A 72,089-nucleotide genomic window follows, 5' to 3' on the forward strand; every position below is an offset into this window, starting at 1 on the left:
CTTATTCTAATGCAAAACACGAAAAGAAATGAGGCAGAAGAACAAACAATGAGGCACTACATGAGCTCGGCCAAATTCTCATCAACCCGGGCAAGATGGAGCTCCTTAAGGCTTTCCCTCTCTCCTCATAATTGTAGTTTAACTATGAAGATACTCTCATGGAATGCATGAGGGCTCAATAGCCAAACCAAACAATGATTATTGAAAAATAAAGTCACACAGGAAAATCCGGACATTGTTTTCCTGTAGGAAACCAAATGCTCTAGGCTAAAGCTAGAAGGAATAGGTAGAAGACTGGGAAAGAGAATGGAGCACTTGGACGTAGAGGGTAATGTTCTGGAAGGGGGCTTAGCCATCTTCTGGAACACACACTCCCTACTCCTCCTTAATGTCGAGGCCTCCAGATCGTACATTTCCACTGAAATGCAAATCCTCGGCGAAGCTGGAACTTATTTATTCACAAATGTCTACAGCCCCCAAAGGCTGTAGGATAAACTACAGCTACTGGACAACCTATCCAAGATGCAACAAAGGCAGTCTCATGCTAAGGCCATCTATGGAGGATATTTCAATATGATTACCTCTTTAGGGGAAAAGAAGGGAGGACTTCGAACCTTAGACATTGATGCAAAGGCCCTCATTTCTTTAATAAGAATGGCTAACCTGGTGGAAATCCAACCAAAAAATGGCATTTTCACTTTGAATAATAAGAGAGGAGGAGACATACTTATCGCATCTAGGTTTTATCAGTTTCTAATCTCGAATACCATTCTCCTTGAAGGAATCATAGTGGAATCTGAGATTATTCCATCTGGAGGATCGGATCATTAGCCCATCTCTTTACAGGAAACCATTCTAAGCACCCCAAAAAATAGACCCTTTCTTGAAAATTCTGGCTCAGTCATCCAACCTTCTCAACCAACATCCAACTTTGGTGGAAGGAGCATCTGGACATTAGAGGAACCAAAATGTTTCAACTACAAGCTAGATTGAGGCACATTAGAGCAAAGCTTCAAATTTGGAACCAAGAGGTTTTTGGCAACATCTTTGAGGACAAGCAAGCCCTAGAGGATCAGATGACTCTAATACATAACAACTGGATCAAGGGGGACATATCTCAAAACTCCATTATCACAGAGCGTGAACTCCTTCAAAAATGGAATGATAGATGCAATTAGTAAGAGACTTTATGGAGACAAAAATCCCATATTCAATGGTTCAATGAAAGTGAGAAAAATACCAAAATTTTCCATCGCTCAGCCATGGATTATAGAGGCACTCATAAAATAACCAAGCTTAAGGATGAACATGGAACCTCCTTTCAATCTCATTAGGGGATTGCCTCTATCCTCAGGAGCCACTTCAGTCTTATTGCCACAGAACCAGACATCAATAGACAAGAGGAAATCAATACAATCATTACCTCTCTTCCCAAGCTAATCACAGACAAACAGAATAGATTCTTAGACCACTTGGTCACCCCCCGGACGTTGAAGAGGTAGTCAAATATATGGCTAGTGGCAAAGCACTGGGACCAGATGGATTCACCATTGATTTATTCAAATATTGTTGGGAGATAGAAGCAAGACATTTGGGCGGTGGTCGGGGACTCTAAACGATCCTCCTCCATACTCGAATCCATAAACTCCACCTTTATTTCTCTCATCCCCAAAGAAGAGGTTGCCTACACACCTTCTAAATTTCGACCTATAGCCCTCTGTAATGTGTTGTACAATATCATCTCCAAAGTCATGGCCAACAGGTTAAAGCCTATTCTCCCTTTGATTATCTCAGAAGAGTAATCGGGATATGTGGAAGGGAGGAAAATCATGGACAATGTTTTATTAGCACAGGAAATGATCCACACCCTTCAATCTAAGGAAAAGGTTGGAATGATCATTCAACTGGACCTCTCAAAAGCATATGATAAGGTTAGTTGGACTTATCTTGAAGCAATTTTGAAAGCTTTTAGGTTTGCCTAGCATTGGATCAGATGGATTTTAGCTATGGTAAAATCTCCCAGCTTCTCTATTTTAGTTAATGGAGCCCCTTCTGACTCCTTCTTCCCTTTCAGAGGCATTCGTCAAGGAGATCCCATCTACCCTTTCCTTTTTGTTATCTTAATGGAAGGACTTAGTCTAATCATCAAATCAGCTAAGGATAGGAATATCATCAAATGTCTTTAGCCCCTGATTCATGCTCCTGCAACTACCCATCACCAATTTGTGGATGATACTATGCTACATGGCACTCCTACTGCTAAGGAGGTGCAAGGTTTCAAAGCCATTTTGAACCTATTCAGCCAAGCTTCTAGTATGGATCTTAACTTGGATAAATCTTCTGTTTTATCTTCCATACACACTTGGTGGTCCAAAAGCACCTCACTAATATCCTTGGTTTCAAGAGGCGCAACCTTCCTTCTAAATATCTTGGCATTCCTCTCACTGGCAAGCCTTGGCAAAAAATCCACTAGGAGCATTTGCTTTCCAAGCTAGAGGACAGGGGGAATTACTGGACCAACAGAGTTTTGAATTTCACAGGAAGACTTGTAACGATTAAGGTAGTTCTGCAAGCCATTCCTCTCTACATGCTCTCTATCCTCCCAGCTCCAAAAATGGTTATACATAAAATTAGGAATATTCAAAGAGCCTTTCTTTGGTCAGGCAAAGCAGATAAGCATAAGTGGTCACTTGTAGCGTGGACTAAATTATGCAAGCCAAAAATCTCGGGGGGCTTAGGGCTGCAAGACCTGGATACCATCAACAAAGCTTAGGGAGCCAAGCTTTGGTGGTGATGACTCAAGGAACCCCATACACCTTGGACAAAATTATGGAAGGCCAAGTATGTTGAAACGTAGAGATCAGAGGACATGGTCAGAATGACAGATGCCCCTGAAGGTTCCCCTGTGTGGAATCTGGCTAGAGCTAACAACTACCTCATTCAAAATCACTGCTTTTGGGAAATTTGAAATGGAAACAAGGCTTTATTCTGGGAGGATGCATGGCAACAACTACCTAAACCAGAAAACCCCAACTATCTTTCCCTAGAGAGATGGTTTCAGGCAATGAGCAAGATACAAGTCCATCAATATTGGTATGATATCAACGAGAAACAACACTGGAGGAAATGGAACCTAGTGCCCCTCCCCACTGAGGAAGACATGATAGACCTCCTCAGCAACCTAAAATTTGATTTGAATAAGAGAATGATCCAGTCCACTCAGGAGGAGGACCAACTCAGGTGGGGAAAACTCGACAGAGGAACTTTCAACCTCAAGGAAGCCAAAATTTATCTCGAGCACCAGAGCCTCGAATTCAAAGTAGCTTGGTACCCAAATGTTTGGAACAATGCTCTCTGGCAAAAGATAAAATATTTTCTTTGGCTTCTCATGCATCACAAAATCCTTACCTAGGAGAATTTAGGGAAAAGAGGTTTCATTGGGCCTTCCAAATGCCCCATGTGTGAAAAGGATGAGGAAACGATGAACCATCTCCTTAATGATTGTGACTAGACCAATAATCTGTGGGAATGGATGAAAGGAATTTTCAAACAAGCAGACAGACATAGAGATTCTATTAAAGACTCCATTGCAAATTGGCACACAAAATATTCAAGTTGAAATGTGGTTAACACCCTTTGGAGGCTCTGCCCTGGTTTTATAGTCTGGAACACCTGGAAAGAGAGGAACCGATGAATCTTTCAAAAAGAAGTCAAGCAACTTGAAACCATCAAAACAATCATTATGCAGTTTAAAAGAGACTACCCTTACCACCTGCAAAGTGGAACAGGACAAGATGCTCACTCCCAATGACTCTCGCATCGTGTTGTTGTTTAGCATGGGTGGTCTAGTAAGTCACAAGGCTCAAGATGACCACCTTTGACATGCTCTTGTTCCTTCGGCCTGGCTTCCCCCCACCTCGTTATTCTGCAAATTAAATTTCGACGGGGCCTCCAAGGGCAACCATAGCCCTGCAGGGCTTGGAGGCATCATCCAAAATGACAAAGTTGAAATCCTCCACATTTACTGTAGAGCACTTGGGGAGGCTACCAATAATGAAGTAGAATTCACAGCCCTGGAATAGGGGCTGCAAATCCTCATCTCACTAGGTAAAGGCTCTATTATAGTGGAAGGTGATTCCCTCTTGGCCATCACTACAGTGAAGCGATTGTAGAATGAAACTCGGCTGGAGAAAGTCACAAAGCACTGGATATTAGCCATGGTTACAATGCTCATCACAAAACATCTCTCCTCCCTTAGTAGCATTGTTCCACAGGCAGTTAGGTGGAAAGAAAATGTCTTAGCAAATTGCCTTGCGAACCATGCGGTCCATCGTCCGATGGAGATCACTGACACTTGTTGGCAAGACATCACAGAAAATGAGCTTTAGGATCAGTGCACTCTCATCTCAAGGCAGGATATTACTGGAACATCAAGAGTGGAAGAAGGGTTGTAGGTTATGGCTCATTAGTTACTTATGAGAATTAACAACATACTTAACGCCAAACAAAGGTACAATGGAGGACAGGCCCATGGAGTAGCTAGGGAAGGGTGGGCAATCATCGACAAGGACAAATTTCATTGGACGGGGAGGACAATCAACAAAAAATATGATCAGCGTCGTCAGAAAGATGCAGGGGAGGACACATGGCTTTTAACCAATAGCCTCAAGCGTGACAGAGTCAAGGCTCTAGATCGGCATCATGAGCAGGAGATGGGAAATTGTAATGGTATTTATTATGTCAGAAACAACCTATCTTTGACGGCGAAGTGGGAGATCTTAATCCAGACCTTCCCACCCTCAACTATATTTAAGGCATCCAACCAGGGGATCAGGACACTGCTTTCTCCTGGTTCGTTTCTTAACAATCGTAGTGTTGCTAACATTTTTATTGTATCCTAGACCTGCAATAACATTATGGCACATGAGGGTAGTCGGAATGCTTCCACTAACCGAGACTTGTAGAAAGCCCAGGAGGCTTATGAGACCCGGACGAGTTAGAAAGAAAAATGCAAAATTGAAGAGCTCGAAGCTGCGGTTACAGAGGAGGAAGAACGTTTGGACGCTCAGGCTCTGGAGATGGAAATGGACTCGCTATCTGATCCAGGCACAGCAACTACCAGAGCCACACAATTTATTCAAACCCAAGGAGAAATGTGGCGAATGAAGACCATGTTGGCCAAAGCACTCAGCATGCAGGCTGAAGATATCAAGATAGCTCACGAGGCCATCTCCCTCATTTCTACAGAGAATTCAACTAAGCTAGATGCCATGGAGTTCAATTTTGGTTCCCTAACTCAGGAAGTCAGAATCCTTTCGAAAAAGCTAGGTGTCCTCATCAATCTCCTCAGGCTCTCCATCCGTTAGGGAACCAATGCTACGGTGGAAGTCTCGGCGGAGGTAACTGACACCAGCCAGTTGAAGCGCCCCACTCCTTAAAGGATTCCGTAGCCGAAGTTCTTGACTACAATGGCCGACCCAAGTGCACCTAGTAAAGACTATGTGATTTTGCAGCTATAATGGCTTCTTAGTTTCTTGTTTCTCTCTTGTTTTGTATCTCTCTGTCGTAGTTCTGGAGGTCCTCCAGGCCCTCTTTCTTTTTGGAACTATTGTCAAGCAGCCCAAGGTGGTGGTTTTTTCTGGTTTAGACCCCTCATTAGGCAGCCCTACGTGGTTAGCCTCGTGTTTAGTAGATGCAGGTTCAATTGCTTATAGTCATTTTGAGCATGCGTTGATGATTTTTCTTTGTCTGTGCGTACAGAACTTTTGTATCCTATGTATTTTTATGAATTAATACATAATTGCTGATTTACACAAAAAAAAACAATCCAAACCAATAGATTTAAAAATAAAAATATAAATATTCAAATTTTATCTTTATTATATTTAATATTAATAAAACTATTATTTTAACCAAAATTGTATGGACACCCACTAACAATAACTAGATTTGAAAAAATAAAAATTATAAAATGTTCAAATTTCACCTTGATTATACTAATATATGAATTAAATTAATAGATTCTCATGGTATGAAGAAAGAGAATTTCATGAGTTCATTCCTCATATCTTTAGTTCTCTCTTCAATAGGGGTGAATAGGTTTTTTTCTCTTATGCACTAATGAAGAACATTTGATAGCTTGAGTTCTCTTAGGCAAAGGGTGATGCCCCCATTTTTCTCATATATTTAACTTCACTTTCATCTTTTGAGCATTATCTCTATGTAATAAACTTGAACATGAAATAAGTGTATTTTGTTTAAATTGTTGGGATGGAGGTTATTCTAGATGACCCTTTTAGATGTTTCTTGCTGAGGTGCCTTACTCATCACACCATAAGCTAAAAGCTATGTGTTAAGCTAAGTAATCCTAACTTTTATGCCTACTCATCGCACCATAAGCTAAAAGTTATGTGTTAAGCTAAGTAATCCTAACTTTTATGCCTACAGAAAGATATGTAGGTCCAACAAGCATCTCTTTTACTTCATTCAAATTCATAAGAGGGTCTACATTCTAGTGGGAGTAAACCTGTATCACCCTCAGATTGGCAGCTCATGCTACCTCCCATCCACTATCCATCACCTTTCATACACCATCGTCTATATGCAATTTGTAGTGGGAACCTATAAAAAATTTCATAGTGGTGTTTGTACATTTTCCATATAAGCCTAATGTTGAAATCATGCTTTGACACCACTTATAATATTCCCAATTTATCCTATTGGGGCAATGTCACTCATAGTACTATTAATATTGTCACATCATAATACATAGTTCCATATCCATCGCCTAGAAATCTCTAATAGAAAGAGAAATAGAAAGAGAAATTGAATGTGTTCCATTCCTGTAATTTTACCCTTTATTTATATTTTTGGGTTGTAATATTTCATATAAATAACATTTATTTTAATAATATTATATCACTTTTTCTTGGGAACCATGTCTAGGTACCACCACTACATTTTATTTTTTTGTGGATTCTTAGCACCCCATAGTCTTTTTCATTCCGTAATTTTTGGTCATGATAATCTATTTTACATGTGTGATTTACATGTTACATCTTGGAGACTAGTAGACAAACTCCCTAGATTAACTACACAATCAACCTAGAATTAAAGCGCATTAGTACACTAGCCCCTTGACCTAAAAAATTTATACACATAAAGACACCCAAACCACAATAAAATTGTGCTTATAAATCTAATTAATATATAGATGTTCACTAGCCTAAATATCATATGTATATTTGCTAGACCATTTAGGGGTTGAGCTAGAGGTATTACATCTTTTGATAACAATTCACACCATCTCACCCAATCCTTATCTTCCAAAAATGAATACAAGGTTCAGTATAATTTCTATAGTGTTGGGTAAGATGACTAGTATAAAGTTTCTCACTTATGAAATATCTTTCTTATAGGATATTTGTGGTGTTTTTCCATCACTCTATCCATGATACAATTATGCATTGCATGAATTGTCAAATATTTTCTCTAAAAACCAAAAAGATTCAATGATCCATGCATTTTGTGATCCCATCCATTCCTTTTGTAAATGGGGGGTTGATTGAACATGGGATGCCACATCCCACCAAATAATTATTATAAATATACTTGTGTCAAATTATTTAGTTAATTAGGCATAAGAAATGTCTACATTTAATATACTCCAAAGAAAAACAATTCATTTCACTAATTATTCATATTTAATATAGATAAACAAATTATAAATACATTTTAAAAGTAATTTAAATAATTTATGTAGCATGAAGCCCCAAGGGTTACCTCAACTGGTCAAATTAGTGCTTCCCCATACAGGAGTTCGGAGTTCCCGAAAGCCCTTAGGGTGAGGTTAGTACATAGCCGAGGGGATGTGATCCCCACCTACCCAATGACCAAGGGTACCTGAACCACCTGGATAAAAATAAATAAAATAAAATAAAATGAAATAAAAATTTATGTAGCATGTAGTACAGTGGAGACATGTTATTGTTTGAGATTGTTAAAGTGATTACACATCTTGCATAAAACATTTGTCCACATATTAACTAATATATATATATATATATATATATATATATATATATATTAAGTACTTCTTTACATTTATATAGATTCAAAATCTAACTTTTTACATTTTCATATATAGTTTTTTAATTTTATTTATAAAAATTATTTAAATAACAAAAAAATGATAAGGTTATCCAAAAATGTAATCTTAAAAAAACACCACTCAACAATAAAAAAATAAAAACCACCCTATTCAACTAGATTTGAAAAGATTAAAAATTAAAAATAAATAAATTTCATCTGGATTATATTAATATATGAATGAAATTAATAGATGCTCATGGTATGAATAAATAATATTTGATTACTTTAGTTCTCTTGGGAAAGGCTCGATAACTTCATTTCTCTTGGACTAGCTTAGCTTCATTTCTTTTAGGTAGGAAAGAAGAACATTTTATAGCTTTAGTTCTCTTCAACATGGGTGGTGCTCCCATTTTCTCATATATTTAACTTCAATTTCAAGTTTGGAGCATTATGTGTTTGTAATAAACTTGAACACTAAATAGGTGTCTTTTGTTTGAAGTGTTACCATGGAGGTTGTTCCATATGACCTCCTTGGATATTGCTTGCTAGAGTGCCTTACTCATCACACAATAAGCTAAAAGTTGTGTGCACAAGTTGGAAAGCTACAATAAGTAACACTAACTTTTATATGTGGGGCAAGCTATCATCTCGTTTGCTTCATTCAAATGCATACGAGGGTCGACATTATGGTGGCATTAAAGGTGTACAACCCTAAGAATGGCACCTCTAAGATGCTACCTCCCATCCAAGATCCACCACCTTCCATACACCATCCTCTATATGATATTTGTCATGCTTTGACACCACTTATAATATTCCCAATTTATTCTATTGGGGAAATGCCCCTCATAGTACTATTAGTATCCTAACAACATAATGCATAGTTTCATACCCATCACCTAGAAATCTCTAATAGAAAGAGAAATTGAATGTGTTCCATTCCTCTCATTTTACCCTTTATTTATAGTTTTGGGTTATAATATTTGTTATCCATAAAATTTATTTTAACAATATTATATCATTTTTTAGTAGGAACCAGGTCTAAGTTCCCCCAAAACATTTTATTTTTGTGGATTAGTAGTACTTCATAGTCATTTTCATTCCCTAATTTGTAGTCATGATAATCTATTATTACATGTGTGCCTTACATGTTACATATTGGAGACTAACTCTTGTCTTAAGACATAAACTCCCTACCTTGACTTCACAATCACCCTAGCATTAAAGCACATTAATACACTAGCCCATTGACCTAACAAATTTATACACATAAAGAAACACAAGTGTCATTGAAATTGTGCTTACCAATCTAATTAACATATAGATGTTAAGTAGCCTAAATATCATATATATATTTACTAGACCATTTAGGGTTTAAGCTAGGGGTACTACATATTTTGATAACAATTCACACCATCTCACCCAATGCTTACCTCACAAGGATGAATAGAAGGTTCTCAATAATTTCCATAGTGTTGCCTAAAATAACTAGTCTAAAGTTTCTGGCTTATGAAATGTCTTTCTTATAGGATACTTGTGGTGTTAAAGTGATTACACATGTTACATAAAACATTTGTCCACATAATAGCTAAACATATATATAAAGTATTTCTTTACATTTATATAGATTCCAAAATCTATTTTTGTACATTTTCATATATAGTTTTTTTTATTTTATTTATATAAAAATAATAATTTAAATATAAAAAAAATGATAATGTTATCCAAAAATGTAATCTTAAAACAACACTACTGAGGAATAAAAAAATAAAAAGCACTGAATTTAAAAATAAAATATTTAGATTTAAATTTTATTATATTAATATTAATAATAATAAAACTAACCGACCAACACTAGAAATAAAAATTAAGAAATATATAAATTTCAAAGTTATTATATTAATATATGAATGAAATTAATACATGTTCATAGTATGAATAAAGAACATTTGATCACTTCAGTTCTCTTCTTCAAGAGTGAACAGCTTCAGTCGACACGGGCGGATAACTTGGGTGGATAACTGGCGATGCCCCATTCTGCTCATATATTTAACTTCATTTTCACCTTTTCACCTTCACTTTCGGAGCATTATCAGTCAGTAATAAACTTGATCACCAAATAGGTGTCTGTCTTTTGTTTGAAGTGTTGCGATGGACGTTATTCCAGACGACGTCATTCGATGTTGTTTGTTGAGAGTGCCTTACTCATCACACAATAATCTGAAAGCTGCGTGCACAAGTTGGAAGGTTATGCTGAGTAGCCCTAGTTTCTATGTTGACAGACAGATATGTGGGGCGAGCGAGCATCTCCTTTGCTTCATTCAAATGCATAAGAGGGTCGACATTCTCTGTGCAGTAAAGGTGTACAACCCTGTGACGGGGACTTCTGAGATGCTACCTCCCATCCACGATCCAGACTTTGTTAGAATAACACCACTGTGTCGCTGCGCTGCTGTGAATGGGAAACTGCTTCTCATTGGCGGATTCTACCACTATAGGAAGAGGGTATACGTTTATGACTTTGTATCTACCACATGGACCCGGGGAGCTGACATGCCTACAGGTAGATATTCCTTTGGGTGCTCTGTCTCTTCTGCCAATGGACTTGTCTACGTGGCCGGCGGTATCGATGAACATGGCACTCCCCTCGCGTCTGCAGAAGTTTATAACGTGGCCGAAGACAAGTGGGATATTCTGCCTCCTATGAACCAACAGCATCGCCAGGGATGCCATGGTGTTTTCATGCAAGGTAAATTCATGGTGTTAGGCGGAGGCCAGTTCAACAGAGATGCCGAGGTTTTTGATCCGACTACGCGAAGGTGGAGAAGGTGTGAAGATAGTGAGAGATTGAGTACAGATGTCGCGAGAAGTTGTGGTGTTGTTTCTTTTAGTGGAGAGTTATATAGAGTCACGAAAGAGGAAGTAATAAAGTATGATGCTGCGAAAAGTGTTTGGACACCTGTAGCTTTTCTTCCGCAACATTTTGTCGATTTTCCATGTGCTACACAATGGCGCCACTATATTTTTGTAAGTGGAACCGCCACTCGCACACGGGTCTCGTATTTGTTCGACCCGTCAGTGACGCAGTGGACTGAAGTGAACGGTGTTTATGAGGAAGGTTCTACCTTGATCAAACATGCAACAGTCGTAGAGATTTGAATGGAGTGAGTTATGCCACCTGACTTATATCGGTTGAAGTGTTTGTCTGTTCAATCAAAAGTTATTATAAAAATATTTTAATTTTATATATTTGTGGGAGTTTGACTTCTCTTAAATTATTTAAATTTTATATATTTATGGTATTCTAACTTTTAATGCCGATAATTAGTCAGAAATTTTCATTTTCAGTTGAGTAAAATAGGTAAGGTTTTAAAATTATTTTTTTTATTATTAAAAGATAATATAAAATGATTTAAAAATATTTATTGTTTATTGAATTTTCTATATGGTTTATAATATTTATTGTTTTAATTTCTTTATTTTTTTTCTAAAGATAGCCAAGTTTTATTCAGCATTTTAAGACTTTCTAAAAAGTGTTGTTTTTTTAATGAATTTGTCAAGTCATTCTATTAAAGGTTGATGATTTTCCAAATACTTTCATAGATATTTAGAAAACTAATTGATTGTTTGATATAATTTTTTCAAGTATAGAAAAATTTCTCAAAATTTTGTAATCTCAATGGCTTGTAATTTCTAGTGTGAGCTGTGTTATTGTTACTTCAAGTTCTTGAATAGACGGAGTCATGAATAAGAGTATTGGATTAAGAGCTTTTCAAACTCATATATCTTCTTTTCCACTCTTAAATTTTTATATTCTAGTTCTAATATAAAATTAGCAAGAACATCCCTTATAATATGTAGTTTTTCTTTTCATTTGACACAGTATTTTTTTAAGGAATTTAGACTTCTGTGATCCATAACATTGTTTAGAAAATCTTCGGCAAAATCACATAACCAATCTTGTGTCGACGCGTTTCGAACCAACCAGTGTGGTTCATCGTCAGGGCAAGTTGAAGAACCAATCTGGCTTAGCTCGATTAAATATAGTGTGCAGAGACTCCAACGGCTAAAATTATAATGGCTAATTTGACCTAATGAACCTCGTCAAATCACTAAAAAAAAATTAATTAATATTTTTCTAGAAATAGTTAAAATTGGTAAAAAGGAATTCATTTGTCAATTTAAAATAAATAGATATATTATTAATATTATTTCTATTAATAGAATCTGTAATATAAATGGTTATTATATGTTAAATGATTTATTATTATTTATTATTTAAATAATTAAATAATAATAAATTAATTTAAAATAGATATATTATTAATATTATTCCAAATCTCTAGTATAATATTAATACTTTAATTATAATGGTCATTATATAATGATATATTACTATTCAATTATATTATTAAATAATTAATATTTAATATTAATAATGGATATACTATTAAAATGTTAGTATAAAGATAAATAGATATATTATTAATATTGTTTCACATATTAAGAGAATCTATAGTATGATACTCATATTTTAATTATACTGGTCATTAAATAATATATATTAAATGATTTATTATTATTCTATTATTATTTAAATATACGTGAATGGTAATAAATCACTACTCTTTTTATAATTAAGTTACATTAGGTAATTATGTAATAAATTAATGGTCCAATGGTAAGTTAGATTTCCATTATTTATTTCTTTAAAATATATCATATTCATTATTTAAATATAATGGTCATTAAAATAAGTTATATAAAGTAATATATGTTTATCGAATCTTTTATAACTACTTAATGATTTTTAATCCCAAACAAATTGTTAAACCATTATTATTCCTACAGTCTTGTTATCCTAGGAAATGCCAATGTTAATTCATAATAGTATCAATAATATTGGTAAATCAAATTTTTTTATCCTTTAGACTTAATGGTCAAATAATCAATGTTAGTTCAATAATAGAGGTAACTAAGACCTTAGGTAAATAAATTGTTACCTACAAGGTTGAAACTAACCTTATTGGTCTACAATTTATCCTTTAAACTTAAGGTCAAGTTACCATTAATAATCGATATTTATTCAATATTTATTTATTTATTCAATATTTATTTATTCAAAAATATATTAAAGTCAACTATGTCATAAGGTAAGTATTATATTCATTATAAGGATTAAGAAATGGGGTCTTAATAGACATTGATAAAGGGAAACTCAATGAATAATTAATAAATCTATGAAAAAATAATAATAAATGTCCAATGGTATCATAAACCGATTAAGGATAATACACTAATAAGCCGAGACAGTATTTTTTTATCATTATTACTTTAATATTTAGCAAAACTTGAAATAATCAAAGTAGTTGGCAATTGAATAGAGTAATTGAATTAATATATCAATCTCTAAGTTTATAGAGAGATAAAATTTAATTTTCTTACTTATTTGTAATGAAAATAGATTTAAACCCATAAAAAAATATAAATATAATTTTAAATTATTAATCATATGCTTATCAAACTAATAATATTAAATTTTAATGATAGAATATAAATACATTAAATACTACTAATATTTATCAAACATTTTTACATGTTTATATTTTAAACAATTCTAATCCTATAATATTTATGAAACATTTTTACACGTTTATATTTTAACATTAATGAATCTTTACCTGGAAAGAGCTAAACAGCCATCCCCAGGGTATTTAATGTCCGGGGATATGCATGCAGTTTAACCTTATAACACGCGAAAGTCAAAATTTTAGTTAATGCTGAAGTTTAACCTTATAACACGCGAAAGTCAAAATATTAGTTAATGCTGAAACTTGGCTTTCACGTATTATCGCGTTAACCTTCGTGCGTGCATATCTCCGAGCATTAAATACCCTGAAGATGACTGGTTAGCTCTTTCCTCTTTACCTCACCTAAAAAAATTATTGTACATTGTTATTTCTGAAACATTAAAAAGCCTAACTCCACATGCAAGTACGTTAGAATTAATACCAATAAAACCGAGATCATGAAAACTAGTGCGTCTACAACGTAATATTATTGGTGCGTTACAGCATTAAAAAAATTGAAACTAATAAAACACTAATATCAAACGCAAATGCGATTATAGCCCAAATGACAAATGCAGAGATTAGCTGGTTTCTCAGAAGGGTTGTACTGCAGAGTCAGGTTCAGCTTGGATGGGAATTGATTTCAACATTGATCTGTGTTTCTACAGGTTCTACAAGTGCAGGGATTGGCTGTTCTTTTGGAGAGATATTTTGACCCAGAGTAGAGAAGGAGATTGTTTATTGTGGGAGAGAATCTGGTGCAGGGGGATGGGATTCTCTGGCTGGTGAAAGAAAATCCCATAGCATAGCACACCAGCCAAATGGAGATGGTTTAAGGTGAGTTAGAATTGAGTTTATCGGGTAGAAATTGGATTTTTGGTAATGGTCTTTTAAATAAATTTAATTTGTATTTTACAAATTAATTAATACAATACAGTAAATATCATAAATCAGTATCAAAGTTTTTATTTTTTATAACATTATTCTTATTTTTATTCTATTTTGTAAAAGTGAAAATTTCTAAATACATTGAATTATCATTCCATATATTAAGTTTAATTAAATTTTATTTTTGCAAAATTAAAATGTTTATATTATATTATACTACGTACCACATCTCGACTCTATAGAGTTGGGGAGTCCGACCACAATACACACAATTATAGATATTTAATTCTAAATACAAAGTTATGAAAAAAAAATTATAATATAGGTGTATTTTAGAATAGAATTCAAAATTTTTAATTTTGTTTTAAAAAAATTATTAGGTGGATGTTAGAATACTTTTAGTGATAATTATGTATTAAAAATTGAGTCAAAATTAGTTATCTCATTTTTTGTTTTTTAATTAAATTGATTAATTAAAAAAAAGTATAGCAACAATTGTCATTGAAATGAATTATTATTTTATGTGAAAATGTTTTTCATAACCCATGGTATTGCAACAAAACACTATTGATAGATTAAGAACCTCAACAAAATACAAGTGAACATGAACACAAACTTCACAAGCTTGAGGTAATGAACATGTAATGAAAGTCGTTCTTGGAACACCTTCATGTGCCTCCTTGGCTTTGTAGCATTCTCCATCACGTTTTCCATCACCAATACCAAAATACCTAGACCTTTCTTCAATAAAAATTGGCTCAACTATGCCTTGTTCATGTTTTCCTAACCCTTTACCTTCATAGCCCATATTCATCAATAATTTGGACCCTATTCCTTTATTGTGTCTTTCAAATGCACCAAAACATTCATTTTGAGAGGAAATTAAATATAAACTTGAATTTCATAACTCATTTTCATGGGCATACTTGGCTACGGTTTCCTTGGCATCATGGAGTTGAATCTCCATCTTGTGCATCTTTTCAAGAAGCTCTTGCTTCTCCTCCTTCATGGCCACCAAATTCTTTTGAAGTATAGTGTTCTCCTTCCTATATTCATACATATCTTGAACCATATCTCTCATGATGATAAGCTATTGCAACATCTCTTCTTCAAATAATCTTGTTAAGGAAGATGGATTAGAAGCATCACTTGTTGAGGCTGCCATCACACTTGTAATGCATCAAAAAACTTCACAAATCTACAACCATTAAAACCCTACTTGCACAAAACTAAAGAAATCAAAAAAAGAATCTTCGCTCTGATACCTACCTGATGTGTTGTTGAATGTTATTTTTCATGTGCTAATTTCAACTTCAGATTAAATAAATTCTTGTCAATTGCTTCATGTGCATAGGTTCCCTTTTAGTGTTTGTGATTGAAAACAAGTAAATTGATCAAGTTTTATGTTAAAATTCATGATCAAAATAGCATGAAAGTAAAATGATGAAAAACTACAAGTAAATATATAGAAAATCATCAAATTTAACACTTAACATAGGGTTTTGATGAAGGATTTCATCCCTCCTTGGCTACATCTCCTTGGTCTACTTTCCATGGCTTGGGCACATGTATTAGCTCAATAATAGAAAACGTGTTGTTTACAAAGATATACTACTCCTAAAACCTGCTTCAATGTGCTCAGAATGTCCAAATCAGTTAGGAACACCTTTTTCTGATCTCAATTTGGTCGAATTTTTCTGCAATTATGGTCAAAACTATTTTCCCTAGTAAACCTTTGATAAAGCTAGACGAACTCCAGTTAACTCCACTAAAACTGGAGTTCCCGCCGAAAAAGGAGAGATTGCCAAAATCTCCAATGAATTAAACTGGAGGTTAATTAACATTAATTGTGGATTAATTAACCACTAATCGTGCTTAGTGCTAATTCGTGCAGTTATGTAAAAATTTTAGTGTTACACATCATTTTGTCACTGCCCCTGTACTCCTCATTCCACTATCATGGAGGACCTCTATATTGAACTTGACATGCTTTCCCATCATGACGAAACTCCCAATATGTCCCTCTTCATGAGTAGAATGATTCTCCTTTGCATCATTTCCCAAGAATATTCATTTTATCCCAGTTTACATGACCAGCACTACTGATGAGTTTAATCCTCATGCTAATTTGTACAGATTGAAAGTAGCCCTCGCACCATACAGAGTGACTGATCCCTTTTCTAGTCGCCCTGATACTCTTTTGGAAGGTTTTTTAAATATGGAGCTGAAGCTTCCATGTCTAGAAGCTTCGTAAAAGAATTTTGGTAGATGGTCGGCCGGATGGATCCAAGGAAGTTAGTTTAGGCTCCTTTCCCCTATTAGGATGGAACAAAATCAAGAGATAAGACCTCCTCCCATGATGGGAAGTAGCATCTCCCATCCATCCAAGCTATATAAACCTCTCTTCCTCCCAAGAGAAAACTAGTTGGAGTTTTGGAGGAAGTTTGAATAACCATCAAATCATCTATAACTTGTAGCTTTCTAGTGTATGTTTGAGCGATAATAGTGTGATTTTGGTTTGGTTTGAGACTAGAGGGGAAGAGGCCTTAAAACTTCCATTGTTGGAGATATCCATGCAGTGCTAGCAGAAGTGTGGGAGCTTGGATATGTCGAAGGAGACTAGAAACGTCAAGGCACCAGTTGTAATCTCTTTCTGATTTATATAAATGCAACTATGGATTGATTTCCTACATGAAGTGCCATTTTACATCTTTATGGCTTAATGTTCCTTGACCTATTGAGTAGGCTAAATACAATATTGTATTATATCATGTTTGTTGTTGTTGTTGTTGTTTTCCTGTTTCAGGTATTCGAAGGAAGGAAACATAAGATAGCTGGAGTGAGGAAACAAGATCATCACCAAGTGCAATAACATTCTTAGAGGTAGGCCCTCTTAATTGAGTCTAGCTTAAGGATATTTTCCATAGATTGCTTGTTCGTGGCTAGACCCGCTCTCTCTAGCTAGAGGAATTGCTTGTGTCCACACTGAGAATTTACCTGCACCATAGTTAGCTAGTGGATTAAGTGGAAGAGATCACATGTGGAATTGAACATCATGGTTAGGCGCATTAACGCATGCAGTTTCACTGAAATTTAACATTAATTACAATGGTGATCAAATATGGTGGCAGTAATATGGTTATTGTTACAGTTTAGTTGGCGCAGGTTTTTCTGACTATTAACCATAACCATTATGTTATGTGTCTTCACATGGGAGGGGGCTAGCTCGTGGGTTGGTTCCCTCGTAACCCATAAACTCCAAACCGTTATGAATTCAAATATACGCGGTGACCATAGTTGGTTAAGTCTTATGGTGGTGGTATAGTGGTAAACCTTGGAGTTTGTTGGGGCGAGATCACGGGTTCAACTCCTTTGACCTGCCCAATAATTTTATCACACTATACGCTCATTGACCAACACGGCCTTTGGGGAGGGACACATGGCATCCTCTCAGCTTGCCACTTGTCCCCTCCTCATTGGTCCATCATTAACCAATGAAAGCATGCCAATCCACCAATCTATAAACCAACAACACGATGCCATTTGTCAAAATAATAAATATAATAGGTCATTGGCCTCTCTTGACTCTGCCGAGTCACATGCCACATCAACAGTACAGACTACTCACTGTGCGGTGACAGTACATTGTTTTTTCAAAAAAATATTCTATTTGGTAAAGTGGTCAGCGAGCTCTATCTTCCCCATATGAACTCTATTTTGAACCAAATGCACTGCATTGGGATCATTTTGCTAAGACAGATGTGGTAATTTAGGTTTCGAATGATTCCACACACTTTGATTTTTGAGCAACTAATAGCCCTCAATCTAGATTCTGATCTATTAGCCTGATTTATCCGTCGAGCAGAGGAGTTAAGGGGCCAACCATGGGGGCCAGCCCTAGGACACGTGGCAGTAATGTCAAAATGACTTTTAGAAATAAGGCATTAATGGGCATTTAAACGATGTGACAATTTCGCCCGGAGTTTGGTAGAATGAGCACTTTGTTAGCAAATTTTGTGGCGAAATGTAGGATTAGTGCCAGATTCTCGGGAAATTATAGAGTGACTAGCACAAAGGCTAGGTAAGCTCATAAATTAGGTTTTTACTTTTGAGGAGCAAGAAGAGGCTAGACAATAATTTTTGTGTCTTCTGAAGCAAATGGAATAGGTTTAAGAGCCACTGGAGCACTTCTGAAGATACTTTGTTTTTTCTTTCTGGTTTGAGTCAATGGGTGCCAGGATTAACGAGTAGGTTGAATTATATTTTGAAGGCATTTGAGAATGGAGAGATCCTTGTAGGGGCTTTCTAGCCTTCATATGTTTTCTCCAGGAAATGGGACATCTATGGTGTAGCTCATGTTTCTCTTTTCTCATTATGTCTTTGAGGAAAGTTCTCTTTTGGTACTTAAAGTGAATTGTTGCACTTGTTATGCTCATTGTCACATGGAGTATGGGGTCTTGATTTGAGAACCCTTTTCTTATTGATTGTTTCATGACTTACTATATGTTGTCTTGTTTTTAGAGGGATAGTTCATTGAATAAAAATGTTTCCTTGAAGGGGAATCTAGCCACTCTTTTGGCTAACACACTTTATATACTCTTTATCACTCAAGTATTTTGAGCATAATGAGATTGGGTCAAGACATTGGAAGCTGGAACAAGGAGACGTAGCCGAGGAGGGGTGGAGTACATTGAAAGTGGTCTCCTTTGCACATGACACATGGCAATTTAGGCCTGGTCGGTGCAGTGTGTGGATTTTCGTTAGACGACACTCGTTTTCCCCCATTCGCCTTTGGCTCCTTCTTCTTCTTCTCTTTCTTCTTCTTTTCCTTCTTCTCCTTAGGAACTTGGCTTTTAGATTTACCAGCTCCATCAAGCGAAGAGGAAGGAGGAGAGGAAGAATTAGAGGAAGTAGAAGGCTGGTGGGCAACTCTGGACTCGTCTAATTGCTGATTCGATTGTTCAGGAATAGTGGTGTTCTGAACGACAGAGGTTGAGAAGAGCCATACTGGCAAGCCAATTGTCAGTCCTGGAAGCGACAATGTGGCCATATGGGGCACACCAACATCTCCCCAAGAGGAGAAGGGACTAGGATTTCCACCAAGGGGAATTCCTTGGTTGGTAGGCTCCATTTTCTCAACCCAAGATCAACGTAGGAAAGGGGTATGAATATTCCGTTTAAAATAAATTTTAACACGCTTTGACAGAACTTGTTTTTTCAGTTTTTAAGAGTCGAGAAAAAACAAAAGATGACTCTAGTCTCCTTTGATTTTTAATGAGCCTGAAGTGACAAGTGCTCAGATGGACCTTTTCCGTTAACGAGTCTGAAAAGGAATGAAAGGGACTGCTCTGGAGGTCTAGGTAGAGGGATTACCAAACCAATCGCAAAACTGCAGAATACTTTTTACGGTACGGCAGTCAATCTTCCCAAATGCTGTGTTCGGTGCATTGCGATCAGTAGGGCAGCCGACATGGCTTCCTATGGATAAAGGATTTAAGCCTATAGGGATCTCCCAATATATACTTGACGATACATGGGAGCACAAGTCCGTACTGGCACTTATCGTCTCAAAGTGGAGGAATCACCCAACCATCAATGAGGACAACAGTTATGAGGCTTTACGACGCCGGAATACGTCTCTAGCCTAGACCTCTAAATGTTGTGCGTTAAGTTCCAAAGCATTGTTAGATTCATTGAATTTATTTTAAGTTGATATTTCTTATGAATTTTTCCTTTAGGGTTCACCACGAGATGTAGATGTAATTCCTAAAATGCAATCTAAAGATGATAAACAAACTTTTATCTCTTTTCAGCAATGAAAATCCTAGCTACTAGGGAAAAAGAAAGACACAATCTTTTCTCAAAGAGCAAATAACACACTGTAAATGCACTTTCCTAAATCAAGCCAAACAGACTGTCAATATGCAAATGCACATGCATGTATTTGTTTTTCACTTTCTTAGTATTGATGCTAAAAAGAAAGTTGAGGTACGAATCTGAATTTGCTTTCAAGCGACAAACACAAACAAGCTTATTTTCGAAATCGAAAGGTAGAGATGATTACGACACTTTATGATTTTGAAATAAATACTCGTTTTGACACTAGAAAGTCACAAATTCAAACCAAAGGCAAAAGTAAAAGCATAATCGACCATCAACAGCAAATAAACTTTCTCCTATGATCAAAATCAACACTTGCGACAGATCTAAATCAAAGGACGACAGTACGATTATTATACTTTTGCAATGGAAAACTGTAAACGACTCAACAAACACGTAAAAACATCTACAAGTCTTTTGTACAAATGAGTCGGAATATCAGTAAGGAAAAGGGGTTTGAAACAGTCATATACTGATCACAGGCTGCAAAATACAAAGATAAAACTGGAAGGAATGAAGCAAAGAACCTTAGCTGCACAGGGCTAGGCTGATCAGCGCACCTGTTACACAGAGAAACTACATTGCAGTGTAGGTTGCCCTCTCGGGAAGTGCGTTGAAATGCAGAACCTCTTCACAGTCCCTGCGTTGGGGCAGAAACGAGAATTCTATCCGGGTTCTGGGTCACAGTTTGTAGTTTAATCTTTGGTTTTTGGCCGAGTAAAAGCAATCAGTAATGCACAATCAGGGGTAGATCTAAGGAGGGTCTAAGAGCTATCACAAGGGCAATCATTTAGTCTATGACTCAACTGTTCAATTCATAAACAGATCCAGTGACTGGATTGAAGCAGCAGATGTCTACTTTGGATTTGTTATGGCAAATGCAGTTCGATTACTACTTATAAGTTTATGAAATAAACAACAAGAGATACACAAACAAACTAATTAGACAATCCTCGCCAGCAGAGTCACCATTTTGTTACCGAGAAAAGTGTCTATTTAGAACTGCTCTATCCCACTAAGGTGTGACAGCTACCTTAGAAACAAACAGAGAAAACTACTTTTGTATCTCCTTTATGAACTATAAACAAAGAGGAATAGGAAGAACCAACCTGTGTCTTGCGCTAGTCCTTCGATCCAATCTCTCTCCTCTTTGAAAGCTTCCAGCTACCTGCTCCCTTACTTGCCCAGCTTCACCAAGTACCTGTAAGATCACAGAAGAAGGAAACTATACAAAGACATGGGTTTATATTCATAAATAACTTAGGATCAGATTTAAGTTAACCATACAAATGTAACAAGCATCAATGATACAAAAGCATGGAGAAGAAACTCAAATAGTTTTTATTGATATACAAGAAGATCCAGGAGGAGTTACAACAGATGATTCCTGACCCAACATCAACCTCCCAGCAAAGAAGTCCCTTCTTCACCCCCAACAAAGCATAGATCACCCAATTCTCTGATATGTATCTCAAAACCAACAGCAATTCCTTACAATGTGAAAAATTCCAGCCTCTGGATCTTTGGGATGAGGGATCCATTTATAGATGTATGCAAGGAGGATGAGTCATCTTATGATTTGATTAGTGGCTTCTCTCTGTCAGTTCTTGCTTCCACTTGGAGACTGAAGGCCTCTTACTCATCCTTGGTCAAACTCAGTGAGGCAAGTGTCATGGGAGAAGATTCTGGAAGCTTCCATTGTCTCTCCACCTCGCAGAATGACACTGCCATTTGTCATTTCCCGCTCAACGCACCCTGGTAGTGCATTTAGGTGCGTTGCAGCACACCTAGCTAGTGGATTTAGGTGCTATGCAACGCACTTGGCTAGTGGAGCAGCTGGAATGATCCTGATTTGACTTATTTTGAGCAGTTTCTGGTGGAGAACTTCTAGGAGAAGCTGTAATTTGTTGACCTTGTTCCTTTAGGGGTTGGAACAACACTTTTAGGGACTTAGGAGAACTTGGTTTATGGAAATTTCATGCTTAGAGCTGTGAGGCACAAAAATGTCTATAACAGTTGCCCCCTAAAGTATGAGGCCGTTTATCAGGTGAAATGCTTTATTATGAGGATCCGAAGTTCTTTCAATGCTGGGAGGAGACCTGTAATAAGATACAATACAATACATTATCTTCATACTGTTTTCATGATCTAGTTGAGACGGGCATTCCCATGCTCAGCTTTATAAATTCATTTTCATGTACATAGGACAGACAATCGTCTGATGGTAGACTGATGATTCTAATAGAGCCATCATCCTTTTGGTAGGATGATTATCTGTGCTGTAACGCTGTACATTTGAATGTCTTTATTTCCTTGAATATATATCGCAGCCCGGATGGATGAAACTAGATCTGGGGTCTTCAATCTCGTCCGACCTTCACTCGAAGTTCAAGTCGATCCATGTGAGAAATGTTTTGAAGTCGAACATGGAAAGACATCGCTTGATTACCAGTCAATGATGTAAACTGTTAACAAGCGCGAGAGGAATCACTGATAATGATAATGATCCTCAAGGTACTGCAGTACAATTCACGTGGTGTGAATAAAGGACTTGGCATTGAACACCACGCAAAATCTTTCGGTCGAAGGTCATTGATGTAAACCTGTCGCCGGAAGTGAGAAACTTGCCATTGAGGCATGCAAGCTTCAAAGTACTGAATGGGGTGTTCCTAGATCAACTTCTTGGATAATGAGCTGATGTCGACAAGAAGTGATCCATCACAGGAGGGCCTTAATGAATCCCACATCAATGACACGGAACGGAGCAAATGATTTTGATGGAGGTGAAAACAATCTGATGATATATGGTTCAGGGTGGCGGTCATGAAAGAATGGAGTATAATGTATGGTAGTGGGCGGGACACAGGTGGCCTTTCTGGATGACTTCTCTTGAACATATCGGCGACACTGATGTGATGGATTGGTAACATTAACCCCAAATGTGGATGGTATGGTGTGACCATGGCGATGTGACCGGTGAATGAAATAACCCAACCCGACTCAGGCACGGAGTGGAAGTGTCATGTTCAAGAGCGACTTGCTACCAATAAAGATTCTTTTAGTTTTCTTCCCAATTTTTCCCCAGTCATTACTGACCAATACCTCTTTATTTTTGTCAAGCTTGAGGAGGATAACATATGCTTGTTCTATAATTTTCCCTTCGGGCAAACCCATCGCTATGTTTTAACGAGCCTAGCGATAGTGAAACTCATTCTCGTCTAAAGACAAGTTTGTCGCTATTAATCTTTTTAACGAGTTTAACGACAAAGATAACTCGATCCTTTTCATTTTTAGAGAGTCTGAAAAGGTACGTAAAGGTAACTCCAAAATTCCTTTTTCGTCATCTAATCCCGTAAGTCCGAAAAAGTATAAAACAATACAGAAGGGATGAATTTTTGATCAGCTTTAACGAGCCGAACAAAACAAGCGCTCGATCTTTTTGTGCAATAATCCCTCAGGTCCAAAAAGATTAAAATCTAGAGGAGGGATAGCACTTCCTATCGCTCTAACGATGTTATGAAACCAGCTCACAAAAAGATAGAAAAGAGAGATCCACGCCTTAGAATTCAGCCTCTTCGAGGGGGCAACCTCCTTTACATTACATAAATGAACAATTCTTGGATGATACAAATGACAAAACCTCCTTTCTATATATAGGAGTCTAAGGAGTCACAATATAATCCAGCCGACCTAACAATAATAATATAAAGCCACAAAAATAACAATAGAGGGATTCTATGGGGCACAGAAATAACAATATGGGGGTAATAGGGGCACAACAATATAAATAAGGGGTATAACTACAATAGTAATGGGGTAATCACTAGTATTATAGGGACCCAACATGCCCCTCTCCTTCAAAAAAGTGTTGTCCTCAACGCTTGAGTAGTTCTGGATACTTCTGCATAAAATTCTCATCCTCCCATGTGGAATCTTCAGCGGATAAGTTCTTCCACTTGATAAGATACTCTGAAATTGATCGATTTCGTAGCTGTCGAGTTCTTGTTTCTGTGACTGCTTCCGGTTCCAATATAATTTTTCCTTCCTCGTCAAGTTCTGGCAATATTGTTTGAATTGGGAGCTTGTCACCTATAACCTTCTTTAAACATGAAACATGGAAAACTGGGTGCAATCGAGAAGCTGCAGGAAGCTCCAATTTGTATGCCATAGTACCAATCTTTTGCAACACCTTGTACGGACCATAATACTTTGGTGATAATTTATTATCCTTCTTAGCTTGCTTTAGGGACATTTGCTTATATGGTTGTAGCCGTAGGAATACCCAATCACCTACATCAAAACTTCTTTCACTGCGATGTTGATCTGCCTGTTGTTTCATTCTATTTTGTGCCAACACGAGGTTATCCTTTAAGAGTTGGAGGACTTGTTGTTGATGTTCGATGTGATGTTCCACTGCCTGAACCTTAGAATTTTCTCTTAAATATGATGTGATGGATGGTGGTTGATACCCATAAAGTGCCATAAATGGGGTCATTTTTGTTGCTGTATGGAAGGAAGTGTTATACCACCATTCAGCCAGAGGCAACCATTTGACCCATTGTGTCTGTTTATCAGATACAAAGCAACGAAGATATCCTTCCAAACATTTGTTTACTATCTCAGTTTGCCCATCAGATTGAGGATGATAAGATGAGCTATGAGCTAACTGAGTACCAAGACAAGAAAATAATTCTGTCCAAAAATTTCCAGTGAAAATGGGATCTCTGTCACTTACAATAATCTTTGGGTTTCCATGTAGCTTTTGAACTGTTTCCATAAATGCAGTAGAAACTGTACTGGCTTTAAATGGATGTGATAATGCACAAAAGTGTGCATACTTGGTAAGTCTGTCAACTACCACCATGATGACACTCTTTCCCTCAGACTTGGGTAAACCTGTGATAAAATCCATTGAAACCTCCTCCCAACGTTGGCTTGGAATGGATAAAGGTTGTAATAGACCCGGTGTCTTAATTGTTTCAACTTTATTTTGTTGGCAAACCAAACATTCCGCCACAAACTTTTGAATATCTGATTTAAGGCCATCCCAAAAAAATTCCTTCTTAACCCTGTGGTAAGTTTTTAAAAATCCTGAGTGCCCTCCTAAGGGAGAAGTGTGCAATTCCATAAGAATCTTTTGTTTTAGCTGGGAATTCTTACAGAGGTATAAGCGATCTTTGTACCATAACGAATCATTTTTCCAGCTAAATGTATCAGAAGTACTGGAATCTTGTTGTAGCTTTCGAATAAGTGCCCACACTTCTTCGTCATTCTTCCATTCCTCCCTTGCTTCGTTTATCCAATCTGGTTGGATAATAGAAATGGCACACAACAATGCTTCCACATCCTCATCCTTTCTTGAGAGTGCATCTGCCACCACATTTTGCTTCCCTTTTTTGTAGATGATTTCAAAGTCATAACCCAACATCTTTGTGACCCACTTTTGTTGCTCTTCAGAGGATAATCTTTGTTCTAAAAAGTATTTAAGGCTATCATGATCCGTTTTTACCTTGAAGTGTCTTCCCATTAGGTAGGGTCGCCATTTCTTAAGTGCATGGAGTATTGCCAACATTTCCTTCTCATAAATAGCTTTGCTTAAAAACTTTCCCTTGATTGGACGACTTTCAAAAGCAATGGGTCTTTCATCTTGCATTAGAACAGCACCAATTCCATTTCCTGAAGCATCACATTCCACAATAAAGGTTTTTGTGAAGTCCGGTGTAGCTAAGACCGGTGCTTGGCACATTGCCTCTTTAAGATGTTCAAAGGCCTTTGTTGCTTCCGGAGTCCATGAAAATGAATCTTTCTTCAATAATGTTGTTAGAGGTGCTGCTATTCTCCCATAATTCTTAACAAACTTGCGATAATACCCTGTCAACCCAAGAAATCCTCGCAGATGCTTTATGGATGTGGGGATTTTCCATTCCTTAATGGCTTTAATTTTGCTAGGGTCTACCTTAACTCCTTCATGAGATACAATATGACCCAAATATTCCACCTCCTGGACTCCAAAGAAACATTTGGATCTTTTTGCATATAATTGTTTCTCCTCCAATAGTTGTAGCACCCTGTCAACATGTTCAACATGATCCTTCCAAGACTTGCTGTAGATTAGTATATCATCAAAAAATACTAACACAAATTTTCTAAGGAATGGTTTGAAAATTGAATTCATCAAACCTTGAAATGTTGAAGGTGCATTGGTAAGGCCAAAAGGCATGACCAAAAATTCATAATGACCCTCATGAGTTCTAAATGCCGTTTTCGGAATGTCTTCAATCTTCATTCTGATTTGATGATATCCCGAACGAAGATCCAACTTGGTGAAGTAAATTGATCCATGCAATTCATCCAGTAATTCATCAATAACAGGAATGGGGAACTTATCTTTAATAGTGAGCTTGTTGAGCTCCCTATAATCTGGACACATGCGCCATGATCCATCCTTCTTGTGCACCAATACTACTGGAGCTGAGAAAGAACTTTGACTCGGTTGAATTATACCAGCCTCTAGCATTTCTGCAACCATACGTTCAATTTCACTTTTTTGGACATAGGGATATCTGTACGGCCTGATGTTTGGAGGAACACTTCCTGGAATCAGATGAATAGCATGATCATGATCACGCATAGGTGGGAGACCTTTGGGAGTCTCAAATACCTTGGAATGATTGTCCAAGACTTTTTGGAGATCTGGAGAAATAGATGATTCCAATGTGGAAACATCTAGCGAACATAATTGTGCAATTACACCTCTTTGCTCCTTTTTTAGAAGCTTTGTCATACCATTAGAGCTGATTATCTTTCCTGGTTTCCCTGCAATACCCCTTAATTCAACTTCCTTTCCTTCCAAGAAAATTTGATGAAAAGTTCTTGAAAATTAAAAGCTATTGTACCCAAGGATTGTAGCCATTGGACTCCTAGTACAACATCAGCACCTCCCATTGGAATGGAAAGCATTGGGCTAGTCAATACATATTCTCCCATGGATAGCTTGATATTATGGCACTTTCCAGAGCAATTTATTGTTCCTCCATTTGCAATCATCACTTGACACTCTGGTGCTGGATATAGGAAGCAATTCAATTCTTTTGCTACCCTACAATGAATAAAATTGTGGGTGCTTCCTGAATCAATCAACACTATTACCTTTTTCTTCTTGATTTGTCCTTCTATCTTGATGGTTTGAGGAGTGGTAATTCCCGCCAATGCATTACAAGATATGGTCGGATTTATTTGTTCTTCATCTAGGCTTTGTTCCTGGAATATATCCTCTTCTTTTGACCTTTCTTGCTCCTTTTCTTCTTCCTCTTCACAATCTATGTAGAATAATTTCTTCTCAGCACACTTATGACCTTTTGTGTATTTGCTATCACAATTGTAACAAAGCCCTTTTGCTCTTTTTTCTTCCAATTGTTGTGGTGTCAACCTTGTAGGTTGTGGAAGACTATGGGCAACAACACTTCCGTCTTTATAGTTGTGAATGGTATGCTTCCTAGTTGCCATAATTTTGCTTTCCATTTTTCTTGCTAACCTGAATGCCTTCTCTAATGAATCAGGTTCCCAAAGGCGCACATCATGTTGGATATTATCCTTTAAAGACCCTATGAACACATCAATCCTATGCTCCTCTGGAATATCTTTTACCCTTATGTTCAATTTTTGGAACTCCTCAATGTGCTCCATTATTGAACCCTTTTGTTTGAGACTTATCAATTGGCTAAAAAAAGTGTTGCTTTTTGTATCCTCATAATGTGCTATCAATTCTTCCGTAAAAATTGCCCAAGTGATAAATTGTTTACGAGAACAAAGCCATTGATACCATACAAACTGATTTGGTTCCAAATATAAAGTTGCCATACGTACCTTTTGTGTGTTTTGCACATTATTGAGATCGAAGAATTGCTCCATCTGTAATATCCATGTGGCGGGATCCTTGCCATCAAACTTCCTCATATCGATTTTTGGAACATGGTGAGTCTTCGATCCAACATTAGAGTCTATGGAATCATGATTAACATTTCTTTTGTTCTCATCATGAGTTTCCTTTACTACCTTTTCACCATTAGTGACCCTTTCTTGTAGCAAGTTCTTCAATTCTTCCATGTCTGTCTTCAAATCTATCTTCAAATTTACCATCGAATCCTCAACCTTAGTTTCCATGCCCTTTATCTTAGATTCCACGCCATTTATCTTAGATTCCACGCCACTTATCTTAGCTTCTGTTAGCTTTTGTGAGCGTGACATTTGTTGCACTTGTTCTTGTAATTTTGATATATCATGTAGCATTTCTTCCTCTTCTTCATGAGTCATGCTAGAGCTTTCAGGTTCCTTACTAGGTGTTTGCATTTTCTTTCCTCGGGGCATCAGTTACCGATAATAATGCTTTACTATGCCCTTTGAATTCCGTTAAACCAAGTTTACATAAAAATTTTAAAAAATACTACACACCTTTTTTCACTTTATAGAAGCCTGATATTGAATCTGATGTATCTCTGTAATTTCAGATCATCCAGTTTTGAAATTGCTACCTGTAGTAGCCTTCTGCGTCCTCTTTCCAATGCCACAAGTCTGAGCCAAATTGGATTCTCCAAGGAAGAGTTATGTGAAATCTCCCACAGTGACTTGCATTTAGACTGGTTCAGTAGAGCGAACTTGTACGACGTGCCACGAGTCACTGTTTCAACCTTTGAATCTGAAACACACATACAAGAAACTACAGTCCATCCTCTTTCTGTACCCTTTTACAAAATTGCAATCCGATCCTCAGAGAGAGAGTTATGACGATTTTCCCCAGGTCACCTGTTTTGAATGTAATTCAGGAGTCTGCAAAAAGGCCAACTTCCTCAGATCATATCTCCGACAATATCGCGCGAAAAGCTCTGAAATTTAGACCCAAGGTTCAGCGCCAATTCTTCTCAAATGGGTTTTTTTTGCGACTTCTGAAACGTCACAGAAAAAACGTTATAGAGAAAATACCACGATGACCTGTTTGGAGCAGCGAAACCCTAGAATCCAAAGCTCTGATACCAAATGTTATGAAACCAGCTCACAAAAAGATAGAAAAGAGAGATCCACGCCTTAGAATTCAGCCTCTTCGAGGGGGCAACCTCCTTTACATTACATAAATGAACAATTCTTGGATGATACAAATGACAAAACCTCCTTTCTATATATAGGAGTCTAAGGAGTCACAATATAATCCAGTCGACCTAACAATAATAATATAAAGCCACACAAATAACAATAGGGGGATTCTATGGGGCACATAAATAACAATATGGGGGTAATAGGGGCACAACAATATAAATAAGGGGTATAACTACAATATTAATGGGGTAATCACTAGTATTATAGGGACCCAACAAACGAGCTGGAAGGCCAGAACTCGGCAATCTTTTCATATTTTACGAGTCAGAAAAGAGATTAAAGAAGACTCGTCTTTTAAGGAACGAGTGATAAAATGGGTAGCAGCTGATTCCAGGTAAGGTTTGGAATTTTCCGATCACGGCAGTGTCACAAGGATGGCTACTGAAATCACTCTTTGCAGCTGTTCCTCAAAATGGGTAAACAATCAAATGGAGGTGAATGATCGGCCAATGAAAAAGTGGAGGTGACGATGCAAACACGACCAAGGCTTTAATGGTTGAAGTACTACATTCACGGTTGTTATTTACCAGGGGATAGTTCATTTTTTAACGAGCTTAAACACGGGTGGAAACATTTTCTCGGTGCGGGTTTATTTTTTAACGAGCTTGAACCCTGCGGTAACATTGCTCGATTAATCCAATCATATGATAAGAATGTCTCATATAAAAACGACAACTTTTCGAGTTTTGCCCCACATCCTTTCTTTATGCAAGTTAGGAAACGACCAATCCAAAAAACAGATAAATGATCTCTCTTTTCTTGCACTCCAAAAGGTTAGCATGCCCCCAGGTATAAAACAGAGTTTCAAGGTCACCCTCTATTTGAGCTGACAAAACAATTGTTTTATCAGGAAGGGTATACCTCTTACAGGTTACCCAAAGATTGTTCTTTTCACGGCGCAAACAAAACACTTCTCCGGCGATATCTCTCGAAATAGACAAAGGTGAGCGACAATGCCCGCCAACTCACATAAGTTTGACAAGAGAATATTGTTCTAGAATAACCCCTCTTCCAATCCCGGACGAGGTACAGACTAGTCATATTCTCCCACGGAAACCTACCCTATACCCGAAGTTTTCCTGCCGAAGCAGACCAGGATGCATGCTCCCTGGGTTTCAGTCATATCCATCCAAATTACTCGCGCTCATCGGGAGGACGGACTGGGGATTGAGACATTTCTTGCGTGAAAAGAACATTTAGGGACGGTATATGACTATTTTCTCTGTATGATCCGGGAAATGAAAGCTGGTCCACGAGCTTGACCACTCTTCCTTCGTGCAGCAAGCACATTACTCTAAAGAGTGAGGAGACAATTGCTCCCATGCAATAAATATAGTCTCGTCCAAGGAGTAGGTTATAATCCAAGGGTCCTTGAACTACCATTACGTTCATGCGAACTGTCTTCCCTCTCAATGTTATTGGCACATCGAGAAGGATCCCTAAAGGTCGTCTGGTTCCTTTATCAAAGGCTGTCAGATTTCTCATCTCAGGCAAAAGCGATGGCGAACCAAGCGCTTTCCAAGTAGATGAGGAAAGGATACTCACAGAAGCCCCCTCATCTATGATGGTACCAGCCATAACCATTCTATATATTTGAACGATAATTCGGAATGGTACGCTTGCTGGTAAACGAGGTTTGCCTAGTTGATTCGAGTCGAAGGAGACAACTAGGTTGCTTGGAGGTGGGACCGAATAGACGGCCAGGTATGGCTCTGACGAACTTCCTTCCTGCGGTAAAGGAATGGGTAAATTGCCCCCATGTTCGTCAGAGTCTGTGTTTATGAAGAGAATTTGGACGGTGTCATCCTTGTTCTCTTCAGTGACTGTATCATCTGAAGATGAAACCTCTGAAGGCAAGACCGGGTCAACCGCCACCTCGACCTTTTGAATTTCGTCTAGTATGGATCCAGATGGTTTATCTTCAATGATAGGTGCTTCAGCCGACCACCTGAGCAGGCCAGCTGGATTTTCAACTAGTGACGAACTCGGCAAGAGCTTTTTATATCCAGGAGGAAGTCGTAACGGTGAAACCGGACGATCATCCAAAACTCTTTTAGCTTCGTCTAAGAAGGGACAATGGTGGACGGCATGATTGCCTTCGCACAGTTTACAAGGAAATCTAGCTTTCCCTTTTTGTCTTGGGGCTTCACTTTCACTAGTTGACGGTGTGCTTTCAACATGATCATCAGAGGTTGATGACACCGGGTTGTGCAAACGAGGAGACCAGTCCCTTAGTATCCGGGGGATGCAAGGACAATCTCTGTGAAAGTGGTCTCATTTGCACATGAGACATGGCGATTTAGACCTGGTCGGTGCAGTGTGTGGATTTTCGTTAGACGACACTCGTTTTCCCCCATTCGCCTTTGGCTCCTTCTTCTTCTTCTCTTTCTTCTTCTTTTCCTTCTTCTCCTTAGGAACTTGGCTTTTAGCTTTACCAGCTCCATCAAGTGAAGAGGAAGGAGGAGAGGAAGAATTAGAGGAAGTAGAAGGCTGGCGGGCAACTCTGGACTCGTCTAATTGCTTATTCGATTGTTCAGGAATAGTGGTGTTCTGAATGACAGAGGTTGAGAAGAGCCATATTGGCAAGCCAATTGTCAGCCCTGGAAGCGACAATGTGGCCATATGGGGCACACCAACATCTCCCCAAGAGGAGAAGGGACTAGGATATCCACCAAGGGGAATTCCTTGGTTGGTAGGCTCCATTTTCTCAACCCAAGATCAACGTAGGAAAGCGGTATGAATATTCCGTTTAAAATAAATTTTAACACGCTTTGACACAACTTGTTTTTTCAGTTTTTAAGAGTCGACAAAAAACAAAAGATGACTCTATTCTCCTTCGATTTTTAATGAGCCTGAAGTGACAAGTGCTCAGATGGACCTTTACCGTTAACGAGTCTGAAAAGGAACGAAAGGGACTGCTCTCGAGGTCTAGGTAGAGGGATTACGAAACCAATCGCAAAACTGCAGAATACTTTTTACGGTACGACAGTCAATCTTCCCAAATGCTGTGTTTGGTGCATTGCGATCAGTAGAGCGGCCGACATGGCTTCCTATGGATAAAGGATTTAAGCCTATAGGGGTCTCCCAATACATACTCGACGGTACGTGGGAGCACAAGTTCGTACTGGCACTTATCATCTCAAAGTGGAGGAATCACCCAACCATCAATGAGGACAACAGTTACGAGGCTTTATGACACCGGAATACGTCTCTAGCCTAGACCTCTAAATGTTGTGCGTTAAGTTCCAAAGCGTTGTTAGATTCATTAAATTTATTTTAAGTTGATCTTTCTTATGAAGTTTTCCTTTTGGGTTCACCACGAGATGTAGATGTAATTCCTAAAATGAAATCTAAAGATGATAAACAAACTTTTATCTCTTTTCAGCAATGAAAATCCTAGCTACTAGGGGAAAAGAAAGACACAATCTTTTCGCAAAGAGCAAAGAGCACACTGTAAATACACTTTCCTAAATCAAGCCAAACAGACTGTCAATATGCAAATGCACATGCATGTATTTGTTTTTCACTTTCTTAGTATTGATGCTAAAAAGAAAGTTGAGGTACAAATCTGAATTTGCTTTCAAGTGACAAACACAAGCAAGCTTCTTTTCGAAGTCAAAAGGTAGAGATGATTACGACACTTTATGATTTTGATATAAATACTCGTTTCGACACTAGAAAGTCACGAATTCAAACCAAAGGCAAAAGTAAAAGCATAATCGACCATCAACAACAAATAAACTTTCTCCTATGATCAAAATCAACACTTGCGACAGATCTAAATCAAAGGACGACAGTACGATTATTATACTTTTGAAATGGAAAACTGTAAACGACTCAACAAACACATAAAAACATCTACAGTTCTTTTGTACAAATGAGGCGGAATATCAGTAAGGAAAAGGGGTTTGAAATAGTCATATACTGATCACAGGCTGCAAAATACAAAGACAAAACTGGAAGGAATGAAGCAAAGAACCTCAGCTGCACAGGGCTAGGCTGATCAGCACACCTGTTACACAGAGAAACTGCATTGCAGCATAGGTTGCCCTCTCGGGAAGTGCGTTGAAATGCAAACTTCAGAGTGCCTGCGCAGGGGCAGAAACGAGAATTCTATCCGGGTTCTGGGTCACAGTTTGCAGTTAAATATTTGGTTTTTCGCCGAGTAAAAGCAATCAGTAATGCACAATCAGGGGTAGATCTAAGGAGGGTCTAAGAGCTATCACAAGGGTAATCAGTTAGTCTATGAATCAGCTGTTCAAATCATAAACAGATCCAGTGACTGGATTGAAGCAGCAGATGTCTACTTTGCATTTGTTATGGAAAATGCAGTTTGATTTCTACTTATAAGTTTATGAAATAAATAACAAGAGATACACAAACAAACTAATTAGACGATCCTCCCCAGCGGAGTCGCCATTTTGTTACCGAGAAAAGTGTCTATTTAGAACTGCTCTATCCCACTAAGGTGTGACAGCTACCTTAGAAACAAACATAGAAAACTACTTTTGTATCTCCTTTATGAACTATAAACAAAGAGGAATAGGAAGAACCAACCTGTGTCTTGCTCTAGTCCTTCGATCCAATCTCTCTCCTCTTTGACAGCTTCCAGCTACATGCTCCCTTACTTGCCCAGCTTCACCAAGTACCTGTAAGATCACAGAAGAAGGAAACTATACAAAGACATGGGTTTATATTCATAAATAACTTAGGATCAGATTTAAGTTAACCATACAAATGTAACAAGCATCAATGATATAAAAGCATGGAGAAGAAACTCAAATAGTTTTTATTGATATACAAGAAGATCTAGGAGGAGTTACAACCGATGATTCCTGACCCAGCATCAACCTCCCCGCAAAGAAGTCCCTTCTTCAATCCCAACAAAGCATAGATCACCCAATTCTCTGATATGTATCTCAAAACCAACAACAATTCCTTACAATGTGCAAAATTCCAGCCTCTAGATCTCTGAGATGAGGGATCCATTTATAGATGTATGCAAGGAGGATGAGTCAGCTTATGATTTGATTAGTGGCTTCTCTCTGTCAGTTCTTTCTTCCACTTGGAGACTGAAGGCCTCTTACTCATCCTTGGTCAAACTCAGTGAGGCAAGTGTCATGGGAGAAGATTCTGGAAGCTTCCATTGTCTCTCCACCTCGCAGAATGACACTGCCATTTGTCATTTCCCGCTCAACGCACCCTGCTAGTGTATTTAGGTGCGTTGCAATGCACCTAGCTAGTGGATTTAGGTGCTATGCAATGCACTTGGCTAGTGGAGCAGCTGAGATGATCCTGATTTGACTTATTCTGAGCAGTTTCTGGTGGAGAACTTCTGGGAGAAGCTGTAATTTGTTGACCTTGTTGCTTTAGGGGTTGGAACAACACTTTTAGGGACTTAGGATCCCTTGGTTTATGGACATTTCATGCTTAGAGCTGAGGCACAAAAATGTCTATAACACCTTACTCCCAATTTCCTTGTGTTGTTTCCTTGGGAATTAACACCCTATTATTTAGGGAAATTCCTTAATATGAATTTCGCAATCCTCATAGGAATCCTACGACCACATGCACCACATGTACAATTCAAATGATTATACAACTGATAGTTCACCTCCCTTGAACTCCAATCTCAACTTGGTAACTAAGAGATTTGACATGCACAAGCTATTTATGAGTGAATCATAGTTGATTGGTTGAAAAAATGAAGCAACATCCCATCATCTAAACTCCTACGAGTTCCTCCATCAATTGAAATTAGTTTAAGTGAATTTAAGTGAGTTAAATTGAATTAATTAATTACAACTCAAAATAAACTCAACTGGCGCTCCTATAAAGTAGGAGACACTATACATGAGTCAAGTTATACCCTAAACTCAAATTAACTCATCCAACTACGTCAATTTAACTTAGCTAACTAGTACACATAGTCTTGTGATGTGAAATTACAGTTCTATTCCTATTTTAATTCAAGGGAAAAATTGAATTAGGATTTTCTTGTTGCATTTTCAACACCTTGGCCTATTCCTTTGAGTCCCTTTACCATAATTCCTTAGCTTCTCCAATATCAATTATATTGTCTAGGTTCATTATAAGCCTACAAAATTCCTTCCTTCCCTTATCCCCCATTTACTTGGTAAAAATACGTATTGCACTCCCTAATTAATTTCAGTGCATGACACTTTTGAATATCATTCCCTACTAAATTACGAAAATTGAAAAAAAAATGGTTCTTGCAAGAGTTTCATATTTCTAAAACATGGGGCAGTTTAGTTGTGCATGTCCCCAAACTTTGCAAATATCAAACCAAAACAATTTCCTTGTGCCAGTTTCCATATAATATTTCAACATAGTGAACTCATTCCTATTGTGTCCTACCTTCCTATATATCATGCACAATACTTCCTCATATTTTTCCTTACCTTTGGTTAAGACATGCAAATGGGTTGTCAATGCAATTCGTTCTCACTAAAGAAAATCCATGAAACTACCATCTCCACTTATTGTTGGAGATGCCTCCAATTTTGGCACAAACTCCGAGGCTCCTAATTGTGATGTAATTTTCTACTCGGTCAAAATTACTTCAATATGGAGGGTTTGTCTATAAATCAACCACTCCTTGTGCTATCCATTTGCAATCATAAGTGTTAACCTATCCATGAGTACATTAATCCTTTCATTAATGTCTCGGGTAGACTCATTTTGATCCTGTTTAATTTCCTTCATTCATTTAATATATTGTGACTTATATTTGGGTTTATGAAACTCTTCAGCAATACCTACTTTATATCTACTGTTGGACAGGTAAATCCCCTCTGCGGACAGAGGCGATCCCACTAGTCTAAAACAGAACTAGCCACAATCAAACCACGCTGCTACGCAAGTTCCTAGTTATGCATCAAAGGTGAATTAAGAAGACCAACCTGGAATCCAACGCTATGTTTGAAGCAGAGTTGATATCCCGCTCCCTCGCTCCAGCAGATCATGAACGGACACCTGCACATGCAAAGGAAGAAACAGATACCAACATAAAATCCACCAAGGCACAACTATATTTCAGTCAGAAAGGAAATAAATCACACATCACCATAATAGACAATGAGATTGGAACTATAATAGCAGTCGCTCATTAATTAATAATAAAGAAGGAAAAGTTACAACCAAGGTTCTGACGTTGAACCTCTCCTCTGGCTGGGCGAGCAACTATATGTGTCTTGCAATGTATCTCCTCTTCGGCAGCATAACCTCTCTATGTTTCATTATCACTCATGATAATCACAACTAGCATTCTCCCAAGAACTCAAGAACTCAACAACTAGCACTAGCTTGTCTAATGCATGAGGACAAATATTTATAGATGGAGAAGGTAGAAAGATTCGATGAACCAGGACACCCATTATGGATTGGCATTATCCCGAAAAAGCTACTGTGGATAGTTGTCAAGGATAGATGATGACTCTCGAACTCTATCCACTGGATTTTTCCCTCAAAAGGCTTCGTGATCTGAAGGGAAAAATCATATGGGCGTGCTTTTGGCAAAAATCATTACTAAACTGGGCTGGCGCGGGTGTTGTTCTATGACAGAGCGCTAGTGGTCGCGCCCTCTTTTGAGGATCTCAGTTATTGGCGCGGGTAAGATACTGTGGACCTGCGCCAATGGAAAAAGAGCACTTTTCAGGGATAATTTGCAGAAGGTGTATTCAGGGAATATGAAGTACATACTCAGGGGAACATAATGCAAGTATTTTTGGGTTATGTCACTGCTCACAGGTCCCGGAATGCGTCCTCCAATGTATGGAAACGGGGCGATAGGGACGGTGACCAACGGTGACAAATTACTGTGTAACAGATGCCCCCTAAAGCATGAAGTCCAAGAGGTAGAGAGAGGGGTGAAATGCTTTACAAGAACACATATATAGTTCTGCCGCCGAGGATCTGTGTTAAGAGACTTGACTGATGGTTCAATTACATGATGTACGTGGTATGGTCGCAGCCATCCATAAGAGAGTACATAAATAATCTAGATCCATAGTATGGACGCAGCCATCTGGTTAGGATCAATGAATTGACTCAGGTATGGTCGCATCCATCCAGTGAATGAGTCAAGTATCAAGAATCACGCCTGGATTACAACAGACACAATCCAGGGTCTTGCGCTCCATCTCGACCCGAACAAGAGTACAAGTTCAAGCATGTGAATATATGAGCTGATGTCGAACATGCATGAACATCGTCTGATTACCAGTCAATAGTGGAAACTGTTAACAGACGCGAGAGGTACCACCAATAATGACAATGGCCCTCAAGGTACTATAGGTACAATCTACGGCGTGTGAATAAATGATCTGAAGTCGAACACCTATAGAATCATTCGATCGGAGGCCAATGATGAAAACCTCACGTCGAACACGAAGAACCTGCCATTGAGGCATGCAGGCTCCAAGGCACCAGAAGGGAGTCCCTAGATCAACTTCCTGGATAATGAGTTGAAGTCGACAGGAAGTGACCTTGATCGAAGGTGGGCCATAATGTTTCCCACATCATCGACACGAGACAGAGAGATAATGTTGTGAATCAAGATTGTACGAACTATCAGAGGGAGGTTGTTTCTTTGCAGAGGTCAACTTCTCTTGAACATATCGGCGGCACATTAACGGAATTGGCAGTATTTGACATCAATGCATCAAAGGTCATGATGACGAGGCAATGAGTGGATGAGAGGTCAAATCAAGTACCCAAGTCCATGGAAGAAAGTGAAAGATATGAGATGAGGTATCCCCACCCTGGACACGAAAGCAGAAAAGTGCCATGTTCAAGAGCGACATACTGCCGTCACGGTAATAATTATGGTTCAAAAATTTTCTTTTCCCCCCGCCATTTCTGGCGAGTACCCCAGTTATTTTTAACAAGCTTGATGGGGATAGCATGTGCTTGTGGTGTGACAAAATCCGATGTCATCAAGTTTTAACGAGTCTGACAAAGGAAGAACTCGGCATCTTTTCATGTTTAGAGAGTTTGAAAAGACAGCAGAAAAGAAAACTCCAGGGGTGTCCTTTTTCGTAAAGTTGTGTCTCTCGGGCCCGAAAAAGTATAAAATGATACCCGAAAGAACCGCCCAATCATTACGATCGAGGAGTACTTTTCATAATTAGTGATTTCGACCTGAAAAAGTAAAAAAGCAGTCAAAACCACGTCGTTTCGGAACCATTAACGAGTTTGAAACGACAAAAACCTAGTAATCTTTTTACGTTTTAACAGTCGACAAAAAGAACTTTAAAACGACTGCCCCTTATTAACATTTAACGAGTCAAGAGGAGCGACTCGGCAATCTTTTCTTCTTTAAATGGTCAGAAAAGAGCTGAAAGCGGACCTCCATTTTTATTCTCTTTAACGAGTCAAAAAGGAAAAATACTCGAAATCTTTTCATATTTTACGAGTCAGAAAAGAGCGTAAAGGCGACTCGTCCTGAAGGAACGAGTGGTATAAAGGGTAGCAACTGGTTCCGGTAATGGTGGAACTTGCTCGAAACATGTAATGGTCAAGAGGCTGGCTAATAAAACCACTCATCGCTGCGGTTCCTCAGGAAAGGATAAACAACCAAGTGAAAGCGTATGATCGGCCAAAGAGATGGTGGCGATGGGATGAAACAACCAAGGCTCATCTAGCAGAATTTAGCAGATAAAAGGCAATCACGGGATGTAAATCAGGTATGGGTTCATTTTTACACAAGCTTGAACCATGGAGAACTCTGCTTGGATTCAATTTCATTTTTACATAAGCTTGAAACGAAAAACTATGCTTATTAAATTTTTGCATGCCCCCAGCATGATAATGCAAATCGAGGTATATGCCCCCCAAGCTTCATGGCATTCACGGAGTGGATGGAATGAAGGTTCACTTGGAAAGACTCGATTTTGAAGGAGGATGCATGCCCCCCGGGCTTCAGTCACGCGCCCGGGTCAGCTGCCGTCATCAGAATGACGGAGCGGGCGTTGAGGCATTTCCTGTGGAAATAAGACCATTTAGGAATGGTAGATGACTATATGTGAAGTGTGAACCGGGGAACGAAAGTTGGTCTACGATCCTGATCGTCCTTCCTTCGTGCGGAAAACACATCACCCTGAAGAGTGAGGACACAATCGCACGTATGCGATAAATATAGTCTCGTCCAAGGAGTAAATTGTAATCTAGCGGACCTTGGACGACCATGAGACCCATTTGAACAGTCTTCCCTTCTAATGTGATAGGCACATTGGGAAGAATTCCTAAAGGTCGAGTGGTTTCTCGATGGAAACCTGTAAGGTTTCTCATCTCAGGCAGAAGTAATGGCGAACCAAGTGCTTCCCAGGCTGTTGAAGAAAGGATACTCACAGGAGATCCCTCATCAATAATTGTATCGGCCATAACCATTCGGTAGACTTGGACTATAATTCGAAATGGTATGGAGGCTGGTAACCGAGGATTGACTAGTTGATCCCAATTGAAGGAAACAACTAGGTTGCTTGGAGGTGGGACCGGATAAACGGCCGGATATGATTCTGGTGGACTTTCTTCCTGTTGCGAAGGAATGAGAGGGATGCTCACTTGATCATTAGAGTCTATGTTGATGAATAGAATTTGGACGGTGGGGTCTTCATTCTTTGCAGTGATAATATCATCGGAGAAGAGAACGTCTGAAGGCAAAACCGGGTCACTTGTAAGCTGGACCTTTTGACTTTTGTCTGGTTTGGATTCAGGTGTAAGATCATCTAAGGACGGAACTTCTGTAGGCAACATCGGGTCACTTGTAAGCTGGACCTTTTGACTGTTGTCTAGTTCGGATTCAGATGTAAGATCATCTAAGGATGGAACTTCTGTAGGCAAAACCGGGTCACTTGTAAGCTGGACTTTTTGAAAGACCGGGTCAACTGTAATCTGGAACTTTGGACTTTTGTTTGGTTTAGACTCGGGTGGTTCATCCTTGATGATAAAGTGGTGCATAGATGATGAATGTAAATCAACACTTGTTCCGACCAGGGACTGGTCTGGAACCGGCGGAGCACAGCTAGGTTCGGGAAGAGAAGGCTGGACCAAAGAGGAATCAAGCTTGATCACTTGGTTAGCAGAGCGATGATTTGCAGTTGCAAAAAGACGCTGATATCGAGCGGATAGTTGGGGTAAGGGAGCTGACAGACTTTCCAAAAGATGGGAGGCTTCATCCATAAGTGGAAAAAGGCGAAGGAGATGATTACCTTCACAAAGTCGACAAGGGAAACGAACCTTCCCTTTTCTCTTACCAACTAATAAAGCATCGTCGACCTGCGACGACAAGGGGCGAGTCGGGTCACAGGACCATACATCTAGGATCCTGGGGGTACCAGGACAATCAGAAAGAAAATGGTCCTCCTTGCATAATCGACAAGGAGACTTAGCCTTCCATGGAGGAGCAGAAGGTGGTTCTACTTCAGATATTTTTGTGGTAGATGTGACCTTTCCCTTAGGAGACCTCTTCTTTTTGGTCTTCTTCTTCTTCTTCTTAGCCACCTGGTTACTGAAATCCAAGGTTTCACCAGGCGAAGTAGAAGATGAGGACGCAGCAATGGGCGAAGAAGGGGAGGGGTCCACCTTAGAATCAACATGGTGTTGTTCGGGTGGAGGAGGTGGTGGCGGAACAGGAGTTATCACACTCGAGACCACCGAGGTCGAAAACAACCATACAGGTAAACCAATGGTCAACCCAGGCAAAGACAAAGTTGCGATATACTGAACACCGACATTTCCAACAGGAGGAAATGGACGAGGATTCCCATCAGGGGGAATACCTTGGCCGGTGGGCGCCGGGAAGGCTGCCATCGAACGAGAAATAATCCTACTCAGGCTAACGCAATCAAAATCTAATTGGGTAGATGTTATCGTGGCCAATAAATTTTAAGACACTGAACTTAACCTTTTCATTTTTTAAGAGTCGAGAAAAGGATAAAAGATGACTCTAGTCTCCTTCGAATGTTTAATGAGCACGAAGTGACAAGACGCTCACAGGCACCTTTTCTTTTAGGGAGTCCGAAAAGGATCGAAAGTGACTACTCTGGAGACTCTAGGTAAAAGGTTTACCAAACAATCCGTAAAACTGCTTATACACCTCGGCAATCAGATGAAAACCAAGGACTTCCCGTACTGCAGTCAATCTTCCCGAATGCTGTGTTCAGTGCATTACGGCTTGTAAGGCGGCAGACTCGGCTTCCTATGGATAAAGGATAATAGCCTAGTGGGGTCTCCCGTATATACGCGACGGTACGTGGGAGCTCAGTCCGTATTGGCACCTATCGTTTCACCGTGGAGGAATCACCCAACCACTCGACGATAAACTACCAGGTTTAGAGACTCCGGAACACGTCTTCTAACCTAGACCTCTAGAGTATTTGCGTTATGTTCCAATGCGTTGTTATGTTCATTGAGTTTATTTTAAAGTTTATCTTCGATTATGTTTCAGTTTTTTGGTCCTACCGTATGTGATATCTCAAAAATTTCTTAAATCCAAACTATATGCCAAAACTATATCATTTGATTCGATGAATTCTATCTACAGGAGGGTTGAGATCTTTACACAAACGAAATGATCACTCAACAAACAACAAAGATCCTAATGCAGCTAATAACAAGAAATGAAATTTTTTCCTTTTTCTTTTTAATAGCAACAAATAACAACAAACGCTAACTAATATGATGCAAAAGATATTTTGTTTTTCTTTCCTTTAAGATGGCATGATGCATATAAACAAATCTTAAGAGACATGCACAATCCAAGTTTACTCAATGAAATAGAACCAATTCTGAAACACCACAATGAACTATGCAAGCAAGGAAAAACACAAAGACTTTCAATGAACCATGTAATCTAAGTTCGAACGAAGTCAAGTAAAATCCAAAGAGGCTAGAAGTGAACCACTCATAGCATAGAAGATCAAGCTTTAATAAATCACTGGATAGGTGCGGAACACGACCAACAAGTTGACTGGGTACTCAAGAGACCGAAACTTCCCACAGAAGGCTAGACATGCCAAGTCACTAGATGTTCTAGAGCTGGGACGAAAATCAATAGAAATAAGCAAACAACTGAAGGATAAAGGCTAAAACCAGTCAAGCAGAGGTTCAACACACTTCCAGAGGCTGTAAGAGATATCAAAAGAGGCTGAAAGAGCTTTCCACCCACACACAGGAAAAATTTGCAGGGCTGGCGCGACTGTCAGCCTGCAACTTGCGCTACCAAAGGATTGGCGCGAGTTGCTTTTGAGCAACATGCGCCAACTGGCGCGACTGTCAGAGTAATAACCGCGCCAATTAAGCTTGCCGGCTAGAAAAATAAATAACTCGACCTCAGGTCGGGCTGACAGTGCTCAGATGGATTAACCAGTAAAGAATAAACTCAGAACTGACCCAGGAAGCTCATTCACTCAAGGAAGCAAGAGAAAATTAACATGCAAGACAAACTCGAAATAGCTTCTCCCCAGCGGAGTCGCCAAATTGTTGGACAGGTAAATCCCCTCTGCGGACAGAGGCGATCCCACTAGTCTAAAACAGAACTAGCCACAATCAAACCACGCTGCTACGCAAGTTCCTAGTTATGCATCAAAGGTGAATTAAGAAGACCAACTGGAATCCAACGCTATGTTTGAAGAAGAGTTGATATCCCGCTCCCTCGCTCCAGCAGATCATGAACGGACACCTGCACATGCAAAGGAAGAAACAAATACCAACATAAAATCCACCAAGGCACAACTATATTTCAGTCAGAAAGGAAATAAATCACACATCACCATAATAGACAATGAGATTGGAACTATAATAGCAGACACTCATTAATTAATAATAAAGAAGGAAAAGTTACAACCAAGGCTCTGACGTTGAACCTCTCCTCTGGTTGGGCGAGCAACTATATGTGTCTTGCAATGTATCTCCTCTCCGGCAGCATAACCTCTCTATGTTTCATTATCACTCATGATAATCACAACTAGAATTCTCCCAAGAACTCAAGAACTCAACAACTAGCACTAGCTTGTCTAATGCATGAGGAAAAATATTTATAGATGGAGAAGGTAGAAAGATTTGATGAACCAGGACACCCATTATGGATTGGCATTATCCCGAAAAAGCTACTATGGATAGTTGTCAAGGATAGATGATGACTCTCCAACTCTATCCACTAGATTTTTCCCTCAAAAGGCTTCGTGATCTGAAGGGAAAAATCATATGGGCGTGCTTTTGGCAAAAATCATTACTAAACTGGGCTGGCGCAGGTGTTGTTCTATGACAGAGCGCCAGTGGTCGCGCCCTCTTTTGAGGATCTCAGTTATTGGCGCGGGTAAGATACTGTGGACCTGCGCTAATGGAAAAAGAGCACTTTTCAGGGATAATTTGCAGAAGGTGTATTCAGGGAATATGAAGTACATACTCAGGGGAACATAATGCAAGTATTTTTGGGTTATGTCACTGCTCACAGGTCCCAGAATGCGTCCTCCAATGTATGGAAACGGGGCGATAGGGACGGTGACCAACGGTGACAAATTACTGTGTAACATCTACCAATTTTTCCTACTGTCCAACTCGGGTAGTACTCTTTTACTTCATATACCACATCAATGTGTAGTATCTAAAGGTAGTTTATAGCTATGAAAATTTAGTAGGTTGATCTTGGACATGGTTTGCAATCCATAACGCCTCACATAAAAATAAGTATTGATCAAGATCCTGAGTCCCAAGACCATGAAACATATGCTTCCTCGAAGTCAAATTTTCCATTATATTCTACACACTAATCCCTAATAGAGGATTAATAGTTATAATCACATTTTTTCATAGCATACTCTTCACAATGTTCTTTAATGGAGAATCCTTTGGAACAATTCACTTCAACTTATTAGTTTCACTACTACTATTATTAGGACTACTCCCACATTTGTTGTTGAACAAAGTATACAAAAAACTACTAGGTGAACTTACCTCCTAATAAAGTAACGTGAAAAGGGTTATAAGCTTGACATTAGGCATGGTCTAAGAAGCATCACCAAGATTCAAATTCTAATATTCCCATGCTATGTTGTGAGAGTCCTTCATCCTCTCCTCTATGTATCCTGCCAAGTTGCACTCTTTGAGGACTTATTTGATCTCCACTTCTTTTTATTCTTTTATGATCTCTTCTCACCTCCTTCAATGGACTTAGGTTAGCTACAAATATTGATTCAAATCTCTCTCCTACCTCATCATCATTTCAAAACCTTCTGGTGCGACACAATACTCCACACTCAAAATCTATCATCCTTTTATACCATACACTTTCTTCCCTATTTTCCTCCTTTGAGACGATTAATTTTGCATCATCTTGGAATACTCTCTAAAAGTTAATTTCGAGTTCTCAATATCTCATCCACTCTCTACCTCCTTTCTTTCTATCCCACACCTTGTCCCCTTAAGCCATTCCATGGTCATCCTGAGTTTAGCCTTAGTGCGCAATTGGTTTAGTTGATTCTATCCTTAGGAATCCCTTGTCACACATTAGAATTTTAATGGAGGTTGGAAATGATCTAATATACCTTCCACTTGATCCTTTTAATATATTCCTTTTAAGAACTTCCTCTTTACCCCATTGTATGATACTATACACTCAGCAAAAAAATTGACAACTTACCCTTCTAATATAAATTTGAACCAAGAGTGTATTTCCTAAGAGATCCTATTACCTATCGACTTCAATTTTCTAAAAAATTAAGGGTTCCATCACCTCAAGAAATGATCTCACCCATGGCACTTATGGGGTTACACAAACCAAAATTTTATAAAGGTGGAGGGAATTGGAATTTGCATGCAAACAATCCTCTTCAATAATGTAGACTAATCAATTCACAAACATAGAATATATATAGTTTCAAGCATACATAATATCCATGACCTATGTTGAAACATTATCAAATTTGAAGGAGGTCGTTCATTTTCATATATGGCACAATAGAGAAGATTTAAAGGTTTTTTATACTACAACATTATTAGAACATTACTAGAGTATATTGAAAATAGACATAACCTAAAATATCATTCAAATGTAACATAAAATACATGAATTGGAACAATCAATCCATCAACCATTTTCTATTGATATTTAGAAGGGCACTAGGTGCATCATTACAACGTTACCAATTTTACCCTAGAAGCTCACAAACCTATTTGAAATAGGATTACAACATTACAATAAAAATCATACAAAGAATGTACCTTGAATTAACCCCAAAAAGTAATGAAGCCAAATCCTCTAAACTTCCACAAATTTGTAGATGATTTTGTGAACCAAAGATGGCCCCATTATGATGCAAAATATTTTCCTTTGGTTGGTCAACTTCCATAAATTTATAGATGATTTTGTGGACTAAAGATGACCTAGTTACAATGGAAAATATTTGATTTTGGTTTGTATACTATAAGTGGTATTCTAGAAGTTGGTCCAAAATATTCAGTTAAAACCACTTTAACTCAACTACAAATAACCTTTCCTCCAAATCTTTCCTTATGTGAGAATTTTTGAGCTCTAGTCCTTTTGTGGAATTTCTACATGCTATTTCTTTCTCTTCGTTTTCGCCCATAATTAAAACATATAATTTTTTAAGCATAATTCAACTTTCCTTGTATGTATACTTCCCTTAGCTCTATGATTATGATTGGAGATGAATTTATATGTTACCATTGTTTTCTTACTTTATTCCTATGCACATTGCAAGATTCATTCGCATGGTGAATTTATTAGTGTTACACAGTAATTTGTCACCGTCCCTGTCACCCCTCTCCTGCACTTTGGAGGACTCATTCCGGACCTGTGAGAAGTGACATAACTTGAAAACACTTGCATTATGTTCCCCTAAGTATGGACTTCATATGCCTTGAAGACATCTCCTGCAGAATATCCTTAAAAAGTTCCCTTTTTCCATTAGCGCGGATCCACAGTGTATTACTCGCGCCAATGGGGGAAATCCTCCAAAGAGGTCGCGCCAGTTGGCGCTCTGTCTCAGATCTATACCCATGCCAACCGAGTTTGGGAAAGCTTTTTAACAAACGCACGCGCGAAAGTTTTTTCCTTTCGACTCATGAAGCTTTTTAAGGATAATGCCAATCCCATGGATGTCGTGATTCATCGTATCTCCCTTTCCTCTATCCATAATAGCTTTTTGAGGATAAACCCAATCCCATAGATGGTGTGATTGATCTTATCTCCTTCTCCTCCATCTATAAAAGCTTGTTCTATTGCCTTGGACAAGCTAGTTCGAGCATAGGGAGAATTATACTTTCAGAAGTCTAAGATATTTCTGTAAGAGTCTTCTTTGCATTCATAATCAAAGAGAGAGAGGCTTGTTCCCAATCCAAACAAGATTTGCAAGACATATGTAGCTGAATACCCAGCCAAAGGAGGATTTGACGTCAGAACTATGGTTGTATTCTTCTTTGTTGATTATCAATAATAGATGACTATCATTATGGCTCCACTCTTGTTGTTCATTGTAATGATGTTTGAGTTATATCTTTTCTAACCGATATATAATTGCATCTATTGGATTTTATGTTTGTATTTGTGTCGTTCTTTGCATGTGCAGGTGTCCATTCACGGAGATCGAGAGGATCGTGACCGGCCGGAGCAAAGGAACGGGAGTGTGGACTCTTCTACAACACTAGTGTTGGAATCCAAGTAGGCTCTCATCATCCACCTTTAATTTGCAATTAGGAACTTGCGTGATAGCATTGTTTGATTGTTGCTAGACCCATTATGGGCTAGTGGGGATCGCCTCTGTCCGCAGAGGGGATTTACCTTGCCAACAATTAGCTTCAAATTTTTCTATTGGTTACAGTTTATTACAAATATTTAGTTCTTATTCATAATGCTCAGCTTGAGTACACCTAGAAATCATGGAGGTAGGTTTCTCATTATTATTCTATTAAGTATTTATGAGGAATCTTCCATTCTCCCATTTTGAACATATCATGAAATAAACATGTTCCAAAAGACTATATCTCATTGTTACATTTTGTCATCAATTTGTTGTGCAACTTTCACCATTCTCTTTATGAGATTTGTCCTTGGAACCTATAAACAATTTCAAAGTTGTGCTTGGACCTTTTACATATAATACTAATGTTGAAATTGTGCTTTGACACCACTTATAATATTCCCAAGTTATCCTATTGGGACAATGCCACTTACAATAATATTAATATCGTAATAGCACAATGCATAGGTTCATAGGCATCAACTATAAATGTCTAATAGAAAGGGAAATTGAATGTGTTCCATTCATCTAATCTAACCCTTTTATTTATTTTTTTGGGTTATAATATTAGTTATTCATCAAATTTATTTTAATAATATTATATCATTTTTCTTAGGAACAACACGTAGGTTCCACCAGACCACTTTTTTTTTGGATTCCTCGCACCCCATTCCAAAATATTTAGTCAAACTTAACCATTGTAACTCAAGTACCTTGCACATTTATCATTTCCACTACATCTTTCCTTTCCTTATGTGCGAATTTTGAGCTTTGATCCTTATGTGGCAATTCTCTAGGTTACTTAGTTCTCTTCATTTTCACCCATAATTTAACCAAAACTATGAAAATTCCATCACAGTTCCTCTAAGTCTTTTACCTAAAAATGGCCCCAACAAGTAGCTTAAATATATGAGTACATTGAAAGAAATTACAATTAAAACATAGAATTGGTGAAGCCTCCTTAAATTGTCCCTCTCTGTATAATTCCCTTAGCTCTATGATGATGATTGGAGATGATTTTCTATGTTGCCATTGTTTTATTACTTTATGCCTACCCACATTGCAAGAAAGGTGGAGAGGGTGAATTTATTAGCTTCAATTTTTGCTATTTGTTGCATTTTATTAGAAATATTTAGTTCTTCTTCACAATGGCGAGCTCTAGTATACGTAGAAATCATGGAGCTACATCTCTCATTACCATTCTATTAAGAATTTCCCATGGATCTTCCATGTTCCCATTTTGAACATATGGTGAAATAAACATGTTCCAACAAGCTATATATCATTGTTACATTTTGTCATAAATTTGGTGTGCACCTCTCATACACCATCCTCTATATGAGATTTGTCTAGGGAACCTATAAACAATTTCACGATTGTGTTTGTAATTTTTCCATATAAGCCCAATGTTGAAATCATGCTTTGACACCACTTATAATATTCCCAATTTATCCTATTGGGGCAATGCCAGTCATAGTACTATTAATACCTTAAGAGCATAATGCATAATTCCATATCCATCACCTAGAAATCTCTAATAGAAAGAAAAATTGAATGTGCTTCATTCCTCTCATTTTACCCTTTATTTATAATTTGGATTATAATATTTGTTATCCATAAGATTTATTTTAAGAATATTATATCATTTTTGCTTAGGAACCATGTCTAGGTTCCACCACAACATTTTATTTCTTGTGGATTGTTAGCACCCTATAGTCTTTTTCATTCCCAAATTTGTAGTCATGGTAATCTATTATTACATGTGTGCCTTACATGTTACATCTTGGAGACTCGCTCGTGTTTTAGGAGACAAACTCCCTAGCTTGACTGCACAATCACCGTAGCATTAAAGAACATTAGTAGACTAGCACATTCACCTAACAAATTTATACACATAAAGACACCCAAGCCTCAATAAAATTGTGCTTACCAATCTAATTAGCATATAGATGTTCACTAGCCTAAATATCATATGTATATTTACTAGACCATTTAGGGGTTGAGCTAGGGGTATTACATCTTTTGATAACAATTCACACCATCTCACCCAATGCTTATCTCACAAGGATGAATAGAACCTTCTCAATAATTTTCATAGTGTTGCCTAAGATTACTAGTCTAAAGTTGTCCTTCTTATAGGATATTTGTGGTGCTTTTCCATCTCTCTATCCACAATATAATTATGCATTGCAAGAATTGTCAAATATTCTCTCAAAACCAAAAAGCTACAATGACCCATGCATTTTGTCTTCCCATCCATTCCTTTTGTAAATGGGGGGTTGATTGAACATGGAATGCCACATCCACTGGGGCTTCATTAGTGGAGCAATACCATATCAAGTGCATTCATACTGGGGGATATATATTGAGGAAAAAATAACATAATATATTGAACATATAATAGGGGGTAAAATATGGAGCTCAAAGTTAATAAAAATTAATAAAGGGGTATAAAAAATGTTAATGAAAAAATAGATATCTACAATATCTAATGAAATAGGAGTTTTTTAAATTGGGAAGGTGTATTGGGTTTGTATTAGTAGGGGGTTAAATTATGTGACTTTTAGAGGTATTTTCCAATATGTAGTCAAATTAAGGGTATTTTTTAGTATGCGATGAATGCAACCGCTATGTCAGAGGTTTGTTGAGTGAATCCTTACTGGCCAAATCCCATTAAACAATTATTAGAAATATACTTGTGTGAGATTACTTAGCTAATTGGACATAAGCAATGTCTACATTTAATAATACTCCAAAGAAAAACAAATCATTTCACTAATTATTCCTATTTAATATAGATAAACAAATTTTAAATATATTTGAAAAATAATCTATGTAGAATGTAGTATAGTGGAGTCATGTTCTTGTTTGAGATTGTTAAAGTGATTAGGCATGTTACATAAAACATTTGTCTACATATTAACTGAAAAATTATATTAAATATTTTTTTGCATTTACATAGATTCAAAATCTAATTTTTTACATTTTGCTATATATTTTTTAATTTTATTTATAAAAAAATAATTTAAATGGCAAAAAAAAATATAATGTTATCCCAAAATGTAATCTTAAAAAAGCATCACTTAACCATAAAAACCACTGGATTTAAAAATAAAAATATATAAATTTCACCTTGATTATATTAATATATAAATCAAATTAATAAATCCTCATGGTATGAATAAAGAATAGTTGTGGATACCTTCAGTTCTCTTAGGCAAGGGTGGATAGCTTCAGTTCTGTTGGGCACAAATTTGATAGCTTCAATTCTCTTAGGCAGTAGTGATACCTCATTCTGCTCATATATTTAACTTCACTTTCATCTTTCCACTATATTTAACTTCACTTTCATCTTTCCACTTTCACTTTTGGAGCATTATCTGTCTGTAATAAACTTGAACAAGGAAATAGGGGTCTGTCTTTTGTTTGAACTGTTGCGATCGAAGTTATTCCAAATGAGCTCGTTCGATGTTGCTTGCTGAGAGTGCCTTACTCATCACACCATAAGCTAAAAACTCTGTGCACAAGTTGGCAGGCTAGGCTGAGTAACCCTAAATTTTATACCGACAGAAAGATGTGTGGAGCCAGGGAGCATCTCCTTTGCTCCATCCAAATGCATCAGAGGGTTGACATTTTCTGCACAGTAAAGGTGTACGACCCTGTGACGGGCACGTCTGTGACGCTACCTCCCATCCACGATCCAGACTTTGTTAGAGTCACACCACTGTGTGGGTGCGCTGGTGTGAATGGGAAACCGCTTCTCATTGGCGGATTCTACCACTATAGGAAGAGGGTATACGTTTATGACTTTGTATCTCCACATGGAGCCGCCGAGCTGACATGCCTACAACTAGATACTCCTTTCGTTGCTCTGTCTCTTCTGCCAATGGACTTGTCTACGTGGCCGGCGATATCGATGACGATGGCACTCCCCTGGCGTCTGCAGAAGTTAATAACGTGGCCGAAGACAAGTGGGATATTCTGCCTCCAATGAAGCAACAGCACGGCCAGGGATGCCACAGTGTTTTCATGGAAGGTAAATTCATGGTGTTAGGAGGAGGCGAGTTCAACAGAAATGCAGAGGTTTTCGATCCCACAACGCGGAGGTGGAGAAGTTGTGGTGTTGTTTCTTTTAGTGGCGAGTTATATAGATTCACGAAAGAAGAAGTAATAAAGTGTGATGGTGCGAAAAGCGTTTGGACACCTGTGGCTTCTCTGCCTCAACATTTTTTCGATTTTCCATGTGCTACAGAATGGCGCCAGTGCGCCACTATATTTTTGTAAGCGGAACCGCCATTCACACACGGGTCTCGTATTTGTTCAACCCGTCAGTGGCGCACTGGACTGAAGTGAACGGTGTTTATGAGGAAGGTTCTACCTTGATCAAACATGCAACAGTCGTAGACATTTGAATCGAGTGAGTTATGCCACCTGACTTATATAGGTTGAAGTGTTTGTCCGTTCAATTAAAAGTTATTATAAAATTCTCTTAAATTATTTAAATTTTATATAGTTGTGGTAGTTCGATTTTTCTTAAATTATTTAAATTTTATATATTTATGGTATTGTGACTTATTGTGACTTTTAATGCTGTTATAATAGTGAGACATTTTCATTTTCAGTTGAGTAAAATAGGTAAGTATTTTAATTTTTATATATTTTTTATTAAAAGATAATATAAAATGATTTACAAATTTGTAAATAGGGAATTTATGGAAAATAAATCACAATTTCTAATCTTAATTATGAAAAAGGTGTTGTCTTTCTAATCTTCCAGTGTGTGGGGTGTGTTATTGTTATTTCAATTTTTTCTCGAGGCATGAATAAGAGTATTGGATTAAGAGCTTCTTCAAACTCATATATCTTCTTTTAGCAATTTAAATTTTTATTTTCTTGCTCTAATATAAAATTAGCAAGAACATCTCTTATAATATGTAGTTTCACTTTTCATTTGACATACTAATTTTTTTATCATTATTACTTCAATATTTCCAAATAGCAATTTATTAGTAAACTTGACATAATTGAAGTAGCAGCAATTGAATAAAGTAATTGAATTAATATATCAATCTCTATATTAAAGTAATTGAATTAATATATTAATAGTCATTTTGAGCATGCATTGATGATTTTTCTTTGTTTGCGTATAGAACTTTTGTATCCTATGTATTTTTATGAATTAATACATAATCACTAATTTACAGAAAAAAAAAACAATCAAAACCAATAGATTTAAAAATAAAAATAAAAATATTCAAAGTTTATCTTTATTATATTTAATATTTATAAAACTATTATTTTAACCAAAATTGTATGGACACCCACTAACAATAACTAGATTTGAAAAAATAAAAATTAGAAAATGTTCAAATTTCACCTTGATTATACTAATATATGAATGAAATTAATAGATGCTCATGGTATGAAGAAAGCATTTCATGAGTTCATTCCTCATATCTTTAGTTCTCTCTTCAATATGGGTGGATAGGTTTTGTTCTCTTAGGCACTAATGAAGAACATTTGATAGCTTGAGTTCTCTTAGGCAAAGGGTGATGCCCCCATTCTGTTCATACATTTAACTTCACTTTCATGTTTTGAGCATTATCTCTATGTAATAAACTTGAACATGAAATAGGTGTATTTTGTTTAAATTGTTGGGATGGAGTTTATTCCAGATGACCCTTTTAGATGTTTCTTGCTGAGGTGCCTTACTCATCACACCATAAGCTAAAAGCTATGTGTTAAGCTAAGTAATCCTAACTTTTATGCCTACAGAAAGATATGTAGGTCCAGCAAGCATCTCTTTTACTTCATTCAAATTCATAAGAGGGTCTACATTCTAGTGGGAGTAAACCTGTATCACCCTCAGATTGGCAGCTCATGCTACCTCCCATCCACTATCCATCACCTTTCATACACCATCATCTATATGCAATTTGTAGTGGGAACCTATAAACAATTTCATAGTGGTGTTTGTACATTTTCCATATAAGCCTAATGTTGAAATCATGCTTTGACACCCCTTATAATATTCCGAATTTATCCTATTGGGGAAATGCCACTCATAGTACTATTAATATTGTCACATCATAATACATAGTTCCATATCCATCGCCTAGAAATCTCTAATAGAAAGAGAAATAGAAAGAGAAATTGAATGTGTTCCATTCCTGTAATTTTACCCTTTATTTATATTTTTGGGTTGTAACATTTCGTATAAATAACATTTATTTTAATAATATTATATCACCTTTTCTTAGGAACCATGTCTAGGTACCACCACTAAGTTTTATTTTTTGTGGATTCTTAGCACCCCATAGTCTTTTTCATTCCGTAATTTTTGGTCATGATAATCTATTTTACATGTGTGATTTACATGTTACATCTTGGAGACTAGCAGAAAAACTCCCTAGATTAACTACACAATCAACCTAGAATTAAAGCGCAATAGTACACTAGCCCCTTGACCTAACAAATTTATACACATAAAGACACCCAAACCCCAATAAAATTGTGCTTATAAATCTAATTAATATATAGACGTTCACTAGCCTAAATATCATATGTATATTTGCTAGACCATTTAGGGGTTGAGCTAGAGGTATCACATCTTTTGATAACAATTCACACCATCTCACCCAATCCTTATCTTCCAAAAATGAATACAAGGTTCAATATAATTTCCATAGTGTTGGGTAAGATGACTAGTATAAAGTTTCTCACTTATGAAATATCTTTCTTATAGGATATTTGTGGTGTTTTTCCATCACTCTATCCATGATACAATTATGCATTGCATGAATTGTCAAATATTTTCTCTAAAAACCAAAAAGATTCAATGATCCATGCATTTTGTGATCCCATCCATTCCTTTTGTAAATGGGGGGTTGATTGAACATGGGATGCCACATCCCACCAAATAATTATTATAAATATACTTGTGTCAAATTATTTAGTTAATCGGGCATAAGAAATGTCTACATTTAATATACTCCAAAGAAAAACAATTCATTTCACTAATTATTCATATTTGATATAGATAAACAAATTATAAATACATTTTAAAAGTAATTTAAATAATTTATGTAGCATGAAGCCCCAAGGGTTACCTAAACTTGTCAAATTAGTGTCTCCCCATACAGGAGGTCAGAGGACGATTCCCGAAAGCCCTTAGGGTGAGGTTAGTACATAGGCCGAGGGGATGTGATCCCCAGCTACCCAATGACCAAGGGTACCTGAACCACCTGGATAAAAATAAATAAAATAAAATGAAATGAAATAAAAATTTATGTAGCATGTAGTATAGTGGAGACATGTTATTGTTTGAGATTGTTAAAGTGATTACACATCTTGCATAAAACATTTGTCCACATATTAACTAATATATATATATATATATATATATATATATATATATATATATTACTTATTTACATTTATATAGATTCAAAATCTAACTTTTTACATTTTTATATATAGTTTTTTTAATTTTATTTATAAAAAATTATTTAAATAACAAAAAATGATAAGGTTATCCAAAAATGTAATCTTAAAAAAACACCACTCAACAATAAAAAAAATAAAAACCACCCTATTTAACTAGATTTGAAAAGATTAAAAATTAAAAATAAATAAATTTCATCTGGATTATATTAATATATGAATGAAATTAATAGATTCTCATGGTATGAATAAATAATATTTGATTAATTTAGTTCTCTTGGGAAAGGCTCGATAACTTCATTTCTCTTGGACTAGCTTAGCTTCATTTCTTTTAGGTAGGAAAGAAGAACATTTTATAGCTTTAGTTCTCTTGAGCATGGGTGGTGCTCCCTTTTTCTCATACATTTAACTTCACTTTCAAGTTTGGAGCATTATGTGTTTGTAATAAACTTGAACACTAAATAGGTGTCTTTTGTTCGAAGTGTTACCATGGAGGTTGTTCCATATGACCTCCTTGGATATTGCTTGCTAGAGTGCCTTACTCATGACACAATAAGCTAAAAGTTGTGTGCACAAGTCGGAAAGCTACAATAAGTAACACTAACTTTTATATGTGGGGCAAGCTATCATCTCGTTTGCTTCATTCAAATGCATAAGAGGGTCGACATTATGGTGGCATTAAAGGTGTACAACCCTAAGAATGGCACCTCTAAGATGCTACCTCCCATCCAAGATCCACCACCTTCCATACACCATCCTCTATATGATATTTGTCATGCTTTGACACCACTTATAATATTCCCAATTTATTCTATTGGGGAAATGCCCCTCATAGTACTATTAGTATCCTAACAACATAATGCATAGTTTCATACCCATCACCTAGAAATCTCTAATAGAAAGAGAAATTGAATGTCTTCCATTCCTCTCATTTTACCATTTATTTATAGTTTTGGGTTGTAATATTTGTTATCCATAAAATTTATTTTAACAATATTATATCATTTTTTAGTAGGAACCAGGTCTAAGTTCCCCCACAACATTTTATTTTTGTGGATTAGTAGTACTTCATAGTCATTTTCATTCCCTAATTTGTAGTCATGATAATCTATTATTACATGTGTGCCTTACATGTTACATCTTGGAGACTAACTCTTGTCTTAAGACATAAACTCCCTACCTTGACTTCACAATCACCCTAGCATTAAAGCACATTAACACAATAGCCCATTGACCTAACAAATTTATACACATAAAGAAACCCAAAGTGTCACTGAAATTGTGCTTACCAATCTAATTAACATATAGATGTTCACTAGCGTAAATATCATATATATATATTTACTAGACCATTTAGGGTTTAAGCTAGGGGTATTGCATATTTTGATAACAATTCACACCATCTCACCCAATGCTTACCTCACAAGGATGAATAAAAGGTTCTCAATAATTTCCATAGTGTTGCCTAAAATGACTAGTCTAAAATTTCTCGCTTATGAAATGTCTTTCTTATAGGATACTTGTGGCCTTAAAGTGATTACACATGTTACATAAAACATTTGTCCACATAATAACTAAACATATATATATATATATATATATATATATATATATATATATATATATATAAAGATAAAGTATTTCTTTACATTTATATAGATTCAAAATCTATTCTTCTACATTTTCATATATAGTTTTTTATTTTATTTTATTTATAAAAAAATAATTTAAATATATAAAAAATGATAATGTTATAAAAATGTAATCTTAAAAAAACACCACTGAGCAATAAAAAATAAAAACCACTCGATATAAAAATAAAAATAAAGTATTTAGATTTAAATTTTATTATATTAATATTAATAATAATAAAACTATTATTTTAACTAAAATTATATAACACCGACCAACACTAGAAATAAAAATTAAAAAATATATAAATTTCAAAGTGATTATATTAATATATGAATGAAATTAATACATGCTCATAGTATGAATAAAGAACATTTGATCACTTCAGTTCTCTTCTTCAAGGGTGGACAGCTTCAGTCGACACGGGAGGATAACTTGGGTGGATAACTGGTGATGCCCCATTCTGCTCATATATTTAACTTCATTTTCAACTTTTCACCTTCACTTTCGGAGCATTATCAGTCAGTAATAAACTTGATCACGAAATAGGTGTCTGTCTTTTGTTTGAAGTGTTGAGATGGACGTTATTCCAGACGACCTCATTCGATGTTGTTTGTTGAGAGTGCCTTACTCATCACACAATAATATGAAAGCTGTGTGCACAAGTTGGAAGGTTATGCTGAGTAGCCCTAGTTTCTATGTTGACAGAAAGATATGTGGGGCGAGCGAGCATATCCTTAGGTGTCTGTCTTTTGTTTGAAGTGTTGAGATGGACGTTATTCCAGACGACCTCATTCGATGTTGTTTGTTGAGAGTGCCTTACTCATCACACAATAATATGAAAGCTGTGTGCACAAGTTGGAAGGTTATGCTGAGTAGCCCTAGTTTCTATGTTGACAGAAAGATATGTGGGGCGAGCGAGCATATCCTTAGGTGTCTGTCTTTTGTTTGAAGTGTTGAGATGGACGTTATTCCAGACGACCTCATTCGATGTTGTTTGTTGAGAGTGCCTTACTCATCACACAATAATATGAAAGCTGTGTGCACAAGTTGGAAGGTTATGCTGAGTAGCCCTAGTTTCTATGTTGACAGAAAGATATGTGGGGCGAGCGAGCATATCCTTTGCTTCATTCAAATGCATAAGAGGGTCGACATTCTTTGTGCAGTAAAGGTGTACGACCCTGTGACGGGGACTTCTGAGATACTACCTCCCATCCACGATCCAGACTTTGTTAGAATAACACCACTGTGTCGGTGCGCTGCTGTGAATGGGAAACTGCTTCTCATTGGCGGATTCTACCACTATAGGAAGAGGGTATACGTTTATGACTTTGTATCCACCACATGGACCCGGGGAGCTGACATGCCTACAGCTAGATATTCCTTTGGGTGCTCTGTCTCTTCTGGCAATGGACTTGTCTACGTGGCCGGCGGTATGGATGACCATGGCACTCCCCTGGCGTCTGCAGAAGTTTATAACGTGGCCGAAGACAATTGGGATATTCTGCCTCCTATGAACCAACAGCATGGCCAGGGATGCCACGGTGTTTTCATGGAAGGTAAATTCATGGTATTGGGCCGAGGCCAGTTCAACAGAGATGCCGAGGTTTTTGATCCGACTAAGCGAAGGTGGAGAAGGTGTGAAGATAGTGAGAGATTGAGTAGAGATGTCTGGAGAAGTTGCAGTGTTGTTTCTTTTAGTGGAGAGTTATATAGATTCACGAAAGAGGAAGTAATAAAGTATGACGCTGCGAAAAGTGTTTGGACACCTGTAGCTTTTCTTCCGCAACATTTTGTCGATTGTCCATGTGCTACACAATGGCGCCACTATATTTTTGTAAGCGGAACCGTCACTCGCACATGGGTCTCGTATTTGTTCAACCCGTCAGGGGCGCAGTGGACTGAAGTGAACGGTGTTTATAAGGAAGGTTCTACCTTGATCAAACATGCAACAGTCGTAGAGATTTGAATGGAGTGAGTTATGCCACCTGACTTATATCGGTTGAAGTGTTTGTCTGTTCAATCAAAAGTTATTATAAAATTATTTTAATTTTATATATTTGTGGTAGTTTGACTTCTCTTAAATTATTTAAATTTTATATATTTATGGTATTCTAACTTTTAATGCCGATATAATAGTCAGAAATTTTCATTTTCAGTTGAGTAAAATAGGTAAGGTTTTTAAATTAATTTTTTTATTATTGAAAGATAATATCAAAAGATTTAAAAATATGTAAATAAGAAATTTATCAAAAGGAAATCACAATTAACTTTTTTAAATTTAAGTATTTTGTTTCTTTAATAAAGTCTTAAAGTCATTTTTATTAAATGTTCATGATTTTCCAAATACTTTTATAGATATTTAGAAAAGTAATTGATTGTTTGATATAATTTTTTCAAGTATACAAAATTTTTTAAAAATTTTGTGATTTCAATGGCTTGTAATTTCTAGTGTGGGCTGAGTTATTGTTACTTCAAGTTCTTGAATAGATGATGGAGTCATGAATAAGAGTATTGGATTAAGAGTTTTTTCAAGCTCATATATCTTTTTTTCCAATCGTAAATTTTTATATTCTTGTTCTAACATAAAATTAGCAAGAACATCCCTTAAAAACCACCGACATGTCAGGATCCAAATTCGAATTTGTTCCCGGTCCTTCTTCGGGTCAGAGACCACTGTGTTCGCGCCGGCGGGACAGAGAGGCGAAGTAGCGGTATCTTTCCTTCCATTGCGAACGACACGCTTCGCCTGCTCCCTCCCCGTGTCCATCAGCGCTCCTGTCCAGAGCGGAGAGAGGGCGAGGAAGCGCCGCCGGAGCAGCATGAGCAGGCTTCTATTGCTACGCAACAATAGAAATCTGGGATGGCATTTCGCGTCTGTGAGGGTAAAGAGCTCGCTCGTTACACGGGCTCCGACGCATCCGGCAGAGCGAAGCGTTCTATTCCTTTCCTTCTGCATTGGCGAGTAGAGTGCTACAATCCCGTTCATCATTTTGGATCTACATAAGCCAAAGCCCATAGCACTGGCGACGTCTCCGGCATAAATGCGAGGAGGATGTATAGCTAATATGGGATCTTGCGGAACAGGATTTGATTCTGCAAGCGGTTCAGTACGAACGAATGAATTTCGAACAAAAGGATTGGAACTCGCCGATAGGGAAAGAGGGAAAAACAAAGCAATGCCAACAGAGTCAATCCGCTGTTCATCGATGGGCGAAGCTCTATCTTTTGCATCTCGTGCCAAGTGCAGTGCTATGGGCTTTTTTCTGCTACGCGCTCGTTCTCGCGAACCTTTGTTTCGGGAGCGCCTAGCACCGAGAGAAGCAAAGCTCATTTTCCTCCCTCTGCCTATGAAAATGAAGTAGTCAAGCAGCGCATAAGAAAGAGAAAGGGCGGGTTTACGTTTCCTGTGAAAAGTCCGGCCCGTTCGCGAAGGAACAAAGGTTCGTGGAACGGTGTACAATCGGGGCGCAGCCCCACTTTGTTGTTCGTAACGGGGGAGAGATAGAATGGAGTTCTTCACGAAGCTCGAGACGAAGGAGCAAAAAGCAGTTTCCCTACGGCCTCCTCGTTCTGATACATTATGGCTCCGGGGTTGGACCCGGTAACGAAAGGGGAATCCGTAAAAACTTGGGATCCGACACCGTGGTGGAATACTACCCTCATGATTAGACCATGTCCCTGAGATTTGATAAAGCGAAGGTGCATTAGCATTGGAGTTGGTGAATACGTTGTAATTGGGAAAGTTAGAAGGAGTATGACGGAACGAAGGACCAAGGAGAGAAAGAAGAGTGCACAAAAAGTAAGGTGAAGCACCAGACGCAGGTGGTTTTTTCTTGTCGTGAGTGAATGCAACGGAAAGACCCGGAAATAACAGATAATGGCACAATTCATTTATTGACATTCCGTCCGTGTTCCCCAATTTCGTTGTTATTCCCATCATCCTCTGTGGGTCACCACAGGATGATTCACAATCGAGGTTACGGGATTCGGACCTATGGCCCCCCACAAATGGCACCCCCGCCCACAAGTGCCCCCCTTCGGCTCTGTACCCTGCGCTACCTCTGGCGAGCGCCTTGTCTCACCCAAAAAGCTAATGCTCCCCTCCCCGGTTGTGCCATTACCAATCGCACGGCCAGCCAGGCGCCCCCAACCTAATAAGAACGATTATCTGCCGAACAAGGACCAGCCAACGAACCACGATCCCGTCCGACGACCATAAATGAGATTGCTCGGGGATGATTGATATAGAAGATCTGGTTGAGTGGTAGAGGAATATATAGGAATCGATAGTCGTTGTCTGGACATACTCTTTTTTGTTCCTATAGGGAAGAGGAGAGATCAACGACGGAGCTACTATAGCGATATAGACCGGAGATCGTTTCACTTACTCTGGACCAATATATATATATATATGTGATTCTGGTCAATCATCATAAGGCTGGACATGCATGTAGGTATTGCAGAATTCGATGACCAACAAGACTTTATCCCATACATAATAGGCATATTTCTCATAGAGCCTTTATGGATGGTTCGCTTCATTATCACGAGTAGCGAAGAAGGAAGGGGATTGGGTTGCATCCATTGCATAGATAGGGCAGGCACTCACTATAGATCGATCGTAGTTGCACAAATTCCCTCACATTTTGTGAAGTGGGACGGTTCTTCTCTTCAGTTCCCCTTTCCTACTACTCCTTCTATTCCAATAAAGGGTGGTTCGTTCCGTGGCGAAGAATGGAAATTCCCAGACAGCTGCTGGTTATCGGTCAGTAGGTGTTACGCTGGCGGCCAGGCCTTCCTTATTTTCTTGCCCTCCCTCTCATTTTGATTTGAATTTAGGGGAAGCCTTCCTGCCTGATAGAAGTACCCATCTATATGAGAAGGATCTCTGTATTTTCTTATTCGAAGAAAGGGGTAGTCCTTGCCCTCAGAAGCGCAAGCCCTCCGGACCTTGGTTTACTTATTTTGTGGCCCCTCTAAATAAGTCACCCCCCAAAGCAAGAAATTCCTCTCCTTATCAGTCGAGCCCCCTCCGGGTCCTCTCCCGTTGGTCGAGCCCTCTCCTTAACAGTCGAGCGTTCGTTACCTCACCCTGCCGGGGGCATCCTCTCCTTATCAGTCGAGTCATGCTTACGCATCCTCTCCCGTTGGTCGAGCCACATCCTCTCCCTTTGGTCGAGCCTGCTTGCGCATCCTCGCCCCACTTGATTAGGACGAGCAATTCTTCCTCTGGTCTTTAGAGCGACTCCGTTTCTCTCCGTTCGTCAATTCAGAGTCTATTTCAATACTTACCAAGCCAAGTAGGTCAATACGGGGGACCTTTATGGCGGTTGGCCTAACTCGGGTAAAAGACAAATAGCAGGGTGAGTAAGCGAACTCTCGACCGGCCCCCCACCAAATAAGTCAATAGGGGTTTTTTCCTTTATAAGGATAGGGTAATAGCAGGGTGAATTAGGCCCTCCATAAGACAAGGCCTTCTAGCTATAAGTCTTGATCTTGGGAAGTTCGCTAGAGGTAAATCCACAACCCGGGTGAAAATGTGAAGGTCCGGAGGGCTTGCGCTTCTGAGGGCAAGGGTTGATCGGGCCTTTACCGGTTGGTCAAGGCCTTACCTTCTAGCTGGTAAGTGAGAGCTTCAGGACCTTCTGTCTGTTCGCGTCGTAGCTCAGGGAAGGTACCTGAGCTCTGCGCCTGAACCTGAGCCGGGTGGGTTATTGCGTCCTTTCTATAGTCACGGCATGATAGGGATCTCATTCAAGCGCTGGCTATCCCCTTACTTACCTTCTAGCTCAGGTAATATAAGGATGCGCAAGCAGGCTCGACCATAAGCCCCCCCACCCAATAAGTAAATTGAACCTTCCCTTCTATTTTTCACCCCTTCAGGATGCGCAAGCAGGCTCGACCATAAGCCCCCCCACCCAATAAGTAAATTGAACCTTATTCTTTTTTCATAGAATGGAATTGATAGGGGTTTACTTGGCCAACCAAGAAGGGCAGGCCCTTTCATAAATAAAGGCCAAAAGAAATAAGGTCCGGAGGGCTTGCGCTTCTGAGGGCAAGGAAAAAGGCCTGCCTCCCCGGTCATTACCGTTCATCACTTTACCACTTGATGGACAAGCCGCCCTTATCTCCTTGGCGTTCGAACTGATTGATTTACAGAAATAATACGCCACACAGCCAGCCCCCCCCCCCCCCCCCCCCCTTCTGCTATATGGATGGATTTCTCTTTCATTGATGGCCCATCAAGACAAGAAGTGTTTGCACCTTATCTGTTCCCTATTTCTTTCCTCCCCTATCGCCAGCTTTTTGTCTCGTCCCCTACCTATTCGTTTCGTTTGCCCTTTTCGTTTCCCTCATCTAATTCCGCTTTCGATACAATGAATTAGAGACTTGAAATGCCATTACTTATTCTAAGTAAGGAGGAGGGTGGACGGACAACAAGGGACATTATTATTTCACCGTAAGTACTTGACGCTCAGGCGAGAGGTTGTATACTTGGCTGGACGATCAATGGTGGCTGCTATAAGCAGCTAATGTCCCGTACTACACAGTAATGATGAAGATCCCTCTTCTCACCGAGAATGCCGGGGATGCAGATTCGAAGAACTAAAGAAAGGTTTCCTGGCCGATCGATCTACCTACCATTTGATTTGATCCCGTCTCGGGCGGGGGAAAGAAGGAGCAGGCGCACCCTGCAGAAACCTCGCTTTTGCTCAATTATAAAAAGTACTTATTTCCTCTCCACTATATACTATAGTCGCCTGCTTGCGCTTCCTCTCCCGCTGGTCGAGCCATTCTTCCTCTCCCGCTGGTCGAGCGACTACGTTCCTCTATTTTTGGGGCCCTACCCCTTCATAGAGTGTTCGTCCCTACGCTCCTCACCCTCACCCTCTGAATCAGGTGAGCGGCTCCGCCGGGGATTGGGGTGGGTGGGTAAATAGTTTCGGGAAAATAGAGCGAGAAATCGATGGCGTTGGTCGAGCCATGCGTTAGCACCCTCTCCTTAGCAGTCGAGTGTGCTAACGCACCCTCACCCATATGATGGATGAGCGATAAATCCCTCACCATATGAATAGTGAGTGACTCTGTCCCTTTGGTCGATCGCCCAAAGGCGATCCTCACCCTCTCTATGGTCGGGTGAGTGGGCTTCTCGCTCCTCACCCTTATTTTTTCGCTCTGCTCAGGTAAGGCCAAGGTCCCGGAGGGGCTTGCGCTTCCTAGTGCAAGGACCCGACAGGGGGCTCGACTGATAAGGAGAGGACCGGTAGGGTGCGTAGCATGCTCGACTAATAAGGATGCGTAAGCAGGCTCGACTGTTAAGGAGAGGACCTTTAGGTACTCGACCCCAAGGACCTTTAGGTGCTCGACTGTTAAGGATGCGTAAGCAGGCTCGACTGTTAAGGAGAGGACCTTTAGGTACTCGACCATAGGGAGAGGAGAGGGAGAGGATGCGCAAGAAGGCTCGACTGTTAAGGAGAGGACCCTTTAGGGGGCTCGACTAATAAGGATGCGTAAGCAGGCTCGACTGTTAAGGAGAGGACCCTTTAGGGGGCTCGACTGTTAAGGAGAGGAGAGGAGAGGGGCTCACCATTCCAATGGTGAGGACCGGTAGAGGCTCGACTGTTAAGGATGCCTAAGCAAGCTCGACTGTTAAGGCCATCACTTTTAGGTACTCGACCATAGGACCTTTAGGTACTCGACTATTGAGGACCTTTAGGTACTCGACTCTTTTTTTACTTATTTAGGGGGGCCAATAAGTAAACCCAAGAGGGAGAGGAGAGGAATTTATTGCTTGCTCGACCCAATCATAGTGGGGCAAGGATATGTAGGCACGCTCGACTGTCAAGGATGCGTAAGTAGGCTTGACCAACGCCCCCCCACCCAATAAGTAAATTGAACTGGCAACGGGGCTCGACTGATAAGGAGAGGTTCGGCAGGGCTCGACCAACGTCCCCCCCACCCAATAAGTAAATTGAAACTTTAGTTGCTCGACCATAAGCCCCCCACCCAATAAGTAAACCCAAGAGGGCCCTCACCCATATGATGGATGAGCGAGAAATCGATGGCGGCCCGGGGTCGAGCATTCGTTACCTCACCCTATATTTATTACTTAGGGGCGGAGCCACTCACTATTCATATGGTGAGGACCGGAGGGGCTCGACTGTCAAGGCCGCCATCGGTCACTCACTCATTCATATGCCCACCACCCAATAAGCATCAAGGAACGCACGCTCTCGGCCTCCATCGGTCACTCACTCATTCATATGCCCACCACCCAATAAGCATCAAGGAACGCACGCTCTCGGCCGCCATCGTTTGAACGCTCACTCATCATATGGGTGAGGGCCCCAGAGCGAAGCCGCTTGTCCGCATCGGGCAAGGTCCTGAAACTTTGATGAGGATTTGTAGCATCATTCGGGTAAATACAAATTGAGATTGTAGAAACATGAGCTTGTGATATAGCAACACCTAATTCCGAACCGGTCGGTGCAAAAACTATTGATAGAGGACCCGGATCTCCTATGGAATACATAATATTATTCATACATGACATAGTCCGAGCGAACCCACTTGGGATCTTTACTGAACTATGACCAGCCATCATATTAGCGGATAAACGTATTCCTAAGCTTGATGCGCGGAAACAATGAGGGATTAGCTCAAGGAGTACTGAGAAAGGTGCTAACGGCAGTGGTACTCCTGCGGGTGATGAGAAGCTGGAAAAATGAAGCCCATGTATTTGAGATCCCACTATAGTAATTCCAATAGAAATCGAAAATGGGAGACCCGAAGTAATTATAAAATGACTTGTCACTGTGGAGCTATATGGTATCATACCCTGGGGATTACGAAATGACGAAGAAGTAAGAGTGACCGAGATGCGAGGGGAAGACTTTTGCTTAACATTTCCGGAAAGACCACCTATTTGTTCGTTCACCAGGTTCGGCACGAAATCATGAATAAGCTCTACCGAGGATTGCCGAGCATTTGGTACTGAGTTTCCCCCTCCGTTCTTAGTAACGAAATGAACCAAGAGCAAGACTGAACTGATAGTTAGCGGCATGGACAAAGATGGATTTGTGAATGGGAAATACAAGTTTCCTATATTCATAGGAATCAATGGGATAATGGCAGATTGCTCAAGTGGGCTGTTTGGCGTAATAAAGACTTTTATTTCATCTCCTTCCTGTACTTCTTGCTCCCGAGCGAGATAGATCGAAAGACTTGTCTTTGCTCGCTCCTTTTTCTTTCATAGCTAGCAATAATGGCGAAAATGGACAAAAGCATGGGAGTTAGCGATCAATAGGTAAGTTCAAGAAAACGGCCTTTATGTAATATAGAAAGATTTTCCTATCCTATTAGTATTGCGGGATCAGAAGAGTTAGACAAGCTCATGAGAGCTTGCGTAACGAATTCGCACTCCTCGGGCTTTTTGACCCCCGGCCATGAGTTGCTCAACGCTTCTGAGCAAAGCTGCTTCATTCCGTTCCGCTTGCCCGGAATGGGAGATTCTCCTCTCCCTTATGGTCGAGCCCCTGCCGGTCCTCGAGTCAACTATTTTTAGCTCCGCGGATGGCGGCGAGCCCCCGTCAATAGGGGGCTTTTTCAGATCCAGGTAAATGGGGGGGATGATCCAGAGGGGGATTATGAATATAAATGCCTGAATATCTTCCCGGAGCAGCCCCCCCCCTACCGACGAATCTGGAAGAGGGGCCGGCCCCGTAGTTGCCGTCTCTCTCTCGGGAAGATATATGAGCGGCTCCAAGGACCCGAAGGTGTCCGAGGATATCTCCAAACCAGATACGGGGGGTTGGCATAGAGCCAACCGGAAGCCCACGCCGTTTCCAAGGATCTGAAAGATAACCCAGGTGATGAATAACTTCAATAATCAATCCAAAAAATTGGGATTTCCTCTCCTCTCCCTCTCCCTTATGGTCGAGCACCTAAAGGTCCTCTTGGTCGAGCACCTAAACGTCCTTAGCAGTCAAGCCCTTGCCGGTTAGGGTTTGCTTATTGGGTGGGGGGGGCATCGGAATGAGTGAGTCGATGGCGGCCTTATAGTCGAGCGTTCGTTCCTCACCCTACCGGGCCCCGGGGATTGGGGTGGGTGGGTAAATAGTGGTCGAGTGTGCTATCCTTGATGCTTATTGGGTGGTGGGCATCGGAATGAGTGAGTCGATGGCGGCCTTATAGTCGAGAGTTCGGCAGGCTCACCCTCACCATATGAATAGTGAGCCCCCTAACGGGTCCTACCGGGCCTCAAATTAGATTGCGTAATTACGTATATAATGACTGGAATCACGGACAAGTTTCAGTGATGGCGGCCTTACTGCTTACGCATCCTCCCCAGGTTAGATCAGTCCAAGAGCAGGCTGGTTCCGCTGGGCTCAGGGAGTAGGGAGGCCATTTCCAGGAGTGGGAAAAGGGCCCGGGAGGGAAGGAAGCAAAGGCCCCATACTACTATGGGCATGATTCGATTAGTCATGATGTCCTCTCCCGTTGGTCGAGCCTGCTTACGCATCCTCTCTTTGTCAGATCGTAGTGTCTTATATATGTCATTATGGCATGACTCGATAGCAAGCTCATAAGCCAGCCTATGCCAGCCTATGTTGCGGTAGTTTTCCAGAGGCATGCATCGAGAGTGGAATTTCGTCTGAAGACCATTTGCGTGTGTTTTACGGCTACTTGACACGCCCAAGCTGGCCCTCGGAACCTGCGTAGACCTAAGAAATAGCCTAATTTGCTGCCGTAATGACATATATAATGAGAGTGATTTCCTAGCTAGAGAGAGAGAAGAAAGTAAGGCCGTATCTCTTCCAGAGGCAGGAATAAAGGCAAGGGGCTAAGGCATAAATGGGAGCAGGACCAAGTGAAGTTGATACGGATCCTGTTATAAAGTCCGTAGTATCCCTTCCAGTTCTAGATAAAGATAAAGAAGTAGATCCACCAGTATCTGAGCCAGATCGAGTTATTGACCTTTATAGTACACTTGGAAAGAATCTAAGCTATATCGAGTTATTTGCTGAGTAAATTGGATTTTTTGCATATTAATAATTTGCTAGCAAAAGGTTAATTACTTTACCTACCAGAAGCATCAGTGCAAGCAAGAGCAGTTTCAGTAGCACTACCTTGTCCAGCATCTCGGTTAATAATCATAAGCATATACAGTAGCATGGGCAGGAGCATATCCAGTTTTAGATCCTCCAGGTGCACAACCGGTAGCTTCAGTAGCAGATCGATATCGATATGCAGTCCCATCAATAGCTTCAGCATCCTCTCCAGTGCCAGTAGCAGAGCCAGTAGCAAGCCAGTAAGCAAGTAGAAGAGCAAGTAGAAAGTAAGTCAAAAGGCAAGTAAAGGGTTGAGTAAGTAACCATCCAATAGAAGGGGTTAAGAGAGGGGAAGGCTCTGGAGGTGATTTCTACCAATATGAAACCAATACCACTCCTACGGATCTACTAGGGTCCTTCCTCATGCTCATTCATGCTCATGAAGGGGACTGGGGACCTCAAGGTTTCTTCCTCATGACTGCTCGGCTGACTTCCATATTAGAAACATGGTTAGTGGTTATGAGGGGATGGTGGTTAAGATGGTCAAGTCAATGGTTAAGAGGGGTTAGGCAAGTAACGGATCTACTATGGTGGTTAAGCAAGTCAATGGTTAAGAAGGCAAGTCATTAGACAAGCTCTCCTTGGCTCTTCTACTGGATGGAAAGTCAGATAAAGACTCTTTACTCTGAGGATTTGCTGAAGCTTTCTCTAGGGTGAGGGTGAGCTTGCCGAACTCTCGACCACCGGGAGAGGTACCGAACTCTCGACTTAAGGAGAGGGAATCAAGAGCATTATAACCGGTTTTGGATGAGGGAGTTTCTCCTTTAGCCCTACCAGTATAGTGGCAAGCAAAGAAGAGGTTCTATATAGCTTCTAGGTGTTTGTTGAGTTCTATTAGTTCGATAGCTGAGTTAGTGAGGAGCTTAGTGGGAATAGCTTAGTTAGCTTATAGAGCCAGTAGCATAAAAGGGTAGTAGGAGTACGAGTAGCTTATCTACTAGCAGTACTAGCATAAACAAGGTAAGCAAGAGGAGAAGTAGTGGTTTAACTATGACCGTAATAGGAGCATATCTAGCAGTCTAGTAAGAGTGAAAGGTAGGAGCAGTACTAGTGGATGAAACCAAGACAGTACCAGTTTATTCAAGCAAGAATCGGAGTCAATTGCTTCTGGATATCAAAATGGGATCCTGAGCGGGGTGCTTGCTTTGGTACTGCTGGCTTGACTGTTTGTGCCTCTGGAATTGGATCTTCAATTGGGAATGAAACCGTGGATGATGCTTCTTAGGCTCATAAAACTGAATCTGGACCTAGATCTATAATGAATGGATATACCTGATCACTTGGGCCATTTAAGGCTTGCTAATCACTGGGAGCTTCACACGCTCATACCTAAAATGGTCAAATCGATTAAACAGTCAGTCACTGATGGAAAAGCATGGATGGTGGATTCTGACGAACTTTATCCTGAGATGCAGGCCTTGCATTTCACTCACAGAGAGACATGAATGATTTATCTACGTAATTACATATATAATGAGATATCTCTTTGTATACGATATTCTTCTCCAGTTCCTCTCCTATTAGTCGAGTCACTTAACGTACCTCTAACGAGCAACTCTCTTCCTTATCAGTCGAGTCACTTTCCTCGATGCTTATTGGGTGGTGGGCTTATGGTCGAGCCTGCTTGCACATCAATGACCAGCTTACAATGCTCGGCTATCGACTCGGATATCAAAAATGACCTTCTGTCAATGACCACCTCCTGGCACAGTCAATATGACGGTCAACGTGCACAGAAACAGGGGAGTCTATAAGAAGGATTTTGCTATAATTGACTATCAGCTGGCAATGACCTTCCAGCAATGACCTTTATAGCAATGATTAGCAAGTACTACTGACAAGTACTCTTGGCTCTCTATGTATTGACGATGACAACTGTCTCTCGGCAATGACCTTAAGGCTAGTGTCCATCAAACTTATTGTTGAAACTTACTAAGCAAGCGTCCATGTAAATTACTCTACGGACTAAGGCTATGTAACTTACTGCTTAAGGCTTTAACTCTATGGCCATATGGAGATATGAGTAAGAGCTAGAGCCTGCTGAATCTTCGTGCGCCGCTGTAGCCTAAATCGCCGTAGCCTTAACCGCCAGAATCATACACATAGCCGTAGCTTGAGCCATGACCAGAATCGTCGTAGCCTGAGCCAGGGGAATATTACTGAAAGCCTATAGATGAGATACAGTGCCTAATCCTGCTAGGTAGCTGTCGCCAAGTCTGAATGCGATCGCGTGGGTCTTCCCCCCAATGTATGTGATCGATTTCTTTGTGGACGAAATATGGAGAAGGAAAGGTGTCCATGTCACACAGAATTGGTCAAGGGTGCGGACACGACTGACCTTCCTAGAAGTCTAAGACATTCTAATGACAAACAAGACAAAATGGAGTGATCTTTCTCTAAATACACCTTTTACAATATGAAAACTACAAGTGTTTAGGCTTACCTTATTCCAAAACGCTGTTGTTGAAGTCCGTTCTTGACGATCCGGATGAGCTCCTCCTTCAAGTCAATTCCTGCAACCACAAACAATCAAACAATTACCAAGCACTTGCATTTCATATAATAAAACATATATTCAACATGCAGACCAAGGAACACATGAAATAACTCATTAACACAAGCTATTGAGAAAAATAAACCAGTTTGTATTAATAACGAAACAAAGAAACTCTTACAACCTGGCCTTGGAGTTGTGCAAGTTCCTCCCAGGGTCCATCAAGGGTTTTCCTCTACTTTGACAAAGCTCACCCTCTCCCAAGTAGAATCAAGTGAAGACAATCTCTCCTCACAAAGGCTCTAATGGAAGACCTAAATCCTGCAGCATTTACCCAAAGAAAATGTATAGCTCCAACCTCTCCTCCCTCTGGCTCAATGTCTTTATTTATAGTGCTGTAAAGAGGTTATTCAGGTCCACCATCAATGGGATAATCCCCCTCTTTGGGTGGGATAGCTCCCTTATTGATGGGATAAGTTCCCTCTTAATAGAGATACATGAACCAACTGGAGGCGCATCCATTTCATCAAACCGACCTCTAGAAGGTTCTAGAAGTAACCACAAGTAACTTTTTCAAGATAAAACTCGCGCATTTTTCCTTTTACAGAAGGACGCACCTGTCCCTTAACATACAGAGCATCCATGGACGCAGATTTTGTGAACATGGTCAGCGTCCCCGCAGGTAAGGCTAGAGAGAACCTGCGACCCCAGAGATAAACATAGTTTTTACAAGACTTTCTCTCTTCTTTGAGTTTGAGATGGATAACAGAGGCATAAGACTTGCCTAAAAAGGGTAGCATGACTGTTGATTTGAGCCATACTAACTGTAAGTAGTCAAGGTGACATTTTTTAGTGTAACAGATTGCCCCCTAAAGTGCGAAGCCTGGAATAGATTAGGGTTTTGTAATTCTAGGAAGGGTGAAGCGCTTTATCATTTCAAGAATTGTCTTTTGGATGACCTGGTTGGAACCTGCAATTTTCAACACAAAATACATGGATAAGATTATATCATCACTGAGGTAGGCATTCCCATACTCAGATTCAAAACTTTAACTAATGGACTAACTATTCTGATACAGGAATGATCTTGCAGTACATCATTTTTATAGACTTTTGTAGACACAGTATGGACGCAGCCATCTGTTTATGATTAGTCTACATAGATAATGAATACAAAACTCCTCGCAGCCTGGATGGTAGAAACTAGATCCAGGGTCTTCACTTCTACTTCCCGAATTGGTATGATTCTAGCCATGTGATTAAATGATTCGATGTCGAACATGTTAGAAACCACTTGATTACCAGTCGATGATGTAAACTGTTAACAAGTGTGAGAGAAACCACCAGTAATGTCAATGGTTCTCAAAGTACCAAGCACAACCCATGAAATGTGAATAGATGTCTTGATGTCGAACACTTCACGGAATCCTTTGATCGAAAGTCAATGATGTAAACTGACGTCAAAGGCGAGAAACCTGCCATTGATGCATGCAGACTTCAAGGTACTGTCGATTCCTAAGTCATCTTTCTAGATAATGTGTCGATGTCGATAGAAAGCGACCCGTTGCAGGCAAGCCCACAACACGAAATCATTGTTCAAGTTGAAGAAATGTTGCTGTAAGGACTGACTCAGGGATGGTCAAATGGATGACAAGTATTTTGCAGATGAAAGTTTTTGCTTGCAGACCTCTTGAACACATAACGACACGACAGATGGCTTGGTGACGAATAACTCAAAGTTAAACCCCGAAACCCGGTTAAAGACTTTCAAAGTGGTTTGGTCAACTGTGAGGTAAAAGATTTCCCAACCCAGGTGAATGAAAAGTGTCGTGTTCAAGAGTGCTAATAAAGTTTCTTTTGAGACAAAAGGTAACAAACAGGTTCATTCTTCTCTCTTTTCCCCCACCATTTCTGGCAAGTACCTCTTTATTTTTAACAAGCTTGAGGAGGATAACATATGCTTGATTATAAGCTCATCCTTTGGACGAGTCCAACCTAGTTTAAATTCGAACCCTAGGAAGGAGTGGTTCGTTCCTGTTTGTAATTG

At 39.0% G+C, this 72,089-nt stretch overlaps 2 protein-coding genes across 2 annotated transcripts; both read left to right on the top strand.

Moving 5' to 3' along the window:
- Positions 1-10,242: 10,242 nt before the first annotated feature.
- On the top strand, positions 10,243-11,250 carry LOC149242623 (F-box/kelch-repeat protein At2g44130-like). Its single transcript, XM_089370910.1, has one exon. It carries the CDS (start codon positions 10,243-10,245, stop codon positions 11,248-11,250), a length of 1,008 nt encoding a protein of 335 aa, XP_089227036.1.
- A 46,145-nt stretch (positions 11,251-57,395) lies between these two features.
- Positions 57,396-58,403, top strand: LOC149242624 (F-box/kelch-repeat protein At2g44130-like). Its single transcript, XM_089370911.1, has one exon. It carries the CDS (start codon positions 57,396-57,398, stop codon positions 58,401-58,403), a length of 1,008 nt encoding a protein of 335 aa, XP_089227037.1.
- The last annotated feature ends 13,686 nt before the right edge of the window (positions 58,404-72,089 follow it).

Source organism: Pinus tabuliformis, chromosome 8 (genome assembly GCF_031772625.1).
Source record: "Pinus tabuliformis cultivar Carrire ecotype Pingquan chromosome 8, CPIR1, whole genome shotgun sequence".
NCBI classification, from domain to species: domain Eukaryota; kingdom Viridiplantae; phylum Streptophyta; class Pinopsida; order Pinales; family Pinaceae; genus Pinus; species Pinus tabuliformis.

What these genes read in the sequence shown, in the direction of transcription:
- LOC149242623 (XM_089370910.1), top strand. Translation starts at nt 10,243, where the DNA reads ATGGACGTTATTCCAGACGACGTCATTCGATGTTGTTTGTTGAGAGTG.
- LOC149242624 (XM_089370911.1), top strand. Translation starts at nt 57,396, where the DNA reads ATGGACGTTATTCCAGACGACCTCATTCGATGTTGTTTGTTGAGAGTG.